The 66025-nt window shown below is 35.5% G+C and overlaps 2 long non-coding RNA genes across 2 annotated transcripts; both read right to left on the bottom strand.

Annotated features, from left to right (window-relative positions):
* Positions 1-37127: 37127 nt before the first annotated feature.
* LOC123545121 (uncharacterized) lies at positions 37128-40994 on the bottom strand. The gene is made up of 2 exons (XR_008372852.1): positions 40432-40994; positions 37128-39582 (listed from the first exon to the last, which is right to left on the bottom strand). It is a non-coding gene; the product is annotated as an uncharacterized LOC123545121 (long non-coding RNA).
* Positions 40995-51197: 10203 nt separating this feature from the next.
* LOC123561303 (uncharacterized) lies at positions 51198-55691 on the bottom strand. The gene is made up of 3 exons (XR_008372853.1): positions 55660-55691; positions 52916-53082; positions 51198-51873 (listed from the first exon to the last, which is right to left on the bottom strand). It is a non-coding gene; the product is annotated as an uncharacterized LOC123561303 (long non-coding RNA).
* Between the last annotated feature and the right edge of the window lie 10334 nt (positions 55692-66025).

Here is a 66025-nt window from a genome sequence, read left to right as displayed (position 1 = left end):
ATATCTCTTTCATCCTAGGGAACACTTCTTTTATCTGGCACATTTAAGTCTTCCATAATGGTTTCAAATGGGACAGCTTTTGAGTTGTCAAAAAATGTGTCAACAGCAAACAAAAAGATTAAGGAATATTTTGAAAAAAGAATATTTAATTCACCAAGGGGAAAGCTTCAGGACTGAATACAAGTTATCTGATCTAAAGGAAAGATGTTGAAATTTAACACATGCACAGTTTTGAGTAGGATTTCCTCTCAGTGAAGTATGGTCAGAATTCCACTATTTCCATTTTAACACTTAAAATGTATACATCTTCTGCAGTGCAACACAGGATATATTTATATAGATTTATATAGCACCTTTTTCATGATAAACATGTTCAAAGGCACTTTACATAGTGCAAAGGCACACACTCAGGGTGCCAAATTCATCATCTACATAGTACAGATACAGAGCAATCTGACCAGAGAGACTAAGTAAGAGAAAGACTCCTGAACAGAGAGAGATAAATCCTTTTGCATACAGGCATGTCAAAGCTCTTTGCGAATAGACAGTCTGGTTGTTTAACATGCCCCTTGTATAGCACTGATACATACAAATTTTCTTTCTAGGGGAGAACCAGTACTGGCCTCCTAGCTAGGTGGAATTCAAGACACTCAAGAGAATCTCAGAACTTTCCAGTGCCTGGACCGGAATATGAACCGCAGACATTTAAATTGACAGTCAAGTATGTTACCACTAAACTGCTGGGCCACCTTGGGAATTTACATCCATTGGTTTTATGTTCCTTGTTTTGAAAAAGTATATTTGAGTACATTTGGGTGCGAATAAGAAAATAAGGCAGTGCACCTGAAGAAACAAAAGAATAGAAATAGATTGAACACAAGACAGACCTACATAATAATTTATTGTTCAAACAGACTGTGTTTAACTTCAAGAACAAACAATAATGATCATCCTCATTTTTTACAGTGAAATAAGATCATAACTCACTGAAAACTGTGATGATTAAAAACTGGTGAGAAATCAAAAACCTTGGCAATCACCACAAATCAACAGTTTTTTATCGATTTTGTCAGTGATACCCTGAGGGGCACGTGATGTATGCTTTCATCCATCTTTCTAGCTCTGAGTTTTATGTCAATTACCAACATTCTATGCATTTTCTGACCATGATTCTCCTGAAACATTTGTGACTTATCAAAAAATAATCACTTAATATAGCAAGTTTTTTTTTTTAAAATGGTGAAAATATATTTGATAAGTATATGATTGTTTTGAGTATATATTTTCAGTTGATCGAATATAATTTACTTCTTACTTTACAGACATTTTGCCACAGACCTGTAGTTAGTACCTTTACATATGTGTGGACTGGAATATCTGGCTTTGGCAGCAATGATGCTCTGCTGAGATACTGTCAGAACACTTGACCAAGAGCTGGATATTCCCAGCCACACCTACAAGGAATTAATGATAAGATTCTTTTTCTTGCCTACTGTGTTCTACTAATGATAGAAAAAATAAATTCAAATGAATGACTTTCTTTTTAAATATTTCAAATCAGCAGCATACCAATTTATGTATTCATTATTTTTTTTCATGAATGCAATTTGTTAAGAAATCTGTTTTCGGTATGCAAAAATTCATACTTTTAACTATCTGAAACATTGCAAAATTGTATAAATTTCACTTCCATTAACTTTAGCTTTTCTTTGCAATTAAATTAACTTTCCATAGATGGAACCAATTTATATAGTGAAAGTAACGATTTTCAATATTAGATGAAATATTTTTAATGAGGTCGGGAATGACATTAATTACCAGAAATAACTAGTGTGTTGCTGCATCCTGAGCAAATAGCTCAAAGAGCATGCACTGTTATGTAAACTGAAATCCCAAACAAAATCTATAACTTACATTTGGAAGAATTATGTATCTGGCGGAAAACACAAGTAATGTATAACAACTTTATGTCACATGCTGATTTTATTAACAGATTTTATATGTTCGCTCTTTATGTTAATCAACCTCAAATTAATGAAAACTTCTGTTTTGTTTTTGCAACATAAGTGATCTAAAAAATTGTACCATTTTCTTCTGATCCAGTCCATTTTAATAAGCATGAATGGGGATTTTAAAATCTAAAATTTTAAATTTATGAAAAAATATTCAATTAAGTCAATTAAAACTTTAAATGAAACTTTGAAATTGTGCAGTTTGTAGCATTCTCAAAGACATTTGTGGTTAAAAACTGATTCTGAATTTAAAATCAACAGCAATATTAACCTTTGAAGCTACTATTAAGTTCTTTATAAAATTGCTTCATATCACCAGCTGGGCAGGTAGTTCTGAAAGGTCTGTTAAAATTCCTGATGTCATATTAAAATCGTCAATTTAATTTTCCTCCTCTGTTTCGAGTGCAAGAACTGGTCCATTATTCTATCAAAATTACTAGAACAAAGTGGTATGATTCTTTAAAATGTAAAATAAAGAATTTTACCAAATACAAACAGAATATTAGGTAATACAGAAATTTCTATGTATTTAGTGGTATGAATTGAAGACCCATCTTTAAACTTTTCAACTTTTCAAACAGGAAATAATGCATGTGCACTGACCTTGACAAGATTTGCATGAGCACAAGTCATCAAAATGTATTTATTTTTGATATCCTGTAATTCTACATAATAAAAAACAAATCAAACTTCACCGCAAAAAAAATCCCATAAATATCAAAGTCATTACAGCCAATCATTAACCAATTTGTACATGGGACAACATCTTATTTCTGTGCATTTATGACCACATTTGCAATATTTCGCACATGCCAACGGACAAAAGAATCAGTAAATAAATTTCATTTTAAAAATCAGTTACAGATGCGTTGACAAAAAATGGGTGAAACAAAATCCCTAAATTGGTGGTCTTGATGTTTTTCATTGCCAAAGATTTAAAATCTAGTCCTCAGTGTTAGACAGGTAATTTTTACAAGGATATTGTATGATATCCCAAACTAAATTAACTCAAGAGTCTGAAGTCATTTAACAAAGAATAACTGGGTTGGTTCAAAACGCTTCAACAGTACACCGCACCCCAGTGACTATGATGCATCATGGTCATACAAGAGCTTGGCAGCTCATTTATATTCATGAGATTGTGGCGATGATAGGGCGATAATTATTATAGATGTTGTTTAACTGGTGTCTTATTCTAGGTAACCTAAAACCTTAATATTGGACCGGCTATCAATGAATTTAAAAGATCTCCGGACTAACGCATTGCAATCAGTTACATGATATTACACCTATGAAAAAGGTAGACAATACCAGGCGCTGATTTTACAGTCGTTAATCATTCTAATTAGGAACAACATCATCATTATCTCAATGCTACAAGCTGCTGTAAAGTATTTCCATCTCGGTTTCTACCTCATCCTAGTGGGAATTATTTACGAGTTTAGCATATTTAAATAAATGACAGATCATTAAAACTGAAACCTGGTACAAATGTCACTATAATTATTCATGTATAATGTTAATCATTTATCATATAAAACTATTCACTACAATGATTGTTTAGCTACTGATTATGATAGAATTCTCTATATGCTTCCTGTTGTCTTTGTAATTGAAAATTGTTATGCAGCTATTAAAAATATACTATGAGATAGCATGAAATTTCTCTTTTTCTTGATAAAACAGCTATTTGCTGGAGACAACAATTTTTGGAATTCAAACTGAAGAAATATATTTCTATTAGAAAACTGCCACTATTTTCACTAGGATTTAATGTTTTGGATCGACAAAAACATGACACCCATGAAAATATGTCCCCCATCAGAACAAATGATTTCATCGAACTATAGACATAATTATTGCCTTATACTATTTAAATAAAATGATTTTCTTTGAGTAAAAAATTGCATAACTGTTAAAATAACTGCAAAACTAGTCTTGCAGGCAGTGGACCTGTGTAAATGATCTGCAAAGTACACATGCTCCTGTGACTTTGGCATTTTCTGGTTTTCACAGAAAGCCTTGTGCATGTTGAGCTACATTTACATCCTATAAAATCCCAAATTGCCCAACAAGAATATGAAATCACACCTAAATGTCATTACAGATCTACTACCTTAATTTTGTACATAATATAGGAGCCTCACAGAAAAGATTCAGTTCTGCTAAAAGTCACTGCCTATGTCTATTGTCTTGATTATTCAACCACTCCTATACATCAAGTGTAATGTAAATTTTTTAAAACATTTAAATCTTATTGCCCTCTATCACTAGTAAAAGACAAACATCATTAAAACAATTAACTGATTTCTTTGAAACAACATTCTCTGGAATGCTATTTTGATGCTCTATGCTATTTCCCTTTTTGCTAATTTCAGACTTATTTTATCCAGTACAGTAATTTTCTAGCTAAATACTGAAATATAATTGCAGACTGGCCTAAGCATGTGGCATATGAGACAGAAAAATGTGCATCCTGTCGATCACTGCCAATGTGCACAATGTCAAATTCAGGTACCAAATAATCAGGTGCCATCTTTAAAACTTTTGTCCAATTTTACACTTAATAAACCCAAATTAGTATTTTTACCGACCATTGGACACCATCTCCATAGTAACTTGTGATGCAGACGACATCTAAGGGTGACAATCTCGTATCTGATGTTTATGTCTGGTAATGTCAAAGCAAAAACCACTAATTACCTTTCGAACACAACCTGGTTGCAAAATGTTTAATTTCATTTGCACAGAGTCTCAGCGAATCATTTTAAATCATTGCCTTTTCCCACTTTTATCAAAGCACGACCAGTCACATTATACCTTAAATGACATAAAAACATCTTAAATTTTGCCCCTACTTCTAAAACGTTTTTAACCAAAGATAACATCCCCCTAAATTGATTTTAAATCAATTTGCAAGTTAGATAACAGTACAAAACTAGTGTGCATGAAAAGGAACCATTCTTAGCTACTCATAACATGGTACACTATCAGCACATTTATCTTTGTAATTTTCACTTAACAAATAAAAGAAATCTTCAATAATTTCTTCTCCTTGAAATTTGAAAATTAACTTAATCAGTAAATTTGAAAACATAAAATGGCTTGCCCAGAACATAGATAATTTCAAATAGATAAACACTCTTTCAATATTTCACAGATTAAGTTTCTTTAATTGGCAATTAACAACTTTGGTCTCTACGGCTTCCTTTCCGCTTTTCCGTGTGCCTGTGAAAAAATGTTCTTCTTTTGGTCTTCATTTCAGATATCAACCTTAGACATGCAGTAACTTTCATCATTTTAGACTTAATTTTGACTTGACTGACTTTTTGTTGTAAATACATGATACATCAGATTTTATTCATGTCCTTAATTTTTTCTCAATCACGTTGACTGATTTATTTTGCAAGTATCATTTGGTATGTAGATCAGATAAATAGAAAATCTTTAAGCAAGCAGTAGAAAGAGTCTTTGCAAAGGAAACTGGATGTGAGTGTCTGATGCTTTGAATGAAGCTGACTGGATGCGAGTGGCTGATGCTTTGAATGAAGCTGACTCTGAATGTGAGTGTCTGATGCTTTGAATGAAGCTGACTGGATGTGAATGTCTGATGCTTTGAACGAAGCTGACTGGATGTGAGTGTCTGATGCTTTGAATGAAGCTGACTAGATGCGAGTGTCTGATGCTTTGAATGAAGCTGACTGGATGTGAGTGTCTGATGCTTTGAATGAAGATGACTCTGGATGTGAGTGTCTGATGCTTTGAATGAAGCTGACTCTGGATGTGAGTGTCTGATGCTTTGAATGAAGCTGACTCTGGATGTGAGTGTCTTATGCTTTGAATGAAGCTGACTCTGGACATTTATGCTTTGAATGAAGTTGACTGGATGTGAGTGTCTTATGCTTTGAATGAAGCTGACTGGATGTGAGTGTCTGATGCTTTGAATGAAGCTGACTCTGGATGCGAGTGTCTTATGCTTTGAATGAAGCTGATTCTGGACATTTATGCTTTGAATGAAGTTGACTGGATGTGAGTGTCTGATGCTTTGAATGAAGCTGACTGGATGTGAGTGTCTGATGCTTTGAATGAAGCTGACTGGATGTGAGTGTCTGATGCTTTGAATGAAACTGACTGGATGTGAGTGTCTGATGCTTTGAATGAAGCTGACTGGATGTTAGTGTCTGATGCTTTGAATGAAGCTGACTGGATGTGAGTGTCTGATGCTTTGAATGAAGCTGATTGGATGTGAGTGTCTGATGCTTTGAATGAAGCTGACTGGACATGAGTGTCTGATGCTTTGAATGAAGCTGACTCTGGATGAGAGTGTCTTATGCTTTGAATGAAGCTGACTCTGGACATGAGTGTCTGATGTCTTGAATAAAGCTGACTCTGGATGTGGGTGTCTGATGCTTTGAATAAAGATGACTCTGGATGTGAGTGTCTTATGCTTTGAATGAAGTTGACTGGATGTGAGTGTCCGATGCTTTGAATGAAGCTGACTGGCTGTGAGTGTCTGATGCTTTGAATGAAGCTGACTGGATGTGAGTGTCTGATGCTTTGAATGAAGCTGACTGGACATGAGTGTCTGATGCTTTGAATGAAGCTGACTCTGGCTATGAGTGTCTGATGCTTTGAATAAAGCTGACTCTGGCTATGAGTGTCTGATTGCTTTGAATGAAGCTGACTCTGGATGTGAGTGTCTGATGCTTTGAATGAAGCTGTCTCTGGATGGGAGTGTCTGATGTCTTGAATGAAGCTGACTCTGGATGTGAGTGTCTGATGCTTTGAATGAAGCTGACTATGGCTATGAGTGTCTGATTGATTTGAATGAAGCTGACTCAGGACGTGAGTGTCTGATGCTTTGAATGAAGCTGACTCTGGATGTGAGTGTCTGATGCTTTGAATGAAGCTGACTCTGGCTATGAGTGTCTGATTGCTTTGCATGAAGCTGACTCAGGATGTGAGTGTCTGATGCTTTGAATGAAGCTGACTCTGGCTATGAGTGTCTGATTGCTTTGAATGAAGCTGACTCAGGATGTGAGTGTCTGATGCTTTGAATGAAGCTGACTCTGGATGTGAGTGTCTGATGCTTTGAATGAAGATGACTCTGGATGTGAGTGTCTGATGCTTTGAATGAAGCTGACTCTGGCTATGAGTGTCTGATTGCTTTGAATGAAGCTGACTCAGGATGTGAGTGTCTGATGTCTTGAATGAAGCTGACTCAGGATGTGAGTGTCTGATGCTTTGAATGAAGCTGACTCTGGATGTGAGTGTCTGATGCTTTAAATGAAGCTGACTCTGGCTATGAGTGTCTGATTGCTTTGAATGAAGCTGACTCAGGATGTGAGTGTCTGATGCTTTGAATGAAGCTGACTATGGCTATGAGTGTCTGATTGATTTGAATGAAGCTGACTCAGGATGTGAGTGTCTGATGCTTTGAATGAAGCTGACTCTGGATGTGAGTGTCTGATGCTTTGAATGAAGCTGACTCTGGCTATGAGTGTCTGATTGCTTTGCATGAAGCTGACTCAGGATGTGAGTGTCTGATGCTTTGAATGAAGCTGACTCTGGCTATGAGTGTCTGATTGCTTTGAATGAAGCTGACTCAGGATGTGAGTGTCTGATGCTTTGAATGGAGCTGACTCTGGATGTGAGTGTCTGATGCTTTGAATGAAGATGACTCTGGATGTGAGTGTCTGATGCTTTGAATGAAGCTGTCTCTGGATGTGAGTGTCTGATGCTTTGAATGAAACTGACTCTGGCTATGAGTGTCTGATTGCTTTGAATGAAGCTGACTCAGGATGTGAGTGTCTGATGCTTTGAATGAAGCTGACTCAGGATGTGAGTGTCTGATGCTTTGAATGAAGCTGACTCTGGATGTGAGTGTCATGCTTTGAATGAAGCTGACTCTGGATGTGAGTGTCATGCTTTGAATGAAGCTGACTCTGGATGTGAGTGTCTGATGCTTTGAATGAAGCTGACTCTGGATGTGAGTGTCTTATGCTTTGAATGAAGCTGACTCTGGACATTTATGCTTTGAATGAAGTTGACTGGATGTGAGTGTCTTATGCTTTGAATGAAGCTGACTGGATTTGAGTGTCTGATGCTTTGAATGAAGCTGACTCTGGATGCGAGTGTCTTACGCTTTGAATGAAGCTGATTCTGGACATTTATGCTTTGAATGAAGTTGACTGGATGTGAGTGTCTGATGCTTTGAATGAAGCTGACTGGATGTGAGTGTCTGATGCTTTGAATGAAGCTGACTGGATGTGAGTGTCTGATGCTTTGAATGAAGCTGACTGGATTGATGTCTATGCTTTGAATGAAGTGACTGGATGTAGTGTCTGATGCTTTGAATGAAGCTGACTGATGTTAGGTCTGATGCTTTGAATGAAGCTGATTGGATGTGAGTGTCTGATGCTTTGAATGAAGCTGACTGGACATGAGTGTCTGATGCTTTGAATGAAGCTTACTCTGGATGAGAGTCTCTTATGCTTTGAATGAAGCTGACTCTGGACATGAGTGTCTGATGTCTTGAATAAAGCTGACTCTGGATGTGGGTGTCTTATGCTTTGAATGAAGCTGATTCTGGACATTTATGCTTTGAATGAAGTTGACTGGATGTGAGTGTCTGATGCTTTGAATGAAGCTGACTGGATGTGAGTGTCTGATGCTTTGAATGAAGATGACTCTGGATGTGAGTGTCTGATGCTTTGAATGAAGCTGACTCTGGACATGAGTGTCTGATGTCTTGAATAAAGCTGACTCTGGATGCGAGTGTCTTATGCTTTGAATGAAGCTGATTCTGGACATTTATGCTTTGAATGAAGTTGACTGGATGTGAGTGTCTTATGCTTTGAATGAAGCTGACTGGATGTGAGTGTCTGATGCTTTGAATGAAACTGACTGGATGTGAGTGTCTGATGCTTTGAATGAAGCTGACTGGATGTTAGTGTCTGATGCTTAGAATGAAGCTGACTGGATGTGAGTGTCTGATGCTTTGAATGAAGCTGATTGGATGTGAGTGTCTGATGCTTTGAATGAAGCTGACTGGACATGAGTGTCTGGTGCTTTGAATGAAGCTGACTCTGGCTATGAGTGTCTGATGCTTTGAATAAAGCTGACTCTAGCTATGAGTGTCTGATTGCTTTGAATGAAGCTGACTCTGGATGTGAGTGTCTGATGCTTTGAATGAAGCTGTCTCTGGATGTGAGTGTCTGATTGCTTTGCATGAAGCTGACTCTGGATGTGAGTGTCTGATGCTTTGAATGAAGCTGACTCAGGATGTGAGTGTCTGATGTCTTGAATGAAGCTGACTCTGGATGTGAGTGTCTGATGCTTTGAATGAAGCTGACTATGGCTATGAGTGTCTGATTGATTTGAATGAAGCTGACTCAGGATGTGAGTGTCTGATGCTTTGAATGAAGCTGACTCTGGATGTGAGTGTCTGATGCTTTGAATGAAGCTGACTCTGGATGTGAGTGTCTGATGCTTTGAATGAAGCTGACTCTGGATGTGAGTGTCATGCTTTGAATGAAGCTGACTCTGGATGTGAGTGTCTGATGCTTTGAATGAAGCTGACTCTGGATGTGAGTGTCTGATGCTTTGAATGAAGCTGACTCTGGATGTGAGTGTCTGATGCTTTGAATGAAGCTGTCTTTGGATGCAAGTGTCTGATGCTTTGAATGAAGCTGACTCTGGCTATAAGTGTCTGATGCTGACTCTTGATGAATGCATGTCAAAATTAACACACTCCTATAAGACAATCATTATAAAAATGTTTGTTTTATTTCTTCTATATTTTGTAGAAAATGGTTTACAAATAAAATTCTATTACTGGTTGTAGATATGGATTGGAATAATCTGGCTTTCGTGAGTGGGGGAGGGGTACATGTTCTGGGTAGATTTTGAAACTCTTATCACCTTAACATTTCAATATTCCCATCTTACAATCAGTGAGGGAGTCTTAAAATTTGCAAAATGTTTGCAAAAGACAACAGAACATTCATGTTTTACATCACACATACAACATCTTGGATATACTATATGAACTAAAGATAACTGAATAATCTTAGAAACATTGTCAGTGCATCACAGATTTTTTTTTTAATTCAGACCCAGTATCATTTACAACATTTGGTTTAGATGAAAAAATTTAAAATTCCAGTAATATAATTGACGCCAGAATATTTATAATCTTCAAGTCAGATTAAAAGGTATGAAATTATGACATCTAGAATTACAACATTATTTATGAAGAAATGCAATTATTATATCCTCCTTCTAGATTTTTCTCCGATACAGAAAGTTTTCATACCAATCATTATACCTGCTGATTTTATGACTAAATATGGTGACACTCTAATACCGTGTTCACACTAGCAGATCGGTTTTATTTTTATCAGGCACTAATTGGCTATAATTGGTATTTGACATTCAAAACCCATCAAAATATAATCTAGTTTGCGTCCACACTAGGCAAAGAAATGTGGTTTAAATATATACATGCAATGTTGGAAGTTAACAAATATCTAGCAATAAGCAAAAAAGGTTACAAAAAATTGAGGCTAACTGAAACAAGAAGTCCCTTACAGAAGAAAAAGGCCTGCTGCGTACTCTTGCTGTGTACATACAGCGTATATGATGCGTACATGATGTGTACTGAAATCAATAGTACGCAGGATATACACCGCACATACACCGATAGTACGTTTGTAGTACACTTTTGACATGCAAATGAGCTCTGCCGCGTACTACTTGCTGCGTACATGCTGTGGACTACATAGTACACAGGATGTACGCTGGAGGAATTTAGTATGTGAGAAATAGTACGCAGCATGTACGCGGCACATACACTTTTCACATGCAAATGAGCCTGCGGTGTACTACCCCTGCGGCGTACATGCTGTGTACTCCTGCGGTGTACATGCTGTGTACTCCTGCGGCGTACATGCTGTGTACTCCTGGCCCGAATCCTGCGGCGTACATGCTGTGTACTCCTGCTGCATACATGCTGTGTACTCTTGTGGCGAAACTGCTGTGATAATGTAAATTCCTTACCCCACCAACTTTCGTATGCAAATGCTGATCATTTGGACAGAAAAAAACAGAAAAAAGATAAGTGACATGCATCAATAAGTATTTACCCTTACCAAAATAATGTAGATTGATGTTATCAAATAAATTAGTATGCTTTTCTCCATCCACTTTTCAATGAAATAAATCAGTTTTTGTAGCATGTAATTTGGTAAACATTTGAAGAAAATGGCGTAACTGCATCAAGGGGAAACAACTTTAATGCAACTAAATATAAGTGTTATGATTTATTATAGACGATGTGTGTGTAGTATGTATTTATTTTGATTAAAATCCATCTGAGAACAATCTAGGACTGGATTTATATAAGCATTTATACACTTTTACGTCCATAAAAAGTAGCGCACCAAAAAATTTTGGATTGATTTTTTCCAGTGGGGCAAGCGCAATTAGCCAAAAACGTTCTGAAAATATACGAGCGGCAAATCCGATGAACAACTTTTTAATTTGGTGAGGCCTTAATGAGTTAACATAATGAGCATTAAAGCCTTTATAAAACATGATAGAATGGTGTTTTGCTTAAGAGTATTCAAATAAAAGTGAGAGCTATTAATTCTTCTCATTCGGGCGCTGTTGAGGCATTATCTTGGTAATTATTTCATGTATTACAAAATGTAATGCAACGAAGTTCAAATAAGGCTTTTCAATTATCCAAGTTAGAAAGCTCCAGGATTAATTCAAACGAAAAAGAATATATTTTTACACTGCATGCAAGGTGCAGCTCAGAAATCACTAAGATGTAAGCTTCACAAATGAACATTGCAAATAGTTTGGCAAATTTTTATTGTTCAGAATACCGGTAATCTGAACTATTCTATGCTATTAAGATAAAAGTTACTCGGAAATCAAGTTCTTGCTTCCAAAAAAAAAAAATGTACAAATCTTTCCTGCATGAAGTCCCTCCCGCGTATATGAAGTTTACTTCAGACTTTAACTTATAAAAAAAAAACTAAGTATAAATGCCAAAAGAAATTGTACAAGTCTTTCCCGCGTATATGAAGTGTACTGCACAAATTTCAAAGTATCTGCGGTGTACATGCAGTGTACTATTTTCTTGTACAAGTCCCTCCTGCGTACATGCAGTGTACTCCTTAAATTTTCAGAGTCTGTGCTGCGTACTTGAAGTGTACTAGTGACCTCCTGCGTACATGCTGTGTACTCGTCGAAATAGTACACGGCATGTACGCGGCATGCGGTGTATGTAAAATGTACTCCTCTGGCGTACTACTGTGTTCGCGGCATATACACAGCAAATACGCAGCATGTACGCCACAGAGGCTTGCTTCTGTAAGGGGTGGTCATCTGTGTTTAAACTTCTGTTTTCATCTAAGAATTTCTGTTCATTCAATCTATTGTCCATTTTGAGCGTCAGCATGACTCCATATCGCAATTTAATGTTTTTGTTTTATCAACAGTCCCATTACTTTTGCAAGCCACAGAATCAATTGTTTGATACAAAAAAAGAAACACAAGGTATTCTTCCGCCAAAAGGTAAGATTTGTGGATCTTGGATTGTAAAACCAGATATAACTCACATTTGCGTTCACATTTGTAAAATAATGTAGTATTACTTTTTAATGTAGTATTAAAACCACCTCCCGAGGTAGTTTTAATGCTACATTACAGAAACCACTTGACCTTTACAAAATTCACGTTTTACACCACATATAGTGTGGACGCAAACGAGTTTAAAAAATAAACCCAAGTTAATGTAGGATTAAAAACGTAGTCTGAACACGGTATAATATAAATGTTCAGTGTACCTGGGAGATCAATATATAAACTGAAACACTGTCATTTATTTTTTCTTTAAAATAAGCCTCATTGAAAAATTATGCCCTTGGAAAATTGAAATTTTAAGAAATTCTGTATCAAAACCTAAGCCTCTTTTTCCTCACATCCAATATGTATTTAGAGTATTTGAAAAATATTATTAGTTTCAATAAACCTAACAACCTCTAATAAAAGTAAATTATTCTATGAATATCTGCAAAATTAAAATAAGCACTTAATTAGAAACCTTTATTTTTTGTAACTAGAATGGTACATATTTCTTTATAATAGCACTTCCAAAGAACTTTTTCTTAAGTCAAGGGATCACTGTGACCACAGCCAAATTTAACTATTACCCAGAACTGAGCCTGCAACCACTAGGATAGGAGTCGGGGAGACACCTAAACAAGAACAGCGTTAAAAAATAGTTGCATTCCTCAAAAAGGCAACCAGACACATGGTATTATTAATGACGACTGACATAAAACTGAAATGGGATTTCAAAATAAAAAATGACAATAAATTGAAACGCTAACAAGATTACGCATTACACGCTCAAACTAAAATACCATATTAAAATTAGCAAGACTGCAGCTACATTCTACTTTTGTTTCACTGTCACTAAGTCAGTGATATTTGATCACACCTTACAGAAGCAAGCCTCTGTGGCGTACATGCTGCGTATTTGCTGTGTATATGCCGCGAACACAGTAGTACGCCAGAGGAGTACATTTTACATACACCGCATGCCGCGTACATGCCGTGTACTATTTCGACGAGTACACAGCATGTACGCAGGAGGTCACTAGTACACTTCAAGTACGCAGCACAGACTCTGAAAATTTAAGGAGTACACTGCATGTACGCAGGAGGGACTTGTACAAGAAAATAGTACACTGCATGTACACCGCAGATACTTTGAAATTTGTGCAGTACACTTCATATACGCGGGAAAGACTTGTACAATTTCTTTTGGCATTTATACTTAGTTTTTTTTTTATAAGTTAAAGTCTGAAGTAAACTTCATATACGCGGGAGGGACTTCATGCAGGAAAGATTTGTACATTTTTTTTTTTTTGGAAGCAAGAACTTGATTTCCGAGTAACTTTTATCTTAATAGCATAGAATAGTTCAGATTACCGGTATTCTGAACAATAAAAATTTGCCAAACTATTTGCAATGTTCATTTGTGAAGCTTACATCTTAGTGATTTCTGAGCTGCACCTTGCATGCAGTGTAAAAATATATTCTTTTTCGTTTTGAATTAATCCTGGAGCTTTCTAACTTGGATAATTGAAAAGCCTTATTTGAACTTCGTTGCATTACATTTTGTAATACATGAAATAATTACCAAGATAATGCCTCAACAGCGCCCGAATGAGAAGAATTAATAGCTCTCACTTTTATTTGAATACTCTTAAGCAAAACACCATTCTATCATGTTTTATAAAGGCTTTAATGCTCATTATGTTAACTCATTAAGGCCTCACCAAATTAAAAAGTTGTTCATCGGATTTGCCGCTCGTATATTTTCAGAACGTTTTTGGCTAATTGCGCTTGCCCCACTGGAAAAAATCAATCCAAAATTTTTTGGTGCGCTACTTTTTATGGACGTAAAAGTGTATAAATGCTTATATAAATCCAGTCCTAGATTGTTCTCAGATGGATTTTAATCAAAATAAATACATACTACACACACATCGTCTATAATAAATCATAACACTTATATTTAGTTGCATTAAAGTTGTTTCCCCTTGATGCAGTTACGCCATTTTCTTCAAATGTTTACCAAATTACATGCTACAAAAACTGATTTATTTCATTGAAAAGTGGATGGAGAAAAGCATACTAATTTATTTGATAACATCAATCTACATTATTTTGGTAAGGGTAAATACTTATTGATGCATGTCACTTATCTTTTTTCTGTTTTTTTCTGTCCAAATGATCAGCATTTGCATACGAAAGTTGGTGGGGTAAGGAATTTACATTATCACAGCAGTTTCGCCACAAGAGTACACAGCATGTATGCAGCAGGAGTACACAGCATGTACGCCGCAGGATTCGGGCCAGGAGTACACAGCATGTACGCCGCAGGAGTACACAGCATGTACACCGCAGGAGTACACAGCATGTACGCCGCAGGGGTAGTACACCGCAGGCTCATTTGCATGTGAAAAGTGTATGTGCCGCGTACATGCTGCGTACTATTTCTCACATACTAAATTCCTCCAGCGTACATCCTGTGTACTATGTAGTCCACAGCATGTACGCAGCAAGTAGTACGCGGCAGAGCTCATTTGCATGTCAAAAGTGTACTACAAACGTACTATCGGTGTATGTGCGGTGTATATCCTGCGTACTATTGATTTCAGTACACATCATGTACGCATCATATACGCTGTATGTACACAGCAAGAGTACGCAGCAGGCCTTTTTCTTCTGTAAGGGCACACCTTACAGTATGATTTTTGTAGTGGTAAGCAGGTTATTTTTATCGCAAAAACATGATATAATGGGGTGTTAGGGTAACCGGAACGCTGCTCTGACATTTTATCATTGCAAAAATATGAAATACTATAAGCGGGAATAATGACTTATCTTGAATATTATATCCTGTATAAAGGTCATATTACAAACATTAAGATGTTTTCTGACATGGGTGGTAACCCTGGTTGCTGCACAAAGATACAAGAAAACTGGTGAACATTTAACAACATAGAGACAGGTTGCCAAGTTCAACAGTGCAATATAGTTATCAAATATCAACTGGTAACTAAGACAATTATTGAGCAGTCACACGAAAAATCATTACATGTAAAAAAAAATTAACAAAATGCACAGCCCAACCATACCTGCAGGGTTTCTTAAATTAAAAGCTGCAATATTTTTAGCCTATACAATGCGTGGGACCAATGTTTTGGTAGTATATAGGTATGTTAATAGCGTCTCAAGTCATATGAACAAAATTTATTGTCTGCTTGAAACAGTGAGCACAATGCACAATTCATTAGTGCTGCCTCACTAGAATATCACGCCATAGACATATGACATGATATCCCACTCTATCACATAATCCTGACAACGGGCTGACCAGTCCTAGTACTATCCTCTCAATGCCGAGTGCCAAGAGAGGAAGCTACTAGTACTATTTTTCAATCTTTGGTTTGACGCAACCAGGGTGTGAACAAACAACCTCCCACAGAAGCAGGTGATCTACCACTAGTCTAACGAGGTGTTTGTTTTTTCAGAAGTAAGGTCAGCACACTTACTGTGTAACAGCATGAAAAAGCATCAAAGAGCCATAACTTTGTCTGGTAGACTATAAAGGAGACTTCTCAAGTGTCAGATGTTATGCACTCATACACAGGACTCTTGTCCAAATGTTAGTGATTTTAGTTGGATGAGCAGAGACTTGAACTCATGAGGCACCCCCCCCCCCCCCCCCCCCCACCCCCAGTTTCTTAACCAGATTGTAATCACTGTAACAATGTACCCTTTACAGTTTGAAAAATGAGTTTCCCATATATACTGAATGAACTACTGACACAAACATGTAACTATGTCAAGAATATTCTGATTTTTATATCAAAATAAAATGCTAAATAAAGCATCCTGACAAAAGTAGACCTATCTAAAATAGTTGTCCTTTTCCAATGCCACGCTTGTTCACCTATGTACGATCGGAATAAAATTCTAAGAAGTTTAAAAAGGGATTTTATACTGAACAAGGCGGTCTCAAAGACAGATATATCCCCCACCACTGTTATGGATAGTGAAAGGGTTGATGGTGTTGGGTGGAACCAATAAACATTCAAGTTGTGACCTTGACCTTAAGCTGACAGGGGTGAATTTTGAATTCTGCACATTGTCTTGATAAGTGGAATATTACAGCCAAGTCATATTAAAATCCTTCAAGGGGTTTAGGAGATACAGAGCAGACATAAAATGGAAGGCTCAAACCTTTGACCTTGAGTTGTGACCTTGAGCCAACATGGCTGACCCAAGAGTTCTGCGCATCGTCTTGATGAAGTGATCAATTGTCTAAAGTTTTATGAAAATCCTTGAAGGGGTTTAGGAGATACAGCGTACACAAAATGGAAGGCTCAAACATTTGACCCTGAGTTGTGACCTAGACCTTAAGCCAACATGGCTGACTCATGAGTTTTGCAAATTGTCTTGATGAGGTGATCATTTGACCCAAGTTTCTTAAAATTCCTCCAAGGGGTTTAGGAGATACGGAGTGCAGAAAAAATGGTAGGCTCAAACATTTGACCCAGAGTTGTGACCTTGACCTTGAGTGAACATGGCTGACTCATGAGTTCTGCACATCATCTTGATGAGGTGATAATTTGACCAAAGTTTCATGAAAATCCTTCAAGGGGTTTAGGAGATACAAAGCGGACACAAAATGGAAGGCTCAAACATTTGACCTAGACTTGTGACCCTGACCTTGAGCCAACATGACTGACTCATGAGTTCTGCACATTGTCTTAATGAGGTGATCAATTGACCCAAGTTTCATGAAAATCCTTCAATAGGTTTAAGAGATATAGAGCAGACACAAAATGGAAGGCTCAAACATTTGACCCTGAGTTGTGTTCTTGACCTTAAGGTGACATGGCTGACTCATGAGTTCTGCACATCGTCTTGATGAGGTGATCATTTGACCCAAGTTTCATGAAAATCCTTCAAGGAGATACAGAGCGGACACAAAATGGAATGCTCAAACATCTGACCTTGACTTATGACCCTGACCTTAAGCCAACTTGGCTTACTCATAAGTTCTGCACATTGTGTTGATGAGGTGATCATTTGACCCAAGTTTCATGTAATTCCTTTAAGGGGTTTAGGAGATATAGAGCGGACACAAAATTGAAAGCTCAAACATTTGACCTAGAGTTGTGACCTTGACCTTGCACCTGCATGGCTGACTAATGAGTTCTGCACATCGTCTTGATGAGGTAATCATTTGACCCAAGTTTCATTATTATCCTTCAAGGGGTTAAGGAGATACAGGGTGGACATAAAATGGCTCAAACCTTTGACCTTGAGTTATGACTTTAACTTTGAGCCAACATGGCTGACTCATGAGTTCTACACATCGTCTTGATGAGGTGATCATTTGACCTAAGTTTCATGATTATGCTTCAAGGGGTTTAGGAGATACAGAGCGGACACGAAATGGAAGCTCAAACCTTTGACCTTGAGTTGTGACCTTGACCTTAAGCCGACATGGCTGACTCATAAGTTCTGCACATCGTCTTGATGAGGTGATTATTTGACCCAAGTTTCATGAAAATCCTTCAAGAGGTTAAGGAGATACAGAGCGGACACAGAATGTTACAGATGGACAGATGGAAGGACACACGGAAGGATGGACGGACAGAGGCCATTCCTATAACCCCCTACCACTCATGGCGTGGGATTAAACAGATGTGGTAAAATTTGCATTGATGTTACACAGTACACTATTTTATCCTAAAATCAAATTTTTTATCAAAAATCTGTATAATTTTCATTTTAAATTTTAACAGACAAGTGTCAACAACTTCCTATCATGAAATCTACTGGGAACTTAGTCATAATCAATTAAGACAGAAAAAGGGTCAAAGTTATTTACACTATAATTCAATTATGGAAATGACACTATTTATTTATAATTTTTGAATTTCAATTATCAGCCAACTCAATGACAGAACCAATTATGGAAATTCATAACAAACGCCAAGAGAAGATCTTGTCACTAAATGTGATCTGAAAAATAATCTCTCTGCTCATAAAGAATTACTGTCATCTATATCCCAAAATTTTAATTTCTTTTGAAAATTCTAATCAGTGGGTGGTTGGATATAATGGAGAAAATAAGCTCACTTTTTTAACTTTTAACAATAGGGAGCTCCTGAAAGTTTTCAAATGACACTTGGTGAAATTTACTTAGTGAAATTTTAACTCTTTACTTTTTTTTTTATAAATTTTGAGATCTTCATTCAAAGTTACATAAACTGGACATTTTTTAACAGACAGATTTAAAACTGAAACTGGACTGTCTTAAACTTGATAATGCTTTCTCCTTCACATAAAGTTTACCTACTACAAAACAAAAATAAAACTAAAACAAAATAAATCAACTGTTTCTTAATTATCATTGTGAAAAAGCGCCACAATAAACAAAATGTTCTAGTAACAATTTTTGTTATTTAAAGAAAAAGTTTAATGAAAGAGCAGATTTCAAGTGTGAAAAATATAAAAGGACTATACTTTGGAAATTATAACTGTCAATGGTCCATTGAAACAAGCTTTGTTCCTTCAAATTTTAAGCAAATTAAAATTTTCTAAATGCATCTTTCATGGTCTATACATCATGTATGTGAAATTTTTGCCGACCCCTTTTGATCAATGTCACAGGAAACTCAGATCACCTGCCCGTTAAGATGACCTTTGTCTGGGCCCACTCAGCGCAACCATTCAAGGACCCTACAACCTATAATTAACCATTCAATATCACGTCTTGGTTTCAAGAGCAGGACCTCATTTTCTTAAGGACATTTCATCAACCTGTCACTATACCCCTGCATAGTTGGTGTCCTTGTAAATGTTAAAATATGGTTTTAAAGGAAAGTTTAAAACTTTTGGTTTTTAAAGAGTTTTTCACAGTTCTGTGTTAAAAATCAAGTGTAAGAAAGTCTATATTGTTCAAGTGATCCTTGGTAAACTTACTGATAAGCATTTTTTCGGAAGTGTCTCTATAAGTACTAAAACTATGTTTCCCTTTTTTAAAAATTTACATTGCAATACAGCCTGATATCATTTAGTAACAGTTTATTTGTCACCAGCTCAAATCATTATGTGTGGGGAATATAACCACATTACCCCAACAAGTATTTCTCTTCAATCTAGGTAAAATAAAGGAACACTCCTTCATGTTTTCAGATGAGACAGGAAAGCCTTATGCTTAAACTTAGACCCAACAGTCTGTAGATTCTACAATGTTATAACACGTTTTCTTCATGAATGACTTAAATATCAGAGTAAAAAATACCAGTGAAGAAAATAACAAATGTACAAAATTTTGTTATATTAAACCATTGAAAAACATGAAACAAAAAGAGAATTTGTTTGTTTTACATGTATGACAAAATATCTATGCCCCTGGTGAAAATAGTGCATCTTATATTTACTTGGTGAAGGATATTTCATCTACAACAAAACAAACAAAAATCCTCTATATTTTACTTTATATTTCATCATAGTAGTATACCACAGTTTTCTCTTCTAAAGTTTGAAAATGTACCTTTAAACATAATACAAGGTTTTTAGAATGTGAAATAACTAGCATGCCTGGTACACAGTTGGACATTATCATCCAATTACTTGAAAGTGAAAAAAGAAAATCTTCAACAAAATTTTTTCGGCTGAAAAGATTTAAACTTCAGGGGTTATTACACGGCTAATTGTGTTTAATTTTCAGATGATTTTTGAACACTGTAATTATACCAAGTTTTGAGGGCCTTTAACAATTTCGATTTGCCCAAGAAAAGTGTACTTGTGATTTTTTCTTCAAACAAACTTTAAAAGTTATTGCTAGATTTTTACACAAACCTCTGGATCATAGACCTTTTAATTGCACTTGATTTCAAACAGAACTTCTAAAATGAAGCAATCTTCAGAGTAATCTGTCATCTAACTGCCCAATAAACAAATATAAATATTTAAATATTTTTGTCCTTGAAGCCTTTGGACCAAACTTGGAGTTCAGTGACACTGAAATGAATATAAAAAAAATTTATTTGCAAACATGTAACTATCATAAAGAACGAAGTTGTGACATGGTCAGCAAGCAAAGCAGTCTGAAAGCCAACTAAGTCACAAAATTGTTAATATTACTAGAGTTAGCAAAAAGGACGTAAAAAAACACTAACATACCCAAAGACTTTGCACATCACTGCAGTTGTTATTCAAAGACTTGTCACTTTATCTACAATGCAGTTGGTAACCCATGACTTGACACACACCTGCAGTAAGTACCCCAAGGACTTGAAACACTTCTTACAATGTGGTTGATATCACATATCTTGGCACAGCACTGCAGTTGGTACAAAAAAACAACATGACACACTATTTAAATAGCAGTTGAGACACAATGACTTGTTGGTGCCAAATAACTTGCCATATCATTTACAAAGTAGTTGGCACTTAATGATTAAGCACACCACTGCAGCTAGTACACTGGAACCCAATGACTTTACACATTATTTATAAAGCAGATTTTAACCAGTGACTTGGCACATCACAGCAGTTGGTACCCAACAACTCGACACATTATTTACAAAGTAGTTCATATCACATGACAGTGGCACATTACTGCAGTTGGTATATTAAAAGTTCTTGACACATTACTTATAAAGCAGTTGACACCCAATGACTTGGCATATTATTTACAAAGCAGTTGGCACCCAAAGACCTGGCACACCACGGCAGTTTGTACATAAGGACTTTGCACATTATTTTCAAAGCAGTTGGCATCCAAAGACCTAGCACACCAATGCAGTTGGTACATAAGGACTTTGCACATTATTTACAAAGCAGCTGGCACCCACAGACCTAGCACACCTCTGCAGTTGGTACATAAGGCCTTTGCACATTAATTAAAAAGCAGTTGGCATCCAAAGACCTGGCACACCAATGCAGTTGGTACATAAGGACTTTGCACATTATTTACAAAGCAGATGGCATCAAAAGACCTGGCACACCAATGCAGTTGGTACATAAGGACTTTGCACATTATTTACAAAGCAGATGGCATCAAAAGACCTGGCACACCTCTGCAGTTGGTACATAAGGACATTGCTCATTATTTACAAAGTAGTTGGCACCCACAGACCTGGCACACCACTGCAGTTGGTACATAAGGACTTTGCACATTATTTACAAAGCAGATGGCACCTAAAGACCTGGCACACCTCTGCAGTTGGTACATAAGGACATTGCTCATTATTTACAAAGCAGTTGGCACCCACAGACCTGGCACACCTCTGCAGGTGGTACATAAGGACTTTGCACATTATTTACAAAGCAGATGGCACCCAAAGACCTGGCACACCAATGCAGTTGGTACATAAGGACTTTGCACATTATTTACAAAGCAGATGGCACCCAAAGACCTGGCACACCAATGCAGTTGGTACATAAGGACTTTGCACATTATTTACAAAGCAGATGGCATTCAAAGACCTGGCACTCCACTGCAGTTGGTACATAAGGACTTGGCACATTATTTACAAAGCAATTTGCACCCAAAGACCTGGAACACCAATGCATTTGGTACATAAAGACTTTACACATTATTTACAAAGCAGCGGGCACCTAGAGACCTGGCATATCTCTGCAGTTGGTATTCAAGGACTTTGCACATTATTTACAAAGCAGATGGCACCCAAATACCTGGCACACCAATGCAGTTGGTACATAAGGACTTTGCACATTATTTTCAAAGCAATTTGCACCTAAAGACCTGGCACACCAATGCAGTTGGTACATAAAGACTTTGCACATTATTTACAAAACAGCGGGCACCCAGAGACCTGGCATATCTCTGCAGTTGGTATTCAAGGACTTGACACATTACTTACAAAGCAGTTGGCACCCAAAGACCTGGCACACCACTGCAGTTGGTACTCAATGATTTGTTACATTATTTACAAAGCAGCTGGTACCCAATGACTTGGCATTCATAGCAGTTGGTACTTAATGACTTGACACGACAAAGCCACAAATACAATGGCCAGCAAAGAGCAAGACAAAAAGGCGCTTGGTGTAAGATGAGAATAGCACAGGTAAGAGAAGAGGAATTACAAGTAAGAGCATAGCTTGTATTATCTGTCCCTACTGCTAAACACTACTGCTGTAGACAGCATGCCTGAAAGACTAGAAAGAGCAGTCCTAGTAGGTATCCAAGGTGATTGGACAGTAGCAAACATGTAGTTAAAAAGACAGCCACAAAGGCAATCTCTGAGTAGTCTCTTGGTAAACATACTATGAGTCAGCCTGACTAAATCCCTATGTACCATAGTTTTATTAAGTTAAAGGCATGCTTGCATCCTATACAAACCTGCTAACATCTTACAGCATAGGAGGAATCAAAATGGGAATACCAAACAAAAAAAATCTTGATCCAGTAAATGTTAAAGGAGCAGAAGCTGTGACAAAGAAGTCTCCTACTGCCTCTTGATGAATCTAATCAATGGTGGATCTTTGAAAAAGTTTAATTTTCCTGATAAGAAAGTTAAAAGAACACTCTTGACAGACTTAGGTGATCATTGAATAGGATGATGATGATGATGGAGTTTGTACTATCAGAGGATATTTTACAAAATGTTTTGCCATAGGTATGTATCATTAACCAAATAACAAAATATATATTCAAGCATCTTTATCATGAAAAATCTGGACAAGTGGCTTAAACATGCTGGCCTTGCCTAATTATACAATTTTGGCATCACTAACAGCCTCAAAAGTAAGGTCATTAAGTACTCTTCAACCTCCTTCAGACTGTCAGCTATGATGACTCAGCAATATAGAACTTAGGGTGGCCCTCTAAGGTCATGGTGGACAGGAAATTTGAGGTTTCAAGTGGTCCTAACTATTGTGTGTACTGAATCCTAGACACTTGAAATATTATTACCAGTATTCTTGATGAACAAAACAATGAAAGAGTGTACTGATACATAATGGTACTTTTAATAATTGACCACCGTGAATATCTCTGCTATATGGACCTATGATTGTATGGATGTTTTCATGTGTTGCAGGAGTAGTGTTGCAGGATGAAATAAGAAATATACATCCATGTATATTATTACTAAACTGCAACTTATATGTATCTAATATTTACAGATTTGATATTTCTTTCTTCCAAAGTGTTTTAGTTGATCCAATACAGCATACCTTTTAAGTTATAGACCCCTGCAATGACAAAATTGTCAACTAACAGTAGCTGTTGGAATAGCAAATTATCTAACATAGAGTCACAACACTCCCTACCCATGGGTAAAGTGCAGTAAATGATGATGTGACATTCTGTAGACAATCATGACCAGCCTCAAATGTTTCGCCTTTATAGGCCATTTCACATACAGGTCACACTGGCAATGCAGCTGCAATGCAAATACTAAAAGTTACCGTATAAGCTTCTTCTTTCAGCTGTTTTGGAAATTTACATTGCAAGAATTTCTGAAAGGTAACATCTATTTCACCTTGGACATTGATGTGCAAAACAAATGGCTATGAAAGGGGACATTTATTTAGACAATTTTATCAACAATCCAATCCTTGCTATCAAATACAGGAAATCAATGAAATCTGTTGAAAGGTTTTCTTTTCCTGTCAAACAGTTTTAAGAAAGTGATCTTCAAATTTGTTTAATCAAAAGGAGTATGAAAATATAAGATAGCAGTGATAGGGTAGATAAACCTCTTTTGTCAACAGATTTTGAGTGTGTGTTGTGGATTAGGGACCTCATACCTCCGTAAAGATGACTATTTACATAGAGATGAAAAACATATCTTCGGTGATCATGTCTGAATAACTCGTTTGTACTTCATAAGAACATATCTTAGGAACTCTGAAGTGCTACCTGTTTAACCTCTGGGTTATTAATGATTTTGTTTTGTTGAAATGAAGTTTATTTGGTTATCAAACAGCTCCTTCAGTTAAAGCAGATATTGGGCAGAGATTTGTAAATAAATGTTTCATGCTAGATAACACTATGTTTTTTTCTATAACACATTTTTTAAATTTCAGTTTTGTTAAAGTAAACTATGAGGCAATCATAACTGATGTGTATCCCTTGAAAAACAAGGATTCAAACTTCCCAGCTTTACGAGGCAGACTTCAACTGTCCCTGCAGATATTGTCTGCGATATGAACAACCACATGGACAGTACACTGATCTTCAGAAAGCCAGGTGAATGGCTATCTCAAATTCAACTGTTAGTATGGCTCAACATCAATGGGGGTGATTCAAAGTCTGGGACCTTGACCACTCAGCCAGGTCACTGACAAATCTGGATTTATCTCAGTGGGAATTATTTTATAGACACTGACTCATCCTTAAAGTTTTGAATTCAGGGTGTGAGGTTGGCCAGTCAAAAACCTGTTTAAATCCAGTTCCATTCTTTCAAAGGTGGTATGTGTATGTCTTGCAGTCCATCATTGTCCACCATTTTATATAACGTATTATCTCTTTTGTTATGTACTTTTGTAGTGTTTTCTCACCTTTCATACTGATTATAATAATACATTTCTGTTAAATTTGTAAAGCTTCTAGAAGTAGTTCAGCTCAATTTACTACTTGTGACTCTGGTTGCATTTGACGGGTGCACTGCTTAATGAACTGCTATAACTGCTTCTAGGCTCATGCTTCATTACATTGCCTATGAATATAAATGTCCACAAAGTAAAGGTTACATAAATCATAATCTAATGATAATATTCAAGTTTTTAACAAACTGTCTCGAGTTTGTCTCAAGTATATAACAAAATATAATGAAGCCATAAATTATTTAAAATACCTGGCATTTTGTTTGATCTTTAATTTTTTTTGATTATTTCCACTCTTATATGTAGGTCAAGCTGTTGGACCAAGCTTCACTATCTGGTGTCCTTTACCTAAGCTTCAACTGGTGTTTAAGCAAAAAGAGATCTCCAGTTTTATAAAACTGAGTTTGCAGACAAGTCTAAAACCCCAAGCTCCTCTGAGCACAGTTTAAATACACTAGCAAGATTGCATCAGAGTAAGTACTGGTGTCTCCAAACCAGTAACATTGTCTAAGGATGTGCTTTTGCATGCATACAGTTTACACCTGCCAGCATCGATAGACTTCATTAAGCTCCTTCATTTTATACTTTGCTTGAACTTGGAATACCTCATAGTAAATTGGAGACCATACTTTTATATTTCTGTTACTATTGTGATTTTTATGTAAGATACTGCATATATTTTTGACATGCCAGTTAATGCTTATCAACCTGCACAAAAATTGTGCAAATCTTCAGTCAAATTGGTCCAGAAGGACCATTTTGGGGGAAAAATAGAAATGTGTCTCTATTAAAAGGTTACGTCTCATAAAAGGTAAAGTGTACTGTTCAGTGGTATAAGTGACATTTCAGGTTAAATAGCTGAGGTCTTTACTTATGAGGTTGTCTTTTGTACAGGTTTGACTGTAATAAAAATGCAACATGATATTGCTGCATGTCTCTATAAAACATCAGCCACATGCTTATAATGAAGACAATTTACCAGTTTGATGCCTCATTGCTAAACAGAAGTTTCAACCAGCAATTAAAACATCATTTCCCTCCAATTTCTGAAATTACAGTCATGCATCAATTTCTGTCTTAATGAAGTTGTAAGAGGAGTGAATTTGGCTATAATTTGTTATAAATGGAACTGGATGGCTGCTGTCTATCATCACTATGCTGATAAGCCATCTGGCTGTGATGATGAGATAAACAAACATTACATACCTCTAGTGTAAACTGTTTGCGTTTCCATACCCGATACAGTCTGCCTGAATGACTGCTGCTGTCATGCGTTTTTTTTGCATGTTCTGTGTTTTGATAGGGGTGATAAAGCATTGATTGGCAGAAACAGAAAACTGCAGACCTGTAAAAGAAAATATCTATTCATATACAGCTGAGAAAACGTCATTCTTGTCACTTCCATTCTTTAACAGGTGACAAATATATTTGAGTTCTAAATAATGCTTCCTCACTCATTATTCTGTCACAAGAAAAATATCTTTCCTGCTTACACATTGAAAAACAGAATTATTCAGCTTTTTTATTTTCTTGTTACTTGCAGTCTTTGTAAGTAAACAATACACCTCTTACTTACAAGTTATGCAAGTTGGGGGAAATTACAACAGGAAATGTCAACTAGGTAACAACATTGAGAGCCAAGTGCAATCCTAATTCTCCTAATTTCAATGACCATTTGTACTTCAGTCTCTATGCATGAACAGAGGTATTTTTTTTTATCAAGGTCTCTTTTTTTTAAGTGTAGGCAGGAAAGATATTTCCCTGTTATTTCCACTTTTTTATTGTAACAGGTTCTGAAAATCTATTTTACACTAACTTATCCTACAGATTGTGCAGCCAATGTATCTACAGACTTCATGGCTGCAAGTGAAGCAAGTCAGGGAGCCTTTACATACAGTCCTAATATATCGGAAAAAACATTATATACAAGATAGGGAGTCGCTATCAGCAGGGTGTTGCACAGGCAGTCTAGACTGTATATCCAGTAGTGTAGACAATGGATTTTATAAATTACCTCCTTACCTAAGATGACAAAAGCATTTTCATAAACCTTTCTAAAGAATAAAACAGGTGCAAGCCCTTACATGCCATTTTGCAAACAAAGATTTATTTCCTCTATTATTCACCAATCAACTTAGCAGGCTTCAAAATTGCCACACATATTAAAAGATTTTTCATTTAATATTGTACCAAAGACACAAACTTAAAATGTGCAGACATCTTTGGCACTCAATAACCACTCAACATCTGCAACTCATCTTCAGGGGAAAAAGCAACTCCAAAAATTTAATGAAACATCAACACTTGGAAACTCCATTTTCTAAAATTTCAAAAGATTAAAGGCTTCAACATATACAATTAAGCCGGTATTTTTCCATATTTTCCACGGCATGCAGTCATAGCCAGTATAAAACCCCTAAATATTATTTTCTTCAAAAATTTCTATGGGTAAATTGTTTATTTAATCTGAACTGAAAAGAGATGGTATGTGTTTATAAAAGACAGCACCTGTTAAAAATGTGTTTGATGTGGGTGCACTTGAAATTCTCAATTTTCTGGCAATAAGGGATACTTCAAAACAGATGCACATTCTCAATAGATGTATCAATCAAAATGTAAATCAGAACTCATTTTTCTGCATTAATTTTCATACATTTCTAGAATGGTAAGTCAGTTCAAGATTTTAGTTTAGATTATACCTTTGTATCAGCCTGAGTGCTCTTGACAGATTCAAGTTCATACAAGTTTTTTTTGTCAATATAAGAAATATAATAAAACAATACAATGCTAGCTTCATAGCTCCAAAACTGTAATGAAGCTATTGGTCTAAGTTTGCATTATCTGCCCCTAGATATATACAGAACCACCTATTCTACTGGTTAATCTCATACCAGCTAGTATGAGAGAGTAGGGGGTCATTCTCATATCATTTAGTACCATGGGAAATAAACTAAAATGGACAATCTCATGTCACCCAGTACCACAGGAACAAGATGACAATTGGCAAGTACCATGGGTGGTCAATCTTATATCATCTACTGTTTGTACCATAGCTGGCCAATCTGATGTTACCTAGTACCATGGGTGATCAATCTCATATCAACTAGTGCCATGGATGGTCAATCTCATGTTATCTAGTACCATGGGTGGTCAACTTCATATCAACTAGTACCATGGATGGTCAACCTCATATCAACTAGTACCATGGGTGGTCAATGTCATATCATTAACAGGTAGTACCATGGCTGGTCAATCTCATATCAACTAGTACCATGGATGGTCAATCTCATATCAACTAGTACCCAGGCGAAATGATGACCATGGCTGACCATGGTCACCATGGTTTTTGAACCATGTTTTTATGTGGTCAATCATCAAATACCATGGTGAAAACATGGTCATGAGTACAGTCGCCCATGGGGAGACAAGATTGGCCATGGTCGACCATGGTCAGAAAAGACGATCAACTGTTTTGTTTTTTCCACACATGGTTGACCATGGTTATGTTAGTAATTTTCACACTTATCAAGTTTCACAATACACCAAAGACACCGGACTGCATTTTGGCTCCGAAAGTTTTCCTAGTTATAGAATAATTTTCCTGCATTTATAGATAGATTCAAAGGTAAACTTTCATAGTCCGACTATAATTTGTTGTTATCTTAGCAATTTTATGACAAATAAATGAATGACTTGCAAAAATAGATATAGACTGAAATTGTCATGTATTTTCACAACTCTTTCAAATTCATATTTATACAGTTTTTGATAGTCAATAATCACCACGGTTTGACCATGGTCTGATACCATGTTTTATGACTGTGGTGCCAATTACCACAACCATGGTCAACCATCATAAACCATTATTCCATGACCTACCATGGTAAACCATGAATTACCATAGTTATAAACCGTCAATTTCGACTGGGTACCATGGGTGGTCAATCTCATATCAACTAGCACCATGGATGGTCAATCTCATATCACCTAGTACCATGGCTGGTCAATCTTGTACCATTTACTGGTAGTACCATGGATGGTCAATCTCATGTTACCTAGTACCAAGGGTGGTCAATCTCATATCAACTAGTACCATGGGTGGTCAATCCCATGTGACCTAGTACCATGGGTGGTCAATCTCATATCAACTAGTACCATGGATGATCAATCTCATATCAACTAGTACCATGACTGGTCAATCTCATGTGACCTAGTACCATGGGTGGTCAATCTCATATCAACTAGTACCTTGGATGATCAATCTCATATCAACTAGTACTATGGCTGGTCAATCTAATGTGACCTAGTACCATGGGTGGTCAATCTCATATCAACTAGTACCTTGGATGGTCAATCTCATATCAACTAGTACCATGGGTGGTCAATCTCATATCAACTAATACCATGGGTGGTCAATCTCATATGAACTAATACCAATGGGTGGTCAATCTTATATCACCTGGTACCATGGGTGGTCAATCAGTCACAACTTGCAAGCTTCATGAATACTTGTTTAACTAGATGTCCATGGGCAACATGTCGAGCTCGCCCTTTGACACCTGTGATCTTGACCTTTGAGATAGAGTCAAACTCATTGAGTTAAACATTCATGCCAAATATAAACAAGATTCCTCAATGCATACATGACCTTTGACCTCCAACTGTGATCTTGTCCTTTGCACGAGACTCCACATCACTGAGGTTAACATTCATGCCAAATTTAAACAAGATTCCTCATTGCATGTCAAAGTTATGCGCCGGACAAGACCTGATATGACCTTGACCTTTGAGATAGAAACAAGATTGCTCCATGCATGTCAAAGTTATGGTCTGGACAAACAAATCCAGACGCACACATGCACGGACACACACACATACACCGAACAGCCATTTGGACAACTGTCTTCGCTTCTGCAAGACTTTAGTGGGCTCGACAAAAATCTGACTCTGGGGATTACCCTCCGAACTCCACAATCTGACTAGTGGTTTCCGAGCACCATCTTGAAATTGTCAGACCAATGACAGAGATATATGTTCAAACTGTATCTTAGCTCAGTTTCAAACTCTTGGAGCCAGTATTCTTTGAAATACTTACAACGTGCATCACTAAATCAAGATATCTACAAATTAAATTGTAAGAACCCGATTTATTAAAATGAAGTGAGTTGCAGGAAGCAGTCCTGACATACTTAGGCAGCCGACATCAAGTGTAAACTAGCTGATAAGCTCTGACACAATACAGATATAACATCTATATACTGCCAGGACATTTCAAACATTAATCATTCCATTTTTTTCCTCAAAATTATCAGGAACTCTCAACTCATATACATCCTTTTCAATCAAAGTAAAAACTAAACAGATTCAGATCATTTGAATTGCACTCTAGTACCAGAATAAATCTTTATATCTGAGTGCAAGAACTTACATGCCATGAAGTTTTATACATTTCTTCAAACCATTGATCTAAAGGAATGATTCTTCAAGAAAGTTTTATTCTAACATTTTTTGTAAAGGAGACAGACAATATGTCAGCGTTTAAAAGTTAAATTGTTTTTAAGTGGACAGCTACTTAAGGTTAATATTTGTGACTATATAATGCAGGGCTTTTTCCATTTATAAACTTACCTCCAGTAAAAGGAGGCAGTCTCTCACATTTATAACAGTCAAAAAAGCCAAACAGGAAATGTCATAAAAATTCAGATTAAAATAAGGTGATAAAACTAATTTCAGACAATTAAATGCCAGACTCACAAAACCTTATCATATTTCTGTGTATCTATCAAAAACACACCCAATAATGTAACATAAACTGATAGTCCACACAAAATAAAATTTATGACACAACCTTTCTTTCTCAATAAATAAGTCTCTTTTTATAAACTTATCACTATAAAAAATAAACAGTCCTTTACCTGCTGAAAAGCATTATAATGAAACCACCTGTGTTTCATCAGTATTTTTGCTGGCAGGTGAAACAAGAACAATTCTGTTTGCTACACCATTTTACATCTTCACCTGAAAAAAAGAAGCAAACTGAATACAGAACAAAGATGACCCATATATAGACAATTAAGCATCTACTGAAAATTTGGGATGTGCTAGTGAGTATCACTGATATAATAATGGTATATGATGATTCGGCTGTAAAAAGTATATGTATCGCAGTAGTCGAAGTTTCCAAACCGTATGCTGCTGTACAACAATGTTCCCATTCTCACATGCAAAATTAATGATGTAAAGAAATAAATGACTTTGAATTTCACCTGCTCTTCTATACAATCTTCATACTGACCGATTTTTGGCACCGTAAGTGTACACTTGCAACCATTTTCCTGATGTTAAGCATGGTATTTTTAAGAATGCTAGAAACAGATATCACAATATTTTTGGGTGGTGTATGTGTATAATGTGTCATAAACACTAAGTGATGTCTAAAGAAAACCATGTTAACCTCTGGACAAAAATGCCCTAATATTATAAAATCCCCTTACAAGTTACATCTCACTGATCGATACAGTGCATTACTCAATTACTTGAATATTAGGGAATATATTACATACAACTTAAAATAGTTTGTTCAATGGATGTGTTTGTTACATATTTCTTCATGTATATTTGATAATCACATTATGTTGCTGGTACAGCTGATAGGCAAACAGAAATATCTAGAGCTCTACTTTGGGAGTATTATGAAGTTTTTAAATCATTAATATGTCACTGACAGTACAAGCTTTTACAAAAAAAAGGCCACAAAAGAAAAAGGTTAACTACACATTTACAAGAGCAACACACATATCTGCAAGAGGGAAGTATGAAGTATCTGTAGTGGTCTGCAACAGTAGTCTATGGTGGCATAGTTTTGGGACGTGGAAGATATATTTTCTTCAGTGTTTGAGCATGTATTCACCTTTGCTTACGCATGTGGTAACCTTTATGCACCTGAATCATAGCATTAGAGTGCACATATAAAGGGTTACTGTTACCCCTTAACTGGAAGCTGCTGCCTCTGAACAAGAAATTACCATTGCACATGTGAATCCTGCAGTTAGTAAATGCAACAACCAACTCCACAATCAAAGTCTACTGGAGACACATGGATTGACTTACTTGGCACATGTGAAAGAAAACCTGTAACAACCAGATTCTATACTGTCAAAATTTCTTTTTATCCTTTAAATTAGCATTTCTTAAGACAACAAAGAAACATATTGAAATCAATAGAAACCTTAAGGCAACATCTTTTTGAAACAATTACCTTAATCAGTGGCAAACTGATGGAAAAATCACGTTAATAAATCTTGTTTCCGAGAAAATATGGACAAGTACATCAAACATAAAATTGTTTGATGTCCACTAATTGTTTAAGAGAATGTTGAAATTAGTAGCTATTAGGCATGTAAATGTCACTAATTTTTCATACAAGCTTTTAATTATTAATTAAGTATGAGGCTCAGAATGTTCATTTTTAACTTCTCATAAAGTGGCATGAGCAGATTAGAGAAATTGATAGCAATTTTACATTACTTTAGAGTACCATTTGCGCTGACAATGACCAACTGTTGCAAATGCTGGAAATAAAATTATTTTAGACTTTAAATGTATGATTTTTTTCTCAGTTTTAAGTACTTTTATTATGTTAAAAACAAAAGATGATGCAAGAAAACTTTGCAATGTCAAAAATACAATACTGTATTAAGCAAAATTAGTGTATTTGAAAGACTGCTATTAGTATTCAACTTGTTCACTGAGTCATTCTATATTTAGCATGCCAAAATTTTAATAAATTAATTAAACTGGGTATCTTTTAACTAATCTCTAGATGGAGATCGCCACAACTGAGCATGACAATCAGATAACGGGATGTCAGCTTTTCATGAAATCAATTTTCTCAAAATTTTAATTATTTCAAACCCACTAATTATTTAAGCCAATCTTTCGCAATAAGGCCAAAACCACTCATAGTGACCTTTGGCTTGTTTAAATCAATTACGGCAGAGTATCAGTACTATTTTCTTTGTGTGTGTTAAAGCATGTGACGCGCCCAATACGACATATGTATTATAACACTTTGAATAATCTGGCAGGCGACAATACGCAGATTGATTTTTAACAATCATATCTCAATCTGGAAGGTCTAAGGAGTAAGTGATACACCTGTGATAATTATCAACAATTATCAGTTGGGTGCTTCTGTAATTGTTTTAAATTATTTTTTAACTATTCACCCCACTCATTTCTATTGTTGTCTATACAAATCTTAATTGAAAATAAAACAAAAGCTGTTTACTACTGAAAAGCATTCTTTTGGATATATGTCAATAAGAATTTCTCCTAGGTCCTGTACTAGGTCCAATTTTCTTGCTATAGCGTGGGCAAACCAAACCTGGGCAAACCGCACGCACGTGACTCCTCCTTCCGAATTGTTTTGACTCATGATTTACACAACTCTTTCAATTAACAAAAAACTTACGCACCAGTGGCAGCTGAGCCTAATCTGACCGCTAAAGGCACGGTTATCTTAGCGCTTTTCTGGGTTATTGCGTTCACACGAAAACATTTTCAATGTAAAAACATTTTGTAATCTGATAAAAACAATTTACGGTAAAAAATAATGACTAAACATGCTGAAATTTGTTAAAAACTATGCGATACCAGATGACAAATAGTACTGAACAGAATATGAAGTCCCCTCCCCATTTTATCATATTAAGTCCTAATTTAAGGCGAAGACATCTTTTCTGAATGAATGAAATTTTGAACATTAATTCATAGCGATTCTGAAGATAGGTTAAAACTTTAATTTAGTGCATTTGCAGGAAGAAATGAAATCATTTAAAACTGTTTATGTTAAAGCTGAGTTGATATTTTAATGTTATTAGTACCTGACTGACAGCCCTTCATAACTGGCATACCCTTCAATATGTCTGCTGTTAATTTCTTTAGGTGCACGTATGTTAACATGATGTGCTGAGAGCAGTAATGAAGATTTTCCATTATCCAGCTTCAATGGCTCTCTGCAAGCCACAATGGCAACTTCCTCACATGAAAAATATAGATCGATCCTTAGTGGAGCTCATACCCACAATGGTGATGTTAAATGATTTTTCAAGTCTGTAACGGTAACCATTCTGCTATAGCAGCCTCAATAATGAATTTCCTGGGCTATAAGGCTTGTTGTGGACCAGGGGCCACTATCTCGAAGGTATCTTAAGTCCTAAGATGACGTAAAGGGTTCGTAAGGTATTCGTAACAGATATTTCCTCTATCTCGAAAGCCTCGTTATTTACGACACTTCGTAAATGTCCTAGCAAGTTTTGGCTGAAAAATCCACCCCTTAGCGTATAAAAACTTACATTTTTCGACCTATCTGAAGATGAATCTGTTTGTTTCTTATTGTACCACGCTGAAACTAGCGTAAATATATTTACTGAAGTTGTCTTTTCATCCAGTTGTGTCAACGAACATGAATTTATTTCGAATAGGTGGATAAATTTAATGCTTTTAATCTGTTTTTATAGATGAAAACGCACAGGTTTTGTGCACCCACAACAGAGTGGAGGGGGCATATAGATTTGGTATTGTGCATCCTGTCTTCCGTCCATCCATAGGTCTGTCCGTCTGAATTTTGTGACGCGCCTAGCTCAAGAAGTATCTGATATGAATAGATGAAATCTTGCACGAGTCTTTATCATGGTATGAACTTGCGCACCTCCTATATTTGTCTGGGTCTGCCCCATATTTCCAGAGTTATGGCCCCTGAAATATTCAAAAATGCATATTTTCACCTTGTGACGCTCCTCACTCAAAAAGTGTTTCATATAAATTGATGATACCTTGCATGAGTCTTTATCATGATATAAAATTGCACACCTCCTATTTTTTCGTCTGTCTCCGCCCCCTATTTCCAGAGTTATGACCCCTGAGAGAGTTGAAAATGCACACTCTCACCTTGTGACGCACCTAGTTCAAAAAGTATTTCATATAAATTGATGAAAACTTGGCTTTTACCACAGTTACTGCTGTATATATTCACTGGCGGTTTCTATTCATCAAATGGTGTTGGAAAAAACGCAAACATTATAAAGCTTTAGAGCAGTACGAAACACGTTGCGTTTATATCACAGATATACATGTAGTTGAACTTTCCTATCATAGAATTCCTGGAATCTTAGACATATAGCCCTTGAACTGTAATAACTGGTGATACTGAATTATGTTTCTGTCACTGTTTTCTAAACTGACCAATAATGAAAGGAACTGCATTGTGTAAGACTATATATGTATAGTTACAAAGAACCACTTCTTTTTGATTTTTTTGACAGTAAACATTTCAAAATAAAGAGTCGACTCCTGAGAAAGTAACAAGACTAAAAACAGGCTGAAACGTCTATATAGATTAAAGATATAAGGAGGATATTACATGAGTGTCTTTTCATATTGAATTTATTAAACAAGTTGAATAAAATGATAAAATGCGAGGCTTTGTCGAGCATTTTATCAATTTTATTCAACGAGTCAAATAAAATTAATGTGAAAAGTCACAAATAAAATATTCTTTTTATCACATACTAGCTTTTCCTGTCAAAACATTAAAATTTCTACTTTCTTTAACTATTATAAACAAGTCAATCTGACCAACGAACGACTGGTGTATTATCATTTTTATGTAATGGCTTAATTATACTCCCGCGACGTCAAACAGGAGATAAATTTATTTTTTAAAACTGAACGCTACAAACAGATTCCCGCTCAGCTAGCATAATACATAGAACACACAAGATCTCAAAGTAGGTTCGAATACCTGGCGGGGCATTCTTGTTCTCCGTGATTATTTGCTAAAGGCAATATATCTAAGGTCATTCATTCTCTACCTCTGACTTATGAGGGGGAGTTGCCAGACATTTGTGGAGAACAGCTTAAGACTTGTAAGGAACCCAGGGATACTAATGCAGTTAACTGACAAATTTTATCAGAGAAAAATTCACATTGTTTATTGCAAACTCCAACAGTGTTCTTTGCCTTATTGGTGCAGTAGATTGTTTTGACAACACTTCTGTGCAGATGTTGGGTATTTTAAGGCAAAGTTGATACAGCTGAAAAGATGTTTAGTAGAAAGGTTCTTTGAATACAATTATGTATGAAATTTGTTCTTAAAATACCGTAGTCTAAAACAATACCATACATTCCTTACAAAACTTGGTATATGTGACCAAATGTTTAGAGTTTAAGTTGAGCGTAACTCTACATTTTAGAAGTCATCGCTGAATAAATATTAGACAATTGTTTTTATTTATAATGGAATAAAGTCTGATGTAATGTGAATACTTTTTAGTAGGCATTATACCGTTGACAAGGGATAAAATTCACTTAATGTTGATATATTTCCCATTATAATACTGCAAATGAATTTCTCGGATTTTCATTGGTTAACATGCACGTTATATAAAACCGTATACCCCGTGAGCGAATTTCCCCTTCAGCGGGCCCCTCTACACTGACGGTATATACGGAAAGTGAATATCGATTTTGATTGGCCGTTGCGTAAGGCCATTTTTCAGTTTACATTAGAAACAAAATGGCGGACGTCTCTCGATTCGAAAATTAATTCAATGATTACCCTTCTTTGAGATGGTTTCATATCAATCATGGAGTTATTCTATACATTTAATAAAGTTCATTTTCTGGAAAGCTCGTCATTTTGTTGTTATTCATAGGAGACAAAGCAGTACGAGTCATATTTTTCTTGCCAATAATGGCAATATTCACCAGTTGATTTAAACAAGCACTTAAATTTATCTTGTGTACAACACTGTCAACAGCAACTGAACGACTGGTCACTGCAGATAAGTCTGCTTAGTCTGTATAAACTAATTAAATAAACAAAATGATTTACTATCATAACAAATTCAAATAACTAAATGGTATCACTTCATAAATTTATTTCTAATAATAACAATACAGTAGCCTACCGCAGTGAGCAAATTTCAAGACTGGATTAAAAAACATTGACAACAACAATTTTTTTTTTAAATGAATATAAAAGCAAAAAAATTTAACAGGAGTTTTCTTAAAAAACAAATTTAAAATACAAAATTAATTCAACTAAGAGCGGTCAAACCAGCACTTGCCGCGAGGTGTATTCCAGTGCTCGGTGAAACGTTGTAAATTTGAAATAAATCGATATAATAAAAAATAATTAAGAAATAATATATCTCATCCAGTGATTTCTCGTTGAATAAATCATTGTTTGGAGTTCAGATGCGAAGGAATTATATCACGAGGATGCAGCCTGAATGACATAATAATACGCATCTGAAACGACAAACAATGATTTATTCAAGAGCAAATCACTAATCGAGATGTATTATTTCGATTCTAACATGTTACCAAGGATTCTTGCCGACATTCATTAAATATTTGCCCGTTTTCAATCGGTTTCTTTTCTAGTGTGCCGCTATGCCGTTTGACGCCATGACGTAATAACTGTGACGTCAGAACAGTGATTTGTTGTATAATAATTCAGTTTTCTGTCTTCTTTGTTTAACAGGAAAATGAATCGGATCGTGTTAGAATAATTAATTTTACGGGTAGAATGCACTTTAGTGGTCCCCGGAAGTTTACAATGCGCATGCGCAGCAAGTTGGGTGTGGGGCAAAGCAGGGATGTGGGGGCAGCAGCCCCCAAACATATTCATCTCAAAATAAAGTTACCTCTTTTAATATTTAAGACATTATTAAACTACTATTATTATAGGGACCGCTAAAGTGCAAGTGCTCCAATTTTACAGCAAGTTCAAACAACAATAATCATCATAATTAACAACTGTGTCATAATGTAGTACACACGGAATGACTGCCATTTCCATGTGATTATATATATATAGTCAGTAGTCCAACTGATTTGACGCCATCCTAGGAAATATTGAGATAATTTTTTCATATGGGCAATATCCCCACTCGCGTCAAACACTCGAAGGTCCAAAATAGTTGCAGCAATTTCCGATGAAATTTTCATCGCTGTCGACGCTTGTCGACTAATATCGTCGGGTAATTCAGCATTGTTCCGACATAAATATCTGTATAGAATCATTCAACATGAAAATAAGCCAGGCACTGGATACACCAGTCTAAAAGTGAATTCCAGAATAAAAGTTCCTACTACCTCAACTCAAGAATTTTAGAATGATGTGTAATATTTGAAAAGTAAAGAAATTACAAACCGACAAATCAAACAGAAGCTTGAAAACATCAATACCTAAATTACATACTCATATTTATACTCTTCCAAATGGCACGAGCGAATGCGAATTACATACATCAACATTTTTCCATACAGTAAAACCTGTCTTAAACAGCCAGCCAAGGGTGTTGGGAAAAGTGGCTGTTTACAGCAGGTGGCTGCTTAATGCAGGTAATTTATAGAATAAATGACCATTTTGGGAAATGATCGAGACACGGGCTGCTTAAGACAGGTTGGCTGCTAATTAGAGGTGACCGCTTAAGCAGGTTTTACAGTACTGGCATGCAATTTTCGTATCGGGTACGTGACGTCATTTGTAACACTGTTTCGTTCTTTTAATATCAAAATTTTCAATTTTACTTTGGTTAAAGAACTTATTTATTTCATCTACCAGAATAATTCTAAGATTAGATCTAACTCTGTGTATGTAATGAAAATTAGCTTTGCATCCAGAAATATGAATTTGTTCTTTCTCAGAATAATATTGCGCTAGTCTAGGATCTGCTGCAGAAATTATGCATATTTTTCGACAAAAATCAAATCATAAAGTCTAAGCAATAAATATATTTGTTGACAAGACTTAGTGTTACTGTTAGTAATGTCTTAGCAGGGCTTATGTCATATGACACAGTTAATTTGACAATAGGTACTGTCCTGTAAGTGACTTCATGAAATACATTTATTAAATCCAAAATCTGACCGGCTGCAGTAATACCGAAGACAAGAGTTTTTAACATGGTGTAATTTATGTTACCATTATTGTCCTACTAGTCGTAACGTACGTTCGGTGTCAGAGTTTATGTTGCGTCTTTGCAAAAATGTTCCATTCCATATGACTGTGTGAAAGGTGCCATATTCTCGGTGTCAGAGTTTATGTAGCCTCTTGGCAAAAATGTTCCATTCCATATGTGTGAAAGGTGCCATATTCTCGGTGTCAGAGTTTATGTAGCGTCTTGGCAAAAATTTTCCATTCCATATGTGTGAAAGGTGCCATATTCTCGGTGTCAGAGTTTATGTAGCATCTTGGCAAAAATGTTCCATTCCATATGTGTGAAAGATGCCATATTTATGTGAATAGGTTATTCTAATCTTTGGCAGTGATTGGCCAGCAGGTATCATCATCATTGGCTATATATACCTGCAATTAAAAATAATTTTTTATTCCAAAGACCACACAAAGTATATTTTTCCAAAATTACTTTTAAATGCGACTGAAGTGCATAGATATTCTATAAAATTAATAAAATTTCAGAGGGATTGGCATGAACCTTTACATTATTCTGAACCGTGTATTTGTCAAATTTTCTCGACATAACATTAATTAACCCTTACCCTGCTAATCTTCTATAATGAATTGTCCATCTTTCAGTTTGGACAGTACCATTAAATGTTAAAAGGAGTGCTTACCAAAAAGATACTGACTGAATGGCCAACAATGCAGATCATGATCAGACTGCATGGATGTGCAGGCTGATCATGATCTACACTAGTCGCAAAGGCAGAATCAGTCATGTCCAGCATGATAAGGGTTAAAACAACAACAGCACAAATGGAACGCTTTTAATCAATGACAGAAATTTATGAGCAGCACCATTTTTACACAAATATTGGTTAGATGAACGTATCACATTATTACCAAAAATAAAATAAAATAACAAAAGTCATCAATAAATTTATTATCGGTCGGTTAAAAAAAACCTATAGGTCAGGCTATGTGTCCCGTTACTGGACATCTAAGACACAGGTTAAACTTCCAGTTAACGGACGGCTGGACACTGAGTCGAGGACTGACACTGCTCATTATTTATAGTTGGGTGTTCTCATTTAAATATTAGCTATGAATAGCTAAGTTTATATTCGGGTGTTAGCTATGAATAGCTAAGTTTATATTCGGGTGTAATCATTTAAATATTAGCTGTGAATAGCAATTGAACCACTCTTTGAAAAGGAATATTTTAAAACATCTGCCATATTCTGAAATACCTACATTTCTCTTATGATCCCTGGATTCTGTTCCTGAAATGACTTCTAGTTCAATGCGGCCACAGCATGTTGAATAACTTCATCTGATTGCACTTAGATGACCTGACATCTAACATTTGATTTTTCCTAGATTTCCACTTTATATGAACATCCAAAGAGATACTGTGAGTACTGGTACTTCTTTGGCACATCATGACATATTCACTCTACTTCCGTGTTCAGGCTAAAAGTACACGCGACCCGAGGCTGAACAGCTTAGATAGAAGATTAAACGGATAAGCAAGTTTTACTTCAGTTCTCCTTTACTACAATCCAAGTTCTTACTCGAGAAACTCGAAACTAGCTGTAAATTTCCTTAAAACATTTATAATTCCATTTGTAAATCCAATTTCTTCCGCAACCAAAAAACGCAAACCTACCGTTATCTTCGTATGTGTCCGCGTCCTTTACGGAAACGCACGAAAAACAAGGTGCGGATTGAGGCACCAAATGGGGAATTGAAAAAAATAGTAATATTTGTCAAACTAAGGAAAATCGTTGCTATTGAGACCAAATACGCGAATTTGCAGTATTATAAATTCGTTATAAAGGTTTCTGACGGGATATACGGTGGGCATATAGCCTGCTGAGATTCATATAACCCTCGGCTATCGCCTCGGGTTATATGAATCACAGTCAGGCTATATGCCCACCGTATATCCCGTCAAAAACCTTTATAACTAATATTATGTTTAGCAACAGACAGCTTGTGGGCTATCAGATACACGTGCAGTTGGTCGAAAATAACATCACTAAATAGATTATCCAAGACTTACGATATTGTAACTAACTTACAATACCTTAAGTTACGAACCCTTAACGAGGGCGTTAAGAGGTGTTTGGAGATAGCTGAATAACGCTACCTTAGTCTTACCTTAGGTTTATCGTAAATCATACCTTAACTTACGATACGAATAAGTTTTCGAGATAGTGGCCCCAGTGTAACAACTAGAAGTATAACAATACATTACACTTTCAAATTGCAGAAATTAGCGTTATAAATTAACTCTGACAAAATGTAAAACATTTTTTAACTTGACTATTCAAAGAATAGTAGAGCTATTGGACTCACCCATGCGTTCGCGTCGGCGTCCCGATTTGGTTAAGGTTTTGTATGAAAGCTGATATCTCAGTAACCACTTGTGGGAATGGATTGAAACTTCACACACTTATTCACTGTGATAAACTGACCTACACTGCACAGGTTCCATAACTCTGTTTTGTTTTGTTACAAAATTATGCCCCTTTTTCGACTTAGAAATTCTTGGTTAAGGTTTTGTATGTAAGCTGGTATCTCAGTAACCACTTGTGGGAATGGATTGAAACTTCACACACTTATTCACTGTGATAAACTGACCTACATTGCATAGGTTCTATAACTCTACTTTTTACAAAATAATGCGACTTTTTCGACTTAGAAATTCTTGGTTAAGGTTTTGTATGTAAGCTGGTATCTCAGTACCCACTAATGGGAATGGATTGAAACTTCACACAATTGTTCACTTTCATGATCTGACATGCACTGTGTAGGTCCCATAACTATACTTTGCATTTTTTTTCAAATTATGCCCCTTTTTTTGACTTAGAAGTTTTTGGTTTAGGGTTTGTATGTAACCTGTTATTTCAGTATCCACTAATGCGAAAGGATTGAAACTTCATACACTTGTTCACTGTCATGAGCTGATAAGCACTGTGAAGGTTCCATAACCCTTTTTGCACATTTTTACAAAGTTATGCCCTTTTTTCGACTAGTGTATTCATTTAATTGACAAGGCTGTTGAATAGTCGAGCGTTGCTGTCCTACAGCTCTTGTTGCTAATTAGAGCTGAGCACCCAAAAAGTAATGAAAAAAGTTGTATTAAACTGTAAATGGCATCAAATACTGAAATAGCATCCTTAATATCAACAGCATGATCAGAACAGTTCATGAATTATATCAAAAGTAATTTACTAGCATTTGTTTCTGAGCACAATTTTGAAACTAAACAATGGGAACGTTGAATTCAGGGTATTGTATTCTTACAGATTATAACTGGGCTTTCTTAAATCAATATTACATTATAAATAAATCATGAAAATGATAATTTAGTAAACCTTTTCACATTTTTTGTAGAAATTTCAAATGAAAGTCTAAACAGATTTACAGACTGATACATCAAGGAAAATGTAAAATATTCTGGATTATGACTAATGACCAAGTCCATTAAATCGTCAAATTTCTGGAGACTTTCTAAGACTTTAATTATACGCGTGTCAAACTGAAAATGGCAAGCTGTTTTTTTTTTCCTATTTAAAAACATTTTGACAGTTAATGATAAACAGCCTCAATGATAAGGAAAAATAAATATTAAATTTAAATTTCTTATGATTTTTTTCAACTTTTTCGCAGACAGAAATATTGCTGGTCTCTATTCAAAATAACTGCTTGACTACCTTTTTTACCCAGAAAAATTCTCCTGATGATGCAAAAACTGAAGTTGCAAAATGGTAGGCTCAATCAGCATATATAATGGTTAATTAACAAAGTTGTTAAACTGGTAAAGCAGAATAAAGGATATTTTTGCAAAAAAGAACGTGAAGTATGCAAGATGCTTTGCACGTTTGTTTGTTTGTATTTTCTAGTTTCCATGGTTTGACATTTTATCAAATGACTGAATTAGGCTTTTCTTTTTAGATTCGCAATTTATTATTTCCAAAAAAATATGCTAAATGAATTCCCATTTATGATGAAATTGTCAAAATTGCAGACTCTAGAATTTCCCTATAGAAACAAGAGTCAGTGGTCCAGAGGTTAGATGGCAGAGAACAAAACAAGTGGATGCAAGTTCAAGCCACCTATTCCCTGACATTGTTTTGGATAAAAGCTCTAGTGTATCTAGTATACACTAGAGAGTAAAGCTTTTCAAACTGAAATGAGCAACTTTAGTGTCTTCTAAACCTTAAATTACAAACACTTTTCTGATAGGGAACTTATATACAAACACACAAGTCTACCTGGGTTTCTTACCTGTAATCTGTGTCCAAGAGAGACATTGTTGAAACCAGAGGCAAATTCTGCTCTCAATGAAGTTCAAAAGCATAGAGTCTGATTCACTACACTCTTTACAATATTTCTGATAAAAAAATTTTTCACCTATACTATATAATGTATGATGCTTAGGCTCAATATCAAATTACTTAATCTATATCTAAAATAAGTAATTTAGTAATGACAATATTCAATGAGTGATGATATAGAGATACACTTTGGTACTAATGTAATTCAAAAATGATATTCTTTTAAAATTTCTATGCAATTATAGCAGGTAAGTTACAGATCAGGCTTAAAAATGTCATTTGACAAATGATATGTCATTTTTCATGAGCTATCAAATACTTTTTTTGTATTCATTACATTTAAATTTTGAACAAAAAAATCATACCTAATTTAAACAAGCATTTAACGTCATAATTAGAACATGTTAAGTCACTAAATACTCACGGAAGAAATCTTGACATGTACAAAATGTCATCAGCCAAAAAAAAAACACCCCTGTCTACCAAATATGTAATAGAACAAAAAGGATTTTCTATTAGAAATTACTTTACTTACCAAATCTGAATCAAATGATTACATGTTTTTAAACACACACATTCTTAGATGAAAAACAATTTTCAGTTGTATTTCCATTATCTCAATGAACTTCAATACTAATATCATTTGATATTCATGGTCAACCATTCATGCATCAAACAGTTATATAATATGCATTACACAGAGGCAATTTATATGCCTCTAGTATATATATGCTCTCACCCACTCCCCTCACAATACCACCTCAGAAGCAGAGTGCCTTTGCCTGCGGGTAAGGATTTCATGGGAACCCCTTGTGTCATATGAATGTTATAGATCAGGCGCAAAGTGTTATTCCTTCTGTTGGTGGTGGTGGGGGGGGGGAGGGGCTTAAACGAGAGCTGTTAAGTCTGGCTAGATAATCTCTTTTAAGATTTTAAAGTTTATTCTTAATTTCTATATTTTCCCTTTTACTATCTCAGCAAATTCCTTCTTAACTCTGATAATATTTTTTTTTGTGATGAAAAGGCACAAATATACAAAATCAGAATAGCCTCAGCAACAAATACAAAGGGTCTGAATACGGACTAGCTATCCGACAGTATGATAGGGCATATCTGAGGAAACTAGAGCAAATACAAATTGATAAATATACCCAAAAATGAATGATGATGGAGTCTGACTTAAATCCATTCATTTACAAGAGAAATACAATTAAAACACAGTAAAATATTCGTGTAAAAGGGACATAATTCATGAAATATTTCTGCAAGAACAATGCACCTTATGCCATGATGTGAAGTTAAATTTTAAATCAAATCTATTTAGTGATATCAAAGATAGTGTGAAAAAGTGAAAATGCATCAGAAAGTTACCATGAAGTTCTAAGTAGACCGTGGCTATATTCATGAAACACTGGTGCCATACTTTTGCGATATGATGCAGCTGATGATATGCCTGTATAAATACTGGTATTTTTAAATTTGAATCAAATCCATTTTGTAATAACAAAGATAGAATGAAAGTGCATCATAACATTAACCTGAAATCCTAAGTAAAATGTGGGCTAAATTCATAAAATATGCTGCCAGAGTTATGGCTCTTGTGTCATATGATGTGGGTGATGATGAGGGACAGCTATTTGAAGTCTGATGCAAATCCATCAAGTAATAACAGAGATAAAGTGAAAGCGTTGGCCAAGGCAAAGGCACGGACACCTTGGTGAGTTAGATAGCTCTCCATATATACTACTCTAAATATATATTGGACAGTTTACCTCCACTGAAAATACAAAATAAATTACAGCTTTCATTAAAGGTGATTAAGCAGTTAAAAAGATATTGCTGGACACAAATTTAAGCTATCTGATCTTTGACCTCTAAGACTGACCTTAACCTTGAACTCAGTGGCCTGGGTCATGTGCTGTGCATGTCTTCTTGATGAAGTAAACAACTGATGCTAATTTTAAGAAAATCTTTCAAGTAGTTTAGATAATATGGAAAGGACAAAATTTAAGTTATTTGACTTTTGACCTCCAAGTGTGACCTTGAGCTTGAACATAATGAAATGGGTGATGCACTCTGCATGCCATTTTGTTAAGGTTAACAGTTACTGCTAGTTTCATGAAAATCTTCCCAGGGGTTAAGAAGTTATGAAACAAACAAAGTTAAGCTATTTATCCTTTGACCTCCAAGTGTGATCTTGACCTTTGACCTTGTGACCTATGTTGTGTCCTCTGAATGTTAACCTTAAATCACACTGGCCATAGCTTTATCAGATCAAGTGGATTCCAACGTTGTTTGAGCGGTGAATTTTACGCCGATCAGATGGAGAAATATGGCCGATACTACAAATTTCCGGTCTTGTAAGTATGATTTAAGGGAAATTCTACCCGTTAAATAACGAATCAAATAAAAACGATGAGCGCACCTGGAGCACAAATGTGTCCATTTTTTAGCACATGTGTCCATTTAGCCGAGATTTGTGCCGTTTATTCAAACACTTCTGTACAGTCCGGCTGGGGAAGGAGATTTTTGACAGTTTTTGAATATATCGCCTCAAATATAGTGTTTATCGGGAACAAGTAACTGTTAAAACACTTTTTATGCAAAGGGCTACCTCTTAAAACAAAGCGTGTTTATTTTCATAGAATTATTCAGGGTTGTTTCTGAAAAATCGACCAAAAACCTAATGCAACGCCATTTTGAGTGGTTCGCTATGCAACGCAATCAAGTGGATACCGTTCTGTGTCTTACTTGCAAAGTCTTATCTGTCTTAAAAACAGTCGTTAAAGCCTAACTATGAATAAATTTAGTGAGTTTTATATCATTATAATGATCCCGCCATTTCTAATATATTGTACTTTTACATTATTTATGCTTGCTTAACATTTAATATATTTTTGCCGCCATTGTCAAAAGACATCAACACAAAAACACAAAGCAAGGATGAACATCGAACATTATCATCAAGTAAATAATAGTAATAGTTCGTAAAAAACAAGAACCAATTCACGGATATTTATCTCCTCCACGAATGGTAGTGAACAGCATACCAAAGGCGGGTTTGCTCTTTAAATCAGTATAGTTACAGTTGGTTACTGTAGTCCCTTAAAACCAATTTATTGCAATTTCATTACTGTTTTGTTGTTCGCTGTTCATACAAAATAAATAAAATTTGGTCCATGATAAAAGTATTGATCAGTTGTTTGTATATATTTTCATTCATATTCCTGGTGTAGCGTTCATTTAGAGAGATAAATCACAGAGAACGTTAAAATTGGCTAGGGAAAAGACAAAATTTTATTTGTCCTCTATAAAACAGAAACGACGTAATAAACCTCTATGGTCGTCTTTCAAAAATGAAAATACAAATGAAATACAGACACCAATGAAAAAAACAAAACAGACCAGAAACACTAATAGACCACAGTTGTACTATGTAACTGTCTCTAACCAAAGAAGAAAAGGGATGTTTGCCAATGGGTACTTATTCGATTTGATAAGAGTTAGAAATATTGTAAAATAATGTATCTGTTGTTTAAGAAAGTTGTCTCAGGACAGCCTTGTCGCTTGAAATGTCTAAAAAAATCTGTCTCTTCCTCTGTTAATTCTTCAAACATTTCATCAGATAAAACTCTTTCTTCTAATACCTTATTGTAAACAAGTTTTTTACTTGATATTTTGGTGCTTGAAGTTGGAGTTAGCAGTCTTTTCGTGTGTTTTTTTTTTTGTGTGTGTGTGTTTATTCACTTTGAGGACATGGAGAACACGCTCTTAGGCGTTTGCTTGGTGACACGTCTCTATTGGTATTGCTGGTCCATTTATTTTTTTTTTCATTGGTTTCTGTATTTCATTTGTATTTTCATTTTTGAACGGCAACAATAGAGTTTTATTACGTCGTTTCTGTTTTATAGAGGACAAATAAAATCTTGTCTTTTCCCTGGCCGTTCTCTGTGATTTATCTCTCTGAAAATAAATGAACGCTTCACCAGGAATATGAATGAAAATATATACAAACAACTGATCAATATGTTGATCACTACCATTCGTGGAGGAAATAAATATACGTGAACTGGTTCTTGTTTTTACGAACTAATACTGTTATTTACTTAATGACATTGCTCGATTTTCATCTTTGGTTTATATTTTTGTGTTGATGTTTTTTGACAATGGCCGCAAAAATATGTTAAATATTACTAGTAAGCCAGCATAAAAGTGAAAAAGTACATTATAAATGACGGGATCATTATAATGGTATAAAACTCTCTAAATTTATTCATTGTTAGGCTTTAATGACTGTTTTTAAGACGGATAAGACTTCGCAAGTACTAGTAAGACACAGAACGGTATCCACTTGATTGCGTTGCATAGCGAACCACTCAAAATGGCGTTGCATTAGGTTTTCGGCCGATTTTTTAGAAACAACCCTGAATATTTCTATGAAAATACACACGCTTTGTTTAAAGAGGTAGCCCTTTACCTAAAAAGTGTTTTAACAGTTACTTGTTCCCGATAAACACTATATTTGAGGCGATATATTCAAAAACTGTCAAAAATCTCCTTCCCCAGCCGGACTGTACAGAAGTGTTTGAATAAACGGCACAAATCTCGGCTAAATGGACACGTGTGCTAAAAAATGGACACATTTATGCTCCAGGTGCGCCCATCGTTTTTCATTTGATTCGTTATTTTACGGGTAGAAATTCCCTTAAATCATACTTACAAGACCGGAAATTTGTAGTATCGGCCATATTTCTCCATCTGATCGGCGTAAAATTCACCGCTCAAACAACGTTGGAACCACTTGATCTGATAAAGCTATGGCCAGTGTGTAAATGATTAACAATTAATGCTGGTTATATGAAAATTGTCCTAGTGGTTTAGAAAAAATGGACAGACATGATGGACAGATTGACAAATGGCCAGCCATGCATGACTATATACTTTGTATATGGGCATATAATAACAATACCCTTACAGAAGCAAGCCTCTGTGGCATACATGCTGCGTATTTGCTGTGTATATGCCGCGAACACAGTAGTACGCCAGAGGAGTACATTTTACATACACCGCATGCTGCGTACATGCCGCGTACTATTTCGACGAGTACACAGCATGTACGCAGGAGGTCACTAGTACACTTCAAGTACGCAGCACAGACTCTGAAAATTTAAGGAGTACACTGCATGTACGCAGGAGGGACTTGTACAAGAATATAGTACACTGCATGTACACCGCAGATACTTCAAAATTTATAACACTTATATTTAGTTGCATTAAAGTTGTTTCCCCTTGATGCAGCTACGCCATTTTCTTCAGATGTTTACCAAATTACATGCTTCAAAAATTGATTTATTTCATTGAAAAGAGGATGAAGAAAAGCATACTAATTTATTTGATAACATCAATCTACATTATTTTGGTAAGGGTATATACTTATTGATGCATGTCACTTATCTTTTTTCTGTTTTTTTCTGTCCAAATGATCAGCATTTGCATAAGAAAGTTGGTGGGGTAAGGAATTTACATTATCACAGCAGTTTCGCCACAAGAGTACACATCATGTATGCAGCAGGAGTACACAGCATGTACGCCGCAGGACTCGGGCCAGGAGTACACAGCATGTACGCCGCAGGAGTACACAGCATGTACGCCGCAGGGGTAGTACACCGCAGGCTTATTTGCATGTGAAAAGTGTATGTGCCGCGTACATGCTGCGTACTATTTCCCGCATACTAAATTCCTCCAGCATACATCCTGTGTACTATGTAGTCCACAGCATGTACGCAGCAAGTAGTACGCGGCAGAGCTCATTTGCATGTCAAAAGTGTACTACAAACGTACTATCGGTGTATGTGCGGTGTATATCCTGCATACTATTTAAAGCCCTTGATTTCAGTACACATCATGTACGCATCATATACGCTGTATGTACACAGCAAGATTACGCAGCAGGCCTTTTTCTTCTGTAAGGGTATGCATATTCACAAATCGACAAGTGCAGTGAGTTTAGCATTAAAACAAAAAAGGTACTTTTGTGCATCCTGCACTAATCGGGGGATCATCAAAATCTCAACTATGAATTTCTCACTAGGAACAGATGTCACTGTGACTTTTGCTGTCCCCGACTCTGTGGCAAGCCACTCTTATCTAAAATTTGTACATCATAGTATCCATAAATACCGGTTGGAGACAAATTGGAGCTCGAATATTTACATCTATAGTCAATAGTACATCATGACAATACCTCAGTAGCTACAATACAGAAAATCAACATGTCATAATAGATGACTTTACCAAATTTTAAATATTTACTTAGCAATCTGAGTATTTGAATACACTGATAGACTGATCAAGAAGGTATGACATATGGTTATATGAGACAAGGTAAAATATGAAATTGAATACCGTCATCCTAATGTGAAATGCCATATTCATTTAAGTGTCTCCTGTCTTATGTTTAAAAATAGTAAAGATCAACTAATATTTTTGTATAAAATTATCTAGTCCATGTCTAAAGTCTACAGATTTATGTCTTCTTTTTGATTAATATTTTTAAACCAGCACTTTTCATAAAAAAGAAATATCTTCATAATCACTGTCTATCAACTTGCCAAATAATACATATAATTTTGATAATATAAGAAAACAGAGGACTAAAGCCAGTGGGTCTCCAGTAGGTAATCCTCCTCCTTGGTCCAATGTTAACTGATCATGCGTAGTGTTGCATTAAGATTGGTCTCCTCGCTATTTGACTTTCAGATGATAGTTATTCATCAAAAATCAACAATCAAAATTCCTAGACTGTGATATATATTTTGAAGTTACCATTAACTATAAAATGTTGTTATTTATGAACATGAGATCAGGTTCAAGGGTTAAAAATATGTTTGGAGGGTCAATTTTGAAATTGCGTCCAGATGTTAGAATTTTGAGCCTAGTGTTCAAACTTACTTTTACAATTGTAATATTGTAACTGACCAATGGGTACATTGTACAAAATGGGACTGGTCTTTTTAACTGTCTGGCTATCAGCTGAACAGTGTCTAACTTCTCTGATTATCAATGCATGTTCTGGAAAGGGCAATAATTAATATACAAAAATTGATTAGCCTCAGGAGTTATATCCTATGAACAAAATCTAGACTAATCTTTCCACTGAATAATCGAATGACTATACCCAACAAACAGAATTTTATATTACATCCTCACAGCTTTTTTGTTATGAACTAAACAATTTATGCATTTTTAAACATTACCGCATATGATCTTGAGACACAAATCACATAAAAGGTCCCCATGAGGTCTGGATATATAAAATCAACATGCTAATGGTGTTGGGCAGTCAAAGCTTTACACTGAAATAAAAACATTCAAAATGAATTATCTACTATATTCAATCAATGTAATTGACCATGTACAGAATAAATACTTTACTTAATGCACCATTCCAAGTTTACATTGCCTTTCCATTTTAAAAGAAAAATATTTTTGTCAAATACCACATACATTCTAATCAGTATATTAAACAAGTTCTAAAGGCCCAGTTTAAGGTGTGTTAATATATCCGGTGTTGAAAGAACACATTATAAAATATTAATAGTGGTAGAAAGAAATGTCAAGAAGTTTTCATATGAAAATGACTTTTTTAAGTAGCATTTGTAACAGAAAAAAAAAATAAATTTGTTAGGGGCAAAACATGTTTTTTGTTTTATAACATCTGCAGAATCCCTAGGGATTGGTCAGTCCTCAAGGCAAATAGGGTGAGGGTACCAATATATCCCCAGAGGGATTCTACAAATGTTATCACATGAAACAAATTCTTGTATAAAAGGTGTAAAAAGCTGAACAAGAGAGTCTTGTTGGTCCTAGGTCGCTCACCTGGATTTGACCATTTGACCTTGAACATAATTATGTATAACACACTGAAGCACAAATGGTAAAAGTTGTGTTTAAATATAAAAAAACAGACAGGTATTAAAAATGCCCGTTTGAACAAATCTGGTAGAAGACTGGACAAGGACACTATGGTCCTAGTTAAATGAAGGTCTGCCAAAAAGTGAGTCATGTGGAGATATATCTGCTTTGATTCTAGTGGCCTTCTGTTTGTCTGTTGTTATCATGTAACCACATTCAGCAAAACTATACGTGTTCCTGGAGAAGTCTGTTCAGTTCTCACCTTTTCTTAACAAGAAACTGACAACTTGCCATCATAACTTCAAATCTACTGTCTTCTGCCTATACACCATGGACAACAAGTCCCCTTGTCAACAGACCAAACTCATTACCTCAACTGTGCTAGTCTTGTTCTCCAGGTATTGACACAATATGGGGCTTATTTGCTGCACAAATGCTGTAGAATAAAATAGGCATAAAAATGAAATATTCACTTACAACAAATCTGGTTATCAACTAGATAATCTTTTTTAAAAATTCAAAATTTTTTCGTTTTCAGCAAAACTGAGAAGCGAATGACATTTAATAGATATTTCAGTAACCTTATAGTTATTTCAAACAGTCTAACTTAAAACTATTAATTTATTGTATTATATATTAAGTTACTCTGCATTGCCTACATCTACAGCAAATGGTATGGACAAACTAAATCTGCACAAGAAGAACAACTTTCAGAATAAATCCATTATGACAAAATTATACTTCCTACAATACGGAAATAAACAACTGAGCTTAAAGTTGACCCTCTAAGAGTCAAATTTTTTCACCTTTTGGGCTAAAAGTTAATCCTTTTTGTAAGAAGATTTTAAGCCTACATTAGTATGTGAAATATCGTTAATCAAAATAGTCAGCGGTTGGTCCAGTTGTGTACCGACACAAACCTGGTCATCTGAGATCAAAAATTGCAGCCATCATTGAAAACAGATTAAATTTTAATCTTTAAAGAAATGCTGACCACAGTTTAAGCTGCAGGATTCGTAAATGATACATATCCACATTCCTGTCATTGCAAGCAAGTTTTTGGATGTCACCCCTGGTGGTCAAACAGTAACCTTGTAGTTTACTAGTATGCTAATAAAGAAGTTTCTTTGATATTATTACTGAATATTCAGATTTCAAATTCTTAAAATGTGTATCATGACTTTTCCCATTTTGCTTCTGTATTAAACTTTTCAGATATAAAAACAGTGCAAAGTAGTGCATTTGGTTGTTGTTTTTTAGGTAGGTTAACAGCACCATTTTTCAATAGTATTTCAGATATAGAATAAGTTTTTGAGACATTATTACATTAAAAACATTTTTTGCAGTCAAAATCTTGTTATTTCATAGGTCTACTTGACAATATTGACTGCAGGACTGGTGGTCTTCTACATTTACTTACAGGTGCCACAATAACCCATAAGATTCCATATCTATTAATTAGTATCTGTCCTACATACCAGATGTGAACACTTGTGCCAGAAGTGAACACTTGTGCTTGGCCATGAGGCAGCTATTGTAGGTCTTATTTGAATGATGGGTATCAAACTTGCAATTTTAGTTCATAGTGATGTGTTTTATCACTGGGTTACAGCACTAATCCAACAGACTGTCTTTCACAGCTGCACTGAAATATACAGAAATGTCAAGACAATCATGGTAGCTAGCCATACTACAAGAGCTGTCACAGGAGACAGTGCGCTAGACTATTTCGATGCTGGATAGTGAAACTGGGCACATCTGTGGAAGCTGGAGATGTCACTGGAGTGGTTAATGACTCCAATGGTGGATGAAGATATTGCACAATAGCTTGAGTCTGTGTCAAAAATGTTAAGTTAGAAGAGAAATAAAGATAAAGTGTACCAAAACACTAAATAAGTATAATTCTAAGCAAACAGGGGGCATAATTAATGAAAAATTGGTGCCAGAGTTATGCATCTTGTGTCATATGATGTGGGTGATAAGGTGTAACAACTATTTTATGTTTGAATCAAATCCATTTAGTAATAGCTGAGATAGAGTGAAAATGCACCAAAACTTTAACCTGAAATTCTAAGTAAAAAGGGGAGATAATTCATCAAATATTGGTGCAAGATTTATGGCTCTTGTGTCATATGATGTGAGTGATGATGTTGAACAACTATTTTAAGTTTGAATCAAATCCATTTAGTAATAAATGAGATAAAGTGAAAGTGCACCAAAACGTTAACCTGAAGTTCTAAGTAAAAGTGGGGGATAATTCATTAAATATTGATACCAGAGTTATGGACCTTGTGTCATATGATGTGGGAAATGATGTGGAACAATACTTTCAGATTGAATCAAATCCATTTAGTAATAACTAAGATTCTAAGTAAAAAGGTGGGGTAATTCATGAACTATTGGTGAGAGAGTTATGGCCCTTGTGCCATATGATGTGGGTGATGATGAGGAATAATTATTTTAAGTTTGAATCCATCAAGTAATTACAGAGATAAGGAGAAAAAAGAGAAAGTGTAAAAAAAACTTTAACCAAGGTGGGGACACAGGACGCCAAAGCCAACGCCGGGTTGAGTAGGATAGCTCTCCATATACTTCGTACAGTAGAGCTAAAAATGGTAGCATATATTGCAAGATGATAGCATCTCATACAAACTTCATGACTGTTTAACTTTAGTTTCTTAACATTCAGAAATTTCTGTAATCATAATTTCTATATAAACAAGAGGACCATGATGGTCCTGAATCGCTCATCTGTCCCCACATGACCTAGTTTTAAACTGAGAATGACGTCGTTTTTTCTATTACTTGACATAGTGACCTAGTTTTTGAGCTCATGTGACCTAGTTTTAAACTTGACCTAGATATCATCAAGATAAAAATTCTGACCAATTTTCATGAAGATCCATTGAAAAATATGGCCTCTAGAGGTCACAAGGTTTTTCTATTATTCGACCTTATGACCTAGTTTTTGAAGGCACATGACCTAGTTTTGAACCTGACCTAGATATCATCAAGGTGAACATTCTCACCAATTTTTATGAAGATCTCATGAAAAATATGGCCTCTAGAGAGGTCACAAGGTTTTTTCTATTTTTATACCTACTGTCCTTGTTTTTGACCGCATGTGACCCAGTTTCGAACTTGACCTAGATATCATCAAGGTGAACAGTCAGACCAATTTTCATGAAGAACCATTGAAAAATATGGCCTCTAGAGAGGTCAAAAGGTTTTTCTATTTTTAGACCTACTGACATAGTTTTTGATTGCAATTGACCCAGTTTCAAACTTGACCTAGATATCATCAAGATGAATATTCAGACCAACTTTCATACAGATCCCATGAAAAATATGGCCTCTAGAGAGGTCACAAGGTTTTTTTTATTATTTGACCTACTGACCTAGGTACTGATGGCACTTGACCCAGTTTCGAACTTGACCTAGATATCATCAAGGTGAACATTCTGACCAATTTTCATGAAGATCCATTCATAAGTATGGCCTCTAGAGAGGTCACAAGGTTTTTCTATTTTTAGACCTACTGACCTAGTTTTTGACCACAGTTGACCCAGTTTCAAACTTGACTTAGATATCATCAAGATGAACATTCAGACCAACTTTCATACAGATCCCATGAAAAATATGGCCTCTAGGGAGGTCACAAGTTTTTTTTTTATTATTTGACCTACTGACCTAGATTTTGACCGCACATGACCCAGTTTCAAATTTGACCTAGATATCATCAAGATGAACATTCTGACCAACTTTCATAAAGATCCCATGAAAAATGTGACCTCTAGAGTGGTCACAAGCAAAAGTTTACGGACGCACGCACGGACGATGGACGCTGCGGGATCACAAAAGCTCACCTTGTCACTTTGTGACATGTGAGCTAAAAACATTTATTTTTCATCAAAACTAAGATATAAACATTATCATTAGTTACAGAGATCACAAGATCTACAGCCAGCTAGTATGATACAAAAGAAGTTTCAAGTGATTTGTTGTGAGTTACTTGCAGAAAACAAACTATCTCAGTATGGAATCCAGGAACGCTTGGTCCTGTTAATAAATACTAAATGAAATACTATTGAAACCTTAGAAATATCAGTGGGGTAGCTTATTAAACAATTTAAATAATATTGAAGTTATAATCAACAAAAGTAATTTAAATTTCTAACACAAATTTTATATCTTTATCATATAAGAATCAAAATTTACATACCCATTTTTTTCACTATATAGACACTCTTCTACCTGAAAGATAGCAATCAGAATTTCTCGTACTTCAGTTTATGATTTTTTAAAGAATGTTTAAACAGAAAATGATGATTCAATATATAAATGATATTATTTATATTATTGAAAAAAAAGAGAGACCTGTATCTCCCTTTTATCTGACAGTTTTGAAAATAATCAGAAAATCTGAAAATGATTAAAAATCAATTTTTCAACATTTTAACTTGTTAATTTTTCAAATATGACAAGATAATGTGCTTGTAGGTCAATTGGCGAAGGCAACTGTTTTTATTTGTATCATATTCAGTATTAGAAAACCTATATCAGATGTAAAATTATTAAAGAAATAATATATAGAAAAACTGTGTTTTAAAGTTATTAACACACGGTAAGAGGAATAATTTCACGGGGGTGTAGCCTGTGTGAATTATTCTGGTAACGTATAACTGATTTTGAGTGTATTAATTTAGGTAAAACATGATTTTGCTACACATTATTTTGATTCTAATATAATATGTTCTTAATCTAAAACAGTAGATAAAATATTGTAGCGCTCTTTCTTGGTCGCAACAAAAACATTGACATCATCGCACGTTAACGTCATTTTAGCGCCTGTTTTAACAACAAGAGCTGTCCGTAAGACAGCCAAGCTCGACTATTCGAAATATTGTCCCAGAAGCAGGAAAATATTACCCAAAAAGGTTAAATATCAAAAGAGTTTTAAGTTCAAAAGGGGGAATAATTTGACCAAAATGCATATCAGTTATGGGACATGCTGCTATCAACTAGTTTTATAACCCCGAAGGCACATGTGAAGTTTCAATTCAATATCTGCATTAGTTTTGGAGATAGAAACTTGCATGTAAAACTTTAACCAGAATTTTCAAAGTCCAAAAGGGGGCATAATTTGCCCAAAATACATGCCAGAGTTATGGGACTTGATCCAGTGGGGTAAGTAACTGATCTAGAAAAAGAAAAATAAGTTTCAAATCTATATGCCTTTTAGAAATAGCTGTATGTACTTGCACGCAAAACTTTAACCAGAATTTGCTAAGTCCAAAAGGGGGCATAATTTGGCCAAAATGAAGGTCAGAGTTATGGGACTTGCTGCTATCAACTAGTTTTATTACCCAGAAGACACATGTGAAGTTTCAAATCAATATCTGCATTAGTTTTGGAAATAATAACTTGCACGTAAAACTTTAACCAGAATTTTCTAAGTCTAAAAGGGGGCATAATTTGCTCAAAAAACATGTCAGAGTTATGGGTCTTGACCCAGTGAGGTTGGTAATTGATCTAGAAAAAGAAAAAGTAAGTTTCAAATCTATATGCCTTTTAGAAATAGCTGTATGTACTTGCACGCAAAACTTTAACCAGAATTTTTTAAGTCCAAAAGGGGGCATAATTTGGCCAAAATGAAAGTCAGAGTTATGGGACTTGCTGCTATCAACTAGTTTTATAACCCCGAAGACACATGTGAAGTTTCAAATCAATATCTGCATTAGGTTTGGAGATAGTAACTTGCATGTAAAACTTTAACCAAAATTTTCAAAGTCCAAAAAGGGGCATAATTTGCTCAAAATACATGTCAGAGTTATGGGACTTGACCCAGAGAGGTTGATAATTGACCTAGAAAAAGAAAAAATAAGTTTCAAAGCTATTTGCCTTTAATTGATGGCTGTATTTACTTGCATGCAAAAACTTAACCAAGGTGTGACGCCAACGCCAGGGTGAGTAGAATAGCTAGACTATTCTTCGAATAGTCGAGCTAAAAACAAGCATATTAGAAGTAATGATCATCCTCAGATTATATAAAACATTTTTTAACTTATTAAGAACAGACAGGTAATAAAGGAGATAGTTAAGGCTATTTACATAGCTTCATAGCTCATACAAGACATCACTCTCAGACCAAATCCTACATGCTAATTTTCCTTACAGGTTGACAACATCCCACTTTGCTTACTTCATAGCAATTCTGGAAAATATCAAAAAGGAAACAAGGAGCTGCGTTCAATGAAAGCTTGATGCCTCCAGTGGCATCCTTGTCGATAGATTTTGCACCTATGTCCAAAACGAGGTCAAGGTCAAGGTCGAACTGAGGTCAGGTGATGTTTGAAAATGAGGAATGGTCACAGTTTACATTCTGTATTAGTATCAATTCATTCTTGTAAGGGGTATTGATGCTAGACGAAACGGTCCTATTTGGTTAACCAAGAGATGGCTCATATAAAGCAACCGAATTCCAAAATGAGGTCAAGGTCAAACTGAGGTCAGGTGATGTCTGAAGATGAGGAATGGTCACAGGTTACATCTGCATTAGTATCAAGTCATTCTAGTAAGGGGTATTGATGCTAGACGAAACGGTCCCATTTGGTTAACCTCGTACGGACGAACGGACGGACAGGACAATCACTATATGCCTCCCGCATCAGTATATGCTGGGGGCATAAAAACTGCATTTTGAAAACGGAACTTTATTATGTATTGCTGCATAGAATATAGACTTACAAAGTCTGTTGCGATCGAGTGTTATCTCTTTCTTCATAATGACACTGACAACTTCTAAGAAGACCCTTTCCTCTCCAGTGTAAAATGCATTTGGTCTGTTTCAAGATTAAGCTTAACAAAAGGCAGTCAGATGCTGGTATTTGAAGGCTACACTGTCCATTCTTCCTGTTAAAAGTTATCAAATAGACATCAAAATCTTTCTGAATTTCAAGTTGAAAAGGGGCCATATAAACCTAGCAATAATTTGTGGATTGTACCCCAAATTATCTTATTCTCTGTCTTAGGATCTTATATCTGTGTACAGATTAGGAACTCAATCCATCCATCCTTTCACTAGTTATTGAAGCTGACCTGCAGGAAGGATGCACACATGCACATACCAATATACTGACTTGAGTGATTCGGAGGGCATTTTACCTGCTCAAACATTTGTATGACTCACTTAATGCTGGTCCAAACAAAGCCCATATATTGTATATCACAGGACTTAGGGATGTCAAAGTCAGGGCTTAAAACAAAGGTGACCTCAATAAATTTTATCTGGCCAGTATCTAGTCACTGTAAACAAGAACAAACACTGACCAAATCTAAGGTGGGAAGGGGGCTGCAAATTTATCAAAATTTATGCAATATTTTCATTGCATCTGATAAACTATATAAATAGTACTTGAAACAATTTACTAACTTTGACCTTTGTTTTTCAGCTACCTACCAGAATTTCTATGCAAACCATGGTCTCAATGTCGAATAAAAACATTTTTGAAGTATTTACACAAATTGATTTTATCAAAATGTATTTTTTCTTGATTGTTGAAAAAATTTGAAGAATATCTGAATCACACTCAAGTCTACATCCTTGGAAGAACATGTTCCGGCTAGCTGAATTTTGAGAACAGATTCAGAATATAGCCTTGTTATTGGCCAGTTATATGACCACAGCATGTTTGAGATTCTTTTCCTTGAACTAGCATATCTTTAGAATTCAAAGTATATGCTTTCTGTTGGATGCAATGCACTTTTTCAGAAATTAATTTTATTATCAGTCAGAAATCATTTTACAGGAATAGAAACTTAATGAGATCCCTTCTATATTTCTTTAATAGGGTAAGCAGAACAGTACAATTGCAGAGGTCTAGAGATTGAACTGACCATTCAACAAAAAACATAACACTCCTTTTAGTTAGACATCCTCAGTTTTTAATTCAAGTGGGAAAGCAATTTGGAAACTAAGTCAGCAGCTGCGTGACATTCATGAAAATTTAAACTTTGCTTAGTCTATAGAAATACTACAACAAGAGGGCCAAGATGGCCCTAGGTCGCTCACCTGTGTAACACACCATAACAGTGTAAACATGTTTTACCTAGTGATTACATGGAGACAAATATTATGACCAATTTTCAGTAAGATTGGACCAAAAAAACGTGGCATCTGGAGTGTAAACAAGCATTTTTTTTTATTTGACCTAGTGACCTAATTTTTTAACCTACATGACCCAGACACGAACTTGTTCAAGACTTCATGATAACAAACCCTCTGACCAAAATTTATGAAGATAGAATCAAAAATGTGCCCCCTAGTGTGTAAACAAGCTTATTCTTTGATTTGACCCGAAGACCTAGTTTTTGACCCCATATGACCCAGATAAAAATTCGTAAGATATTTCATACAGACAAACATTCTGACCAAGTTTCATGCACATCAAATGAACAAGAGTGTTAACGCGCTTTTCCTTTGATTTGACTGGGTGAGATAGTTTCTGATCCAATATGACCCAGTTTCAAACTTGGCCTTGGAACCATCAAGATAAACATTCTGACTAAGTTTCATGAAGATAGGGTCATAAATAGGGCCTCTGGGTTGTTTACAAGCTTTTCCTTTGATTTGACCTGATGACCTAGTTTTTGACCAGACATGACCTAGTTTTGATCAAGGCCTAGAAATCATCAAGATAATCATTCTGTGCAAGTTTGTATCAAATCAAAGCATAAATGAAACCTCTATATGGCTGAAAAGGCCAAAATAGAAAATTTTGCCCCTTTTAGGGGAAGTAACTCTAGAACCCATGATGGAATCTAGCTGGTTTTCAAAAGAAACCAACATCTTATTGTGACTTAAGTTGTGTGTAAGTGTGGTTAAATTCAAATATAAAATGTCACTTTTATCATGTTCACAAGGTAAAAATCTCCAAATTTTGGGTCAATTAGGGGCTGTAACTCCGAAATCTATGATTGGATCTGACAGCTTCATCAAGGAATCCAAGATTTATTGTTGTTGAAGATATTCTGCAAGTTTGTATCAAATCAAACCATAAATGAAGTCTCTACACGGTTGCAAAAGCCAAAATAGCAAATTTGGACCTATAAGGGGCCATAACTCTGGAACCCATGACAGGATATGGCCAGTTTTCAAAAGGAACCGAGATATTATGCCAATACAAGTTGTGTGCAAGTTTGATTAAAGTTGATTGCAAAATGTGGTCTCTATCGTGTTCACAAGCCAAAAATAGCAAATTTTGGCCCTTTAAGGGGCCATAACTTTTGAACCCAAGATTGGATCTGGCCAGTTTTCGGAAGGAACTGAGATATTATGCCAGTACAAGTTGTGTGCAAGTTTGATTAAAGTTGAGTGCAAAATGTGGTCTCTATTGTGTTCACAAGCAAAAAATAGCAAATTTTGGCCCTTTAAGGGGCCATAACTCTGGAACCCACGATGGGATCTGGCCAGTTTTCGAAAGGAACCGGGATATTATGCCAATACAAGTTGTGAGCAAGTTTGATTAAAATTGATTACAAACTGTGGTCTCTATTGTGTTCACAAGAAATTGTGAATGGACGAAGGGCGATCACAAAAGCTCACCTTGTCACTACGTGACAGGTGAGCTAAAAAGTGGTTCTTCAAAAGAAACAAACATTATGCAATATAATAATGCTGCTTTATAAACAGAACAGCCAAGAATTATACTTGAGACAGTACAAACATGGGCTGTTGGATTAACTGGATTAAGGACAGAACACTAAGATTATTTCTTAGTGTAAGGGATAATCCTAGCAGTGAATAAATATTGAACATTGATGATATATAATACAACCTTTTATCAGCAATTTGGTCATATTGTCTTAGGAATATGGAGACATTAATATATTTGGTGATAAGTGATACAGTCTAACCTGCATTTGCGGTCACCTGTATATAGCATCACCCTACTTAGAATGGTCTTGTTCTACTGTGCTGAACAATGGAATTCTCTACATAATGACCCTTAAGGTAGTTCTGGACGTTTGAAAAACCGGAAGTGATGGCGTAACGTCATTTATCCGGAAAACGAAGAATAAAGCCAGGATTCGGCATACGGAAATGAAAATCATTTTATGAATTAATCGAAACCTGCGAGTAAATTTATTACAATGGTACTGTTTCTACATTTCTAAAGTCAAAATATGATATTAAAACATATGGGACGTTAAAAAATTCAAAATAATGTCTTAAAATTAATGTGAAATGTCTGGTTCCTTTTAATCATGGTCAAATATCTAAAAAAAATACACCAAATTATAGGCCATGTGATTATATACAATTGTGAGAAGTTTCATCAAAATCTACATTGTAGAAAAAATTCTATTCGATAAAATGTTATGAAAGTTATGATTTTCCCATAGACTCCCATTATGAAATATTGCGCGAGGTCCACATTCTTCAAATCAGTCTAGCAAAAAATCAAGCACACGACCCTATCTTTTTTATTTGCTGAATTTTCTAGGTATATTCTGAAGTTTTGAAAAATTAGAGTTTAATCAAATTCTACATTGTAGAAATTTTTTCGATCCAAACGTGCAGAACTACCTTAATAGTTAGACACTGTCATACTCCGGCCGTCAGCAGCAAGTAGAAAAGTCAACAAAATGCACTATGGTTATTATATCTCTATATTATATATGGTAAAATAACAAGGTGCTATTTGTTCTACAGTACTGCCGTAAACAAAATCTCAATTAGATATCAAAAATGGGATGAGATAACATATGAGTAAATCTTTATAATTTGCACAAGACATAGTTACACAAACTGAAATATTTTGTGTACTGATGATGGCAGATCAAAACTGCTTTAAAACATTCCTAAAGCAAACTAACTGTTGTTACAAAAGGATGTCAAATTTGAAATCATCATTTACAAGACACAGTATCTGTTCATGAAGGAAGAGAAGAAGAAGCAATCAGTTATTTTGGAAAGAGAAACTGCTCCCATCAGCTGCATGCTAGTTGTGTGAGTAACCCGCGCGCTTAGCTCAGTAGGTAAAGCGTCGGTCTACGGATCGCGAGTTCGATCCTCGGGCTGGGCGTATGTTCTTCGTGACTTTTTGATAAACGACATTGTGTCTGAAATCATTAGTCCTCCACCTGTGATTCATGTGGGGAAGTTGGCAGTTACTTGCGGAGAACAGGTTTGTACTGGTACAGAATCCAGGAACACTGATTAGGTTAACTGCCCGCCGTTACATGACTGAAATACTGTTGAAAAACGGCGTTAAACCCAAAACAAACAAACAAAAGTTGTGTGAGTATTTACATTGTAATATAAGATGACAATATATCAGCTGTTTTACAAAGCTTTTAAGCATATAACATAATATAAGAACATTGTACATTATTATATAAACAAAACACATTACCGGTATGTACATAACGAAGTGTTACACAAATGTTAATGTTCTACTTCGAAAGCCTGAATATAATGGTCATCTGTCTATAGTGATCACACTGAGTCAGTCCCTTCAATGACCATTATAAACAGGTCATACTGTACCATCTAAAATTCTATTGAAAACTGTATTTTAGACCAGGCTATATTTTAGATTGAAGATGGCACATTCTTTTTACCTACTCATACATGATGATAATATTTCAAAAGAGTAATATCTACAGAAAATGGTCAAGAGCACTGCAACACCTTTCAATTATGCTGAACATTTTTTTTGTCATGCCAACTGGTGCCACAATTACTAGAAATTTGTTGAGTCATTACATAAAAGTGCAGAACCAAACTAACAACCTGAAATGACTACATTTTTTCATATTTTTAGTCCAATTCCATTTCAAAAAGACAAAAACCAGTCAACTCTAGAGATTTTCTTGGAGAAATAATGTTGAAAATATCATCTGTATTACTGACTGGTTCAATTAACTAATAAAATAAATCATTAAAAAGTATAATATAACTAATATTGTCATTTTAAGGCAAAGTAAGCTTTTTGCTCTGAGGTGATTTATGTAAGTCTAGGAGATTGTTTAACTACTACATATGAATTCATTTTGTAATCCTCAAGATAAAGATGGAAGAGTAGACTATCAGAATTCTGTTTAGTTGTATACAGCACTTGGAGTGAAACATCTGGTACAGAAAACTATCAAACAATTTCAATGACTTCAGATAATTTACGATCCATAAATTTTATTTCCAAATCTCTTAAAACATGTAAAAGTCATGCACAATATCAGCTGCAGTTCAATGCAGGCTGGGGCAAATTTAACAGCACTGAATAAACTAGTATTTTCTAAAAAGAAGTTTTCAGTTTAATACTTATTTAAATGCTCTCAATTATTTCATTTAAAATGTGCAAGTTTGTATGAACATTAAATGTATTACTGCACCCGGATATGGCTAATAATTTTCCATAGAACGAAGGAAACTGCCAAATAACTTACTATATACATGTGTGTCAGTGATATAAGGCACAGCGAGGCTTGGAAAAGTTAAAGAAGAAAATCAAAACTGTTCATGGCAGCCATTTCAGACTCCTATCAACGTTCTGCTTTGTATGGCATTGTCACCTAGTCCCCAAGTCTTTGGATGTGCATTTTCTTCAAGGAGGACTTAGATCTATTTGTTCTAAGAAACTGTAACATATAAAGTTTTGCTGAAAATTCATTAACAATCAAAGGCCTGAATGGCCTGAGTCGGCTAATGATTGATGTACCGACAGTATAGTCTACCAGTTTCAGTTTGTTTTTAGTTTTTTTCTTAAAATTTCATAACACAGCTCGATATTTACCCAAAATATTATATCCGGATACGATTACACTTTTCAGTTTTCTCCAGTTTGAACAATATATTTTACAAATTGTGATGATACGAAGACATTTAGCAGCAATTGGCAGTATCTGACATTGAAGTTTACGGTTAAATTACCTCTTATTTAAATCTTTTCATAAAAAAGTTGTTTCGTTTCGCCAAACATAGACGATCTACTTTCGATTTCAAAAACTACAAGAAAATACAATTTAATGTTTCGCCGATTTGTTTATTTCTCGAAAAATAGGAATTAAAATCATTTTTAATATCTGTAGTAACTAAACAAACCAGTAAGAGCTTCTTCTTCCGATAATTTATCCGTTTACTGACTGCAAAATTCATGTGTGTGTGTAGAAACCCACGCAAAGTTTATAGAAATCATACGATGCGTGTATACGTTCAATGTGGGAGAATTAAGGCTGATCGGGATCGGCTATGTTACCTAACGCATCCAGACGATTCAGATTTTGTTTTTAAAAAAGCATTGTGTGCATTTCTGTAATTTTATATACGTTTTTATACGCTTAGAAATTATTAGACATGCGTATTTGCATTATTTCTATACGTAATTTACGCTAATACGCATCTTATCTGGAGCCCTGTGGAACTATTTTTTTTGTCTTTCGCTGGATGTTACGCACGCTTTGTAAGCCTGCGCAATTCATAAAATGCACATTTATGCTTAATGAGTTACATTCGAGTATTGCACAATTACAAGTCATAAATATGACAGATTACATCGTATATTGGTCATAGCAAAGGGATTGACACAACTTAACTTCATTCATGCAGTGAACTGTTTGAAGTTTGAGAAATCTAATGGAACTACATCCCTTCACTGTGTTATTTGGTCCATTTAGACTTACAGAATCGCTGGATAGCAAGGACTCGTCAAAACGATTTCATCGTTTAGCCGACTCAATAAAAAATAAATACGAAAGGTTCTTGCCATTGCAATTATACTAAAATCCTCTGATAAGTTCATAACAATTACGTTTTCCTATAGGTTTTATGCAGAACATAATAAAGAATGATTCTGATCAGGAGATAAATAGATCTATCAGGGTTTTTTTTTATGCAGAGGCCGAATATCGGCCTCGTCCCCCAGCCGAGGATTTCCCCCACAGCCAAGGATTTCCCCTACCGCAGTCGAAATTCCCCTACGTCCGAAATTCTCCCCCTCCAAAATCGTAAACAAAGCAATGGAGATTACTCCCAGCGATTTTCCCGACCGAATATCGGACCCGTTCACAATTGCAGACGGTCTTTCACAATTTTCAATGGGTGTGAAAACCTTTAGAAATAGTAGAAAAATGTTAGAAGAGCGTTCAGTGGACCCGAGGTTCCGGTTTTGACCAGCGAAAATCGATAAAAACTCGTATCTGACCCGCACATAATATGCCGTGGGCGTCTGCTTGTCTCGCGGTAATACTCTTTGATGCGTAACGAGTTCGAAAGCTCTGCCCCTTGTCAATCAAAATCCCAGTGAACTTCATACTGTTTGTCGACACCAGCGTAAGTATGACAGTAGGCAGAGCGTCGTATGTTAATTAGCTACTGACAGATGACAATCACGCCATGCGCGGAGTGACACGTGGTTATCATCGGTATGTAATATAGATGATTGATAAACAATGCAGCATCAGATTATCGTGTTTGTACCTCTTGTTAATTAGCGGTAACAGCTTATGCTGTATTATGTAATATGTGTTGTTAATTTAAAGTAATTATTTTATGTGCTTGATTCGATTAAATAAGCCGAGGTATTTTG

This window comes from Mercenaria mercenaria, chromosome 10 (assembly GCF_021730395.1).
Source record: "Mercenaria mercenaria strain notata chromosome 10, MADL_Memer_1, whole genome shotgun sequence".
Taxonomy (NCBI): domain Eukaryota; kingdom Metazoa; phylum Mollusca; class Bivalvia; order Venerida; family Veneridae; genus Mercenaria; species Mercenaria mercenaria.
This window is presented reverse-complemented; position numbering and strand designations above follow the sequence as displayed.